The sequence below is a fragment of the Blennius ocellaris genome, assembly GCF_963422515.1.
Source record: "Blennius ocellaris genome assembly, chromosome: 12".
In the NCBI taxonomy this organism is placed as follows: Eukaryota; Metazoa; Chordata; class Actinopteri; order Blenniiformes; family Blenniidae; genus Blennius; species Blennius ocellaris.
This window is the reverse complement of record NC_137661.1, coordinates 21,167,735-21,225,023: the sequence shown is the minus strand read 5'-3', so window position 1 is coordinate 21,225,023 and position 57,289 is coordinate 21,167,735. Positions and strand designations below refer to the sequence as shown.

General features: G+C 41.6%; 4 protein-coding genes across 6 annotated transcripts; 3 read left to right on the top strand and 1 right to left on the bottom strand.

The window, feature by feature from the left end:
* The first annotated feature begins 22,726 nt into the window (after window positions 1–22,726).
* Window positions 22,727–26,483, top strand: cUnh1orf52 (chromosome Un C1orf52 homolog). Of its 2 annotated transcripts, XM_080506259.1 has the most exons (4): window positions 22,727–23,138; window positions 24,091–24,301; window positions 24,680–24,828; window positions 25,056–26,483. In XM_080506259.1, exons 1-4 carry the CDS (start codon window positions 22,848–22,850, stop codon window positions 25,059–25,061), a joined length of 657 nt encoding a protein of 218 aa, XP_080362385.1. In that variant the 5' UTR covers window positions 22,727–22,847; the 3' UTR covers window positions 25,062–26,483. The 2 variants fall into 2 exon arrangements, with proteins under 2 accessions (XP_080362385.1, XP_080362384.1); XM_080506258.1 differs by having other exon boundaries at window positions 24,680–26,483.
* Window positions 26,484–27,085: 602 nt separating this feature from the next.
* Window positions 27,086–37,301, top strand: exoc1 (exocyst complex component 1). Of its 2 annotated transcripts, XM_080506261.1 has the most exons (19): window positions 27,086–27,134; window positions 28,131–28,262; window positions 28,356–28,486; window positions 28,717–28,876; window positions 29,867–30,054; window positions 30,642–30,869; window positions 31,093–31,225; window positions 31,315–31,424; window positions 31,868–31,936; window positions 32,571–32,720; window positions 33,255–33,363; window positions 34,459–34,622; window positions 34,709–34,822; window positions 34,995–35,074; window positions 35,184–35,412; window positions 35,562–35,745; window positions 35,852–36,051; window positions 36,161–36,355; window positions 36,899–37,301. In XM_080506261.1, the coding sequence occupies exons 2-19, from the start codon at window positions 28,139–28,141 to the stop codon at window positions 37,049–37,051; spliced, it is 2,721 nt and encodes a 906-aa protein (XP_080362387.1). In that variant the 5' UTR covers window positions 27,086–27,134; window positions 28,131–28,138; the 3' UTR covers window positions 37,052–37,301. The 2 variants fall into 2 exon arrangements, with proteins under 2 accessions (XP_080362387.1, XP_080362388.1); XM_080506262.1 differs by lacking the exon at window positions 31,868–31,936.
* Window positions 37,302–38,416: 1,115 nt separating this feature from the next.
* Window positions 38,417–47,407, top strand: cep135 (centrosomal protein 135; the record flags this gene model as incomplete). Its single annotated transcript, XM_080506788.1, has 25 exons — window positions 38,417–38,526; window positions 39,741–39,931; window positions 40,016–40,183; window positions 40,442–40,583; window positions 40,685–40,769; window positions 40,851–40,979; window positions 41,069–41,284; window positions 41,414–41,479; window positions 41,564–41,714; window positions 41,802–42,031; window positions 42,114–42,269; window positions 42,356–42,493; window positions 42,847–42,924; window positions 43,034–43,185; window positions 43,382–43,497; window positions 43,621–43,775; window positions 44,560–44,615; window positions 44,697–44,865; window positions 44,972–45,082; window positions 45,368–45,553; window positions 45,648–45,857; window positions 45,952–46,154; window positions 46,244–46,348; window positions 46,698–46,853; window positions 47,290–47,407. The coding sequence occupies 25 exons, from the start codon at window positions 38,417–38,419 to the stop codon at window positions 47,309–47,311; spliced, it is 3,501 nt and encodes a 1,166-aa protein (XP_080362914.1). The 3' UTR covers window positions 47,312–47,407.
* A 1,832-nt stretch (window positions 47,408–49,239) lies between these two features.
* On the bottom strand, window positions 49,240–51,163 carry chst14 (carbohydrate (N-acetylgalactosamine 4-0) sulfotransferase 14). Its single transcript, XM_080506904.1, has 2 exons — window positions 50,808–51,163; window positions 49,240–50,080 (listed from the first exon to the last, which is right to left on the bottom strand). The coding sequence occupies exons 1-2, from the start codon at window positions 51,096–51,098 to the stop codon at window positions 49,265–49,267; spliced, it is 1,107 nt and encodes a 368-aa protein (XP_080363030.1). The 5' UTR covers window positions 51,099–51,163; the 3' UTR covers window positions 49,240–49,264.
* Between the last annotated feature and the right edge of the window lie 6,126 nt (window positions 51,164–57,289).

Below are 57,289 nucleotides of genomic sequence, written 5' to 3'. Positions count from 1 at the left end.
CGTGTTGGGAACTCTAGGTTTTCAAGCAGCATAATACCATCATTCAAGTATTATTATGAAATTAGTAACTCAGTCACAATTAGCAAATTTCTGGACTACCTGGGCTGTTTTTTTTAAAGTTGTTTGTATAGTCATGCAACTTATAGTAAGACGCGGCATATATCAAAATACATGGGTACATGCCAAATGGGACCACTGGGTGTCACTGTATGACAACAGAATGCTGCTACAGAAACACTGCAGACTAACTTTCCTGGCATTGTGGCAGCATAGGTAAAATGGTGCCAGAAATTCAAGGCTACACAGCAGAATTTATCTTTTAATTATACGTATGGAGCAGAACATATAAGCAAAACATCAGAAAGAGTTCAGTGTCTGAAAAACCTGTGAGGGACTGGAGAAAAGCAAAAGAAATCTGGAAAAAAAAGAGCTGTTGGCTGCGGCTTGATGATATAGTTATATCTGGTCGTAAACAAAATAAATGTGATTTTTTTTTTTTTTTTTTTTAATCGATGTGACTTATACTCAGGGATGACTTTTTTTTCCAGAAAAATGCAGTACTAAAGTTTCAGGGAGACTGTAACATGTTTGTTTTTTCATATGTAAAATAAATCATTGTAGAGCTGCATAATAATATCATGCAAATCAAGGACATAGTTTCGGGGAGAGACATTTAAAAATAGTGGGCAAGTTTCTTTTCCAATATACTTGCTACTTTTTAATAAGAAACACAGTACTTTCAAGGGGAATTGAAAACGATTGTAATCAACGACCATTTTCAACTTGCATCACCAATTTAAAGAACGGGAACAGTGAACAGTAACATTTAGTCTTGTAATTCAACCAGAGAACTGTCCTTCTGTGCCTACTTTCAGCTCAATCCTGTGATCATAATGCCACAGATATGGTTAGTTAGATGCATCTCATTAAGTAAACAGAAAGGTTTTGACTACAGTATGTATTTGACCAAGGAAGGTTTGGCATGTGTCCATGCAGCCAGGTTGACAGCTGACTCGACCCGCCGACTGACTGGACACTAAACCTACCACTGCCTCTAATTAGCAGATCTGACACTGTGTAATTTCTGTCCTGTGTGCATGTCATGGGCTCACAGGGCTGTTATTTTGCCGAGTGTGGAGAAAGTGGGCAACAGCTGGGGGAGTGCTTAACAGATGGGGAAATACAGAGCAGAGGTTGATAGATGAAACAATGCTCCATGTAAGTGCGTCTGAGAGTTTGTCGAGAGTGAGTTAGTTTGCGGTACTTGAGGGATCATGGGAAAAGCAGGGGAAGTGGGGAGCCAGGGGAGTCCAGGGTGAAGGGGGTGTTTGGGCAGGGAGGAAGTTTCAGAGTGTGCATGGAAAGTGAAAGTCTCGTCGGGGGTCATGCGGCGAGAGTGGGGGGGGGGGGTTGAGGAGGAACACACACATGGCAAACGGAGGTGCTGTTTCATGTTTGGCTTTTAATTATCAGTTTTAAAGTCTGCAGATGGATTGTACAGTTATGACTCGTAAAATGATGGCTTTTCACATTAAGGGTTGTTTGAACACTGTCCAAAAACGTACTTTTGATTCATAGAAAACCAATTACCTCATATTTCATTATTACATGTAAACAGGTTCTGTATTGGTTAGGAATTTCCCTTAAAAAGTTGCTTGCTCACTTATGATTGTATGCTTTCACCAGAAGGTGAATTTGTGTGTCTGTAATTAGGTTTGCATATGCTGAACATAAGTCAACCAAGCCAAAAAAAAGAAATGCCATCTGAATGCAACCAAAATCGCATGTTGCAGCATCATAAATTACAGTAGTTCAAGTTGAATGTGAGATTATTTATGGCTTTCTGAACATCACCAATTAACAGTACTTAGGGAATCAGTTCAGTGTCTATACTTGAATTTACTATATCCAGAAGGGTTTTCAAAGACAAAACATAAAGTCTTTGGAAGGAGTAGGAGTACTTGGAAATGAGAAACTGTGTCAGATGTAGAGTCAATGCACTTTATACTGTGAAAGTAATTGACATCCCACTGTAGCTTTTAGCAGCTGTTGTTTCCACAGTAATTATAAACTCACCTGTTTTGGAAATGAGCACTCCATCCCAAAGAACTAAAGGTTTTCTCATTTTTCATCTTAATGGTAAAAGAGGAAAAATGTGTCATCCAAAATAAACATAAAACACATAAGGTTGGACTACCCTAAGAAAGTTTTACAGGAAGTTTCTCTAAGAGAGTTGTTTTTACATTACACTACAGTTTTACATTCTTTGTGGTAAGTCTTTGTTAACTTTGTACACCTGGATTTAGACAGTTTGTCCCATTCTTGCTGACAAAGCCTCTAGCTCTGTCAGATTAGATGGAAAGCATCTGTAAGTTGCAATTTTAAGGTCTCTCTACAGATGTTCAGTTGATTCTGGGATTTGGCCCTGTCCTGAAGCAACTCCAGTCCTGTCTTGGATGTTTGCTATGGGTCACAGTCATTGCTTCAGGCAAACAGATGATTGGAGAAGGATTTTAAGGATCTCGCTTTGTGTAGCCTCGTGAATTGTCCTTTTGAGCCTGATCAGAGGCAGCCCTACAGCATGATGCTGCCTTCACCATGCTTTCATTTTTGGCTGTTGTAGCTGGTAATGAGCGCCACCTGGTGTTATAAAGACAGTTCATGGAGCTCTACGTGAATATTGTAACTTCTAACTCACTACAATATTTTTTGTTGTACTCTTGAAAGTTTATCCACACCTGCTTTAAACCCACTCACAAGAACACTGATGCCAGTCTTGGGCATTCAGCGAGTCAGATCATGTACTTCGTTTTGTTAAAAAAAAAGAAATAAAAAATCATAGTAAGTATTTATGCGGGGTGACAGTAAATGAGTTCGACTTTGAAAAATGAATTGGGGAACTGAACCAAACCAAGTAAAGGTGTGAAAGTTTTCTCCTTTTCCCAACCAATCGAAGTTCCTGGATTGCCCTGGTTTGAAAACACAACAGACTGCTTCCAATATTTTTGGCAATCAAGTAGTAGCGAGTTATCATGTGCTTTTTACCCAAATAATGACTCCCTTCTTGGTTTTCTGACAGATACAACCTACTCAATAGGTGGGCATCGGGCAAGTCAACTCACTGGCAGGTTTCCAATTTCTGCAGATATTAGTCAAACTCTTGAAAGTGTCACATTTAAAGCACAATCTGACAAATGGTTTCAAGTTACTCTAACTCGAGATAGCCTAAGCAGAACATCAGCAGGCTCATTTAATTTATCCTTGGGCATGTCTCCCCAACTCTTTCCTAGATACTTGCATGATCATTTTGGGAAGGGAGTTGCAGTGATTGATATACCCATACCACTTCAGCTTGCAACACCTTATGGAACATAGAGATTGCACTTTTTCTGTTCATGTGGCGACGTCTCGATGTACATATTCATTTGTTTAGCTGTGGATGAAGAGCATAAGTCTTCCAAAATGACATTTTTCAAAGGCCTGAATGTGGCATTATTAAGACTTTGACAGCCATAAAAGGAGCACTGTAAATATCTGGGACTTGACAGGATTGCTGTCTTCAAAAGTGGGCTCCCACAAGATGAAGTGAGAGGTGGGAAGATGTTTATAGCGGAAGCAGTGGCCAGCAAGCGGAAGTCTTTGCCAGGCCAATTTTGTCAATGACTCTGGGAAGTGTGCCATATACTTCTTCATTTAAATTAAGAAAACAGGATTCAAAACCATTTTATCGATAATAATTTTTTTTATTACTTGGTCATGTAATCTCATCAGTTCACACAGTAATCTGTTTATTAGCGTCGTGCAAAAAGCCAGTATCAGAGCATAACACCTGGAAAACTGCTCTAAATATCAGTCCACAACAAGAAATGTGATGCTATGCAGTAAAATGTCTTTATTCAGGCAACATAGTCCAGCTTACCTAGGAACTGGCAAACACAGCATAATCGTCCCTCTTTTTCCAGAACATCATCTGCTCTCTTTTTGGGAAAGGGGAGAGAAGACGAGACGCCAGAGAAGAAGCTTGATTTTGGGAGGACAAGAAAAAAGCTACCTTGACCTCGCTTTCATCTCTGGAGCTGATCCCCCCGTCTGGCGTGAATTCTCTGAGGAGCTGGCTGCGGAACAGAGAGTGGCTTTATGCTCACTAACTACAATGTTCCTCATACAAAATCCCTTTTAATTTCTCGAGGGGGTTGAGAGGACCGCTTGAAAGACATGTTCACTCTTATCTCCAGTGATACCACTAGGCTGTGAGTAATTAGGCCTCATCCCATATATTTTCTGTATGAAGTGAAGCCAATGCTGACGATGATAATCTTTATGGAGGGATGATCTGCTGAACAATCATGATGGTGACTCCTAAAGTCAAAGGAGAGTGATGTTTAGAGAATATACCAATAGTTTATCTGTTATTTTGAGTTTTACCAGAAAACCTGCTAAAGTTATTTTTGTTTACTTCAGGAGATGAAAATCACAGAAGATTTAATTTTAAGCACCAAGTTCCTTAATGATTTGAAATAAATGTGCATATCAGTTGTTGGTGCAAGAATATGCAACTACAGGATTTAGTACATGGGAAGAAAACATCATCATGTACTTGAAATTGAAGCTGGATGTTAACAATCAATAAACTTGTATTGCATGGGTTGATTGTTTGTCTTGTTGTTTCTATGATCAGTGTGTTGATCGTGTCGGCTACTGAAAATCAACCGCATGTGATATAAGATCTTCTTTTTTTTTCCAAGTGGCAGACAACGTCATAATGTAATGAAATGAAAGTGAATTAATGTACAAACTCTGCTTCCACTTGCATGAAAGGAACAAAATAAATTTAAAAAGAAATGTTGCGTGGGCTGATACGTCTACCATGTGTCCAAATCCTGTTTGGGAATTTTCATCTGTCCTTGTGATTTCTGATGTTTGACATTATGGGATGCCTCATTTCACTCTTCAAGCCCCAGTCAAGATACAACTTACTAACCTAACATGAAGAAATAGAGTAGCATATAGTTTACATGTATGGTAATTCTTGTATATTTAATATATAGAGGGATATAAAATGTATGAAGTTAGAAGATATTTTCTCATACTCCAGTACAGCTGTTTTGGCCAATTATTCATCCATTCAATGAACAAATTCAGCTGGAAGCTGGTTGTTGCTTCTTATTTGCAGAAGAGATAAGAAAGAATTATCAGGGCCCTCATCGGCTTTGGTATAAGTGGCTCTAACAACCACATGTTTTTTGATTATGGGAAACCTTTCCCAGAAAATAACTTCATAATCTTTGGAAATATCTGAAATGGGTTTTTTTTCTTTTCATAGAGATAAAGTAAATCTCACTGAGATACTTGGCGTGTAGATTTTAGTAGTAGCTGGATCCAGTTTCAGACCGAGGGGAGCTGTCAGAGGAGATGACACAGGTGCTGGAGTGACAACTGGAGACGGGAGCTGAAGAGCTGCACAACAGTGACCTTGGTGATACCGGCAGCTGGGGTTCAGCAATACATGTCCCTCGTTCACAGATGGACGTGTTCAATCCAGAAAAGACTTCACACCAACTTGCTGCTGCCTCTCCCGCACTTTAAGAGGGACGGAAATATTTCACATGTCTGCTCTGACCACAGGCCTGCTTTACCTTTCGGGTCAACCACCCACCCAGACATCTCTCTTTGGCTTCTTGGCTATCATTCATTATAAAATTATGGCTTTTTATAAAAAAAAGTGCTCAGAGGATAAATTAATTGAATGTATTTTCCTCAAAAATGTTGCCTGTGCTCTTTTCTTATTTAGTACATTCAAAGCACCAGAGTAAGAGGTCCTTAAAGATACGAAAGACCCCTATTTTAAGGAATAACTTTTACTTTTTGGAGAGATATGTCAACTGTCACAACACAGGGCCGAGTCACAATGGTGTGACACTTCTGCAGATTCTGTCTATGAGTGCTTTCTCTGTGACTTTCTAAGTTTACTTTGATTTTGACTGTGACTCATGTGACGAGGTCGACTGCCAAAAATCTTCAGATGATGTCTGACAGGCAAGCTGTTTTTAAACAAATTCACTATTCTGTGAATATACAGTCCACATCTGGTTCGCCAAATAGATTCAAACAAGTGCTCTGTTAAAATACTATCTGGCACAGGTTTTGGTGGTTGAGTGCTCCGAGAAACAAAAACAAAAAAAAAAATCCTTGGAATAGTTTTTTTTTCAGTGAGGAGTTTATGAGTTCTGCATGGATTTCTCAGCCATTATTCTTTCATTCTATAGTGTAGAGTCTTGTGTCCAATGCATAAGTCAATTCATCTTCTTCTTTTGAAAACTCGCAGACAGTTCTTCCTACCTGTACATAAAACAATGACCATGCAAATCTGCTGTAAGTCCCAAATGCATCCACTCCAAACTTCAAACAAGAACAATGAAAAACAGACATGATATTTATTTTGTGCAAGAGCAAGCACACAAAAGCAATGTGTCTTGCCACAGATTAGAAACAACTGCACAGAAAATTGCTCCCAGTTTCAAAGGGGCATAACATACATTTACTCCTGCAGGAGAGGAGGACCTGCTGTGATCCCTGCTTTTCCACAAAAAAAAAACATCCTCAGGAGAGGAGGCAGAAGATGAGAAGAAGAAGAAGACATGAAGGAAAGGAAGACAGGAATCAATTTCTGGGCCAAACATTAACAGAGTAGATTTATATCAGACCACTGAAGGATTTGGATATTTTAAAAAGAGAATTTTCCCACCGTGCCAGTTTTTCGGATCCAGACACGACAAATCACGCGTAGAATATTCCAAATACACACATATATACTTTAAACAACCTTTTAATTGATTTATCAATGTATAGAGTGACAGCTTACACTTATAAACAGTATTATGAATGACAATGACAGCAATGGCTCTTTTATTAATATGAATTTTGCTATGCCCTTACATTAACTTTTTAGTTTGTGAGAACGGCTGTGGCTGCCTTCCTCCTCTATCCTGGTCAAAGAGAAAACACTGAACAGCTGTACCATCCCAGGCTTTTTTCCCAATGTGGTTACTATTTCACTCTGTTTATTGAAGGGGGAGAGCCTCGTTAATACGGAACAAATTGAAACAAAACTAAATGTTGTTGAGATTAATATGATCCATGCATTCATGTGAGTGGAAACTTGGAAAGTTACAGGTTCAGAAAATATTCCTTTCAAGTTGGCAACGTTTAGATGGCAAAAAAATTATACCCAGTTAAATTTGAAATTAATCATCCATCCATTCATCCATCTTCTATCCAGTTCAGGGTCGGGGGTGCTTGAGCCGATCCCAGCCTACCGTGGGCAAGGGCAGGGTGCACCTTGGACAGGTCGAACTTAATCATCATCAGGTAAATCAATACTAGTGATAAAACTCTGTAAACTTCCTTTTTTTAAATTTGTAAATGCTTATGTTTTTCTAGGTAGCATATTATGTAAATGAGACTAAGTGAGATTGTGGGTTCATTACAAAGTCTGTTATTATAAAATAATATTTTTTATATACACTGAAGTTTACCCCAACAGTTGGGATGGTATGTTAAATGTAACAAAAACATAATTCAATAACTTGAAAATCTCATAAACCATAATTTATTACCGATACAAAACAAACAACATACCAGATGTTAAAATTGAGACATTTTACTGTTTCATGGAAACTGTTACCTCATTTTGACTTTGATACCAGCAGTACAACTCAGACAAGTTGGGACATTTGAATGTCTATCATTGTGTAGCATTCTTTATTAACAACACTCGGTAAACATCTGGGGACTGAAAAGATTCCTGGTTGAGGGTTATGAGAGAAAAGTCTTTTTTTTCATTCTTTTCTGCAATAGGAGTGTAGATTTTAAACAGTCATAATCATTTGTTATCAGACTTGTTGCTTCATGGTGGTTCAGATCTGTGTTCTTGTGGTGAAAGGTGTGAATGTGGACTCCTCTGTGGATTCATTGTTTTACTAACCTCAATGGGAGAGACGGGCTTTTGAACAGTGAGTTGAGACAAAATGATGGCACTCTCTTGGGATGGAGATGCAAGTATTGCTGCAGTGTTGCGTGAAGTCAAATTAGTTAATGAATCTGTTTTTCATCTTCCTAGAAAGTAGTGACTGGACTTCATGGGAAATCAGACAGATTGACCCACATTGTACTGAAAGCGCAACTAATATGTTACAGCTGCACTACAAAGATACCACTTTGTCCTCATTAATTAATAAAGACAGGCCAGTTTAATAGAGAAAAGTAAAAACAACATAAGATCTATGTTTCCACGTAACAAGTCTGTTTTCTATTGGGAGTAACTCTTAAAGTTTAGAAGTATGTTTCAATTTCATAAACCACAGACCTTTGCTTTAGAAATAAAATACACCTAAAATGGTCAGCAATACAATGAGAATATGTTTCACTATATCTTTCCACTGCCACCAAGCCGGACAGAGTGGGTGGTTGAGACCTTTTGCTCTCTTAACGTCAGGCCTGGTTTAAGCTCAGACGCCTCTCTATCCATCAGCTGTCCCGTATCAACATCTACTGTCACCAAGGCAAAAATAGCCCAGACTTCCTGCCCTGCAGCCACACTGTCCCCCAAGGGAAAGCTGTGCCACCTGTCAGCCAGAACACAGGTTAAAAAGTCAGGCTCCAGATACAGATGGACAATCACCACTACCTCATGTGTTTGCTGTCGGGGACAGAGCCAGGTTTGGTGCGGCTGTGGCAGCAAAAGACCTCGTAATCATTACCTCATATGTGCATCCTGTCCCGGCTGCCATGAGCAGAACCACACTGACATGAAAGGAAGTCTGAGGTCACTGTTTGGATGTCAAAAATGCTGGATTAGGAATTTCTTTTGAAGGAACTCCTTCAGTTTTTCGTTCTCAGAGTTATTTCTAGGGCACAAGTCTGAGAAGAGTCCCTTTGCATTTCAGTAGTTGTGGCATTGTGGCCATTCAACCAATTCTACACTGTTTGCCAAGGTCATATTCACAGGAAAACTAGTGAAGGACTAGTGAAGGATTCAATATGACCAATATGAGATATGGAAGCCAAAATTCAAAATAGATTATTGAAAGAACATCTCTTTACAATCACCAAAACCAAAAAGAATAACAGGTTTGAAAAAGTGCTTTAGTGTGTGGAGTTTCCAGGTTGTTACAGTGTCCCCATCCATTTTCAAGATTCTGGCAATTTCAATCCAAAGACATGATTGTTACCGTGATTAGTGACTCTACTTTGTCTGTGTGAATGTGCATGTCCTTGCTTGTTAACTCTGTGATGGGCTACCTGTACAAACCCTGTCCTGCTCATTGTCAGCTGGGGTAGATTGAAGCCGGCAAATTAAAAGCATGTTATATTAATCTAAGCCGTGTTAATCACCGCTTTTTAAAGGTTGCTTTCCATGATTCTTCATTATCAGCTGAAGCTTTAAATTCTGTATTTTCCGCAGCAACATGTGCAACAGTAATTCCTGGTTGAAGTAAATATATTTAACTCACAATTTATCTTGATTCGTGTTCTGAAACCACGATTCAACTCTTATATCTTCAATATAATAGGCAGAACTTTGTCCATACTGAAGCCAGTGAAGGGGTGAATGAGGTTGAAAAAAGGCACTGACACATGAATTAAAACACAGCCTTTATATTGGGTATATATATTGGTGTTGAGGCTCAGTTGGAAATCTCCCAACAAGTATGCAGAGGTGAGTACATGTTTCGTGTATGTGCTGCAGTTCTTCCTCCTACTGGACCAATGATTAAGACAACTTGTATATTTTCTAGTCGAACATCGTGTTGAAAACCTTGAGGATGAATATTGAATTTTCCGGGCAGTCTAGACAGAGGTGGAACTGGGGTCAACAACATCATGACTTCCAGACTGTTTTGAGCTGACTGGCTCTGCTGGACACTGGACAGCATGGAAACCCAAACATTAACCAGACAAGACAGTAGTTATGTCAGATGGGGATACATTATGTAATGAAGGGACTGAATAAATTCCCCCCTGAAATGGGTAAATGTAGTGGGTTTTACAGTTAAAGAACAAACATACAAACAAACAAAAAATTACATATTTTATTTGTTCTTTTATGGCTTTTTAAACTGTTTTCCTTTATGTAGTTTATTTCTAATAAAACTAAATAAGGTTTACTTTATCCAATTAAATGTATCTGGTTATCCAACTTGAGTTGGAATCACAAAACAATTATAAACCAAATGGAAATTTGAAAATTCCCAGATCCAGATAGCTTGTTTTTTTAAATGTATTTATTGTAGTCACAATACCTGTAATGTATTTACATAAATGTTAACTTTCCTATGAGTGACCTGTGTGTTTGTGGTTTATATTTCGATTGTTTTGCTGATTTGTTTATTGTGGGGGTTTCAGTTGAACTTATTAATTTAGATTGACCCATAGTTCAGACACCGGAAAAAACGCCACACAACATTATGTCAATAAATCTATGTGCACACTATTAAAACAGGTCTAACTGAGAGAAAAACAAATATTTAACAAATGCTAACTTGACTTCACTGAAAATGAGTGACTTTCTAACTCTAAAGCCAACAATTCATGAAGACTACGCAAGAACAAATTAATGTGTCACAGACGTTGTAAAGCTGGGCTTTCCCAACACAGCACACTCACACCAAAAGAAACACAAAAAGAGCTCTAGAATGGAATTAAATGGGGAGAAACCTTTCTGTGATGATCACAACCGTAATCAGGGTTTGATCTGTGAACAATTTCCTCTAAATGAGCTGCCTGTGGCGTGAGTGGAAAAATGCGGTGAAGGCATCCAGTTATTCTTTGTGTCCTGCATGTCCTGCGAAGTGCCTGCTGGTGGGTTTATACACTCAGTGCTTTCTCTCCTGGAGAACACAAAGGGAAACGAAAGCTAAATTGTAGATAATGCACCTAAATGAAACAAGATGACTGTCTTTACAACTGTTATTTGATACAAATGTGGTCTGAAACAAATAATTGCCAGGTTCTTGATGTCTGGTCTCATCATTTTGCTTTAATTTTTTTTTTCCCTCACTGTGGCGTCGAAAAGCTAAATAACCAGACCATCATTATCGAGTCTGCTGCTGCTGCTTTGTCACCCTAATTCCTCTGCATTTATTTACAGCACAGAGACAAGGACACTTGATCTTCCCCTTTCACAAGGCTATATCTGTACAAGCCCTGTTGCTTTTGTCTCAAACAAAAATGGTTGCACTGCCAAGATAAATAAGGGAGCAACACTGTAGACAACAACAGCCCTGAAGTGGATAAAACAAAGCAAAACTGCAAGGAATTCCCTCCAGTGTTTTTATTTCCTTGATCCTGTTTGTCACATGGTTCTGCTACTTGAAGAATGAACAGCACAGCTTCTTGTTTCTGACTCATCTAATCAGTGTGGAAGATTGACTGATTTCTGGGGGTTTTAATCTGCACTGATTTATCATTTCTAGATCAGGTTTTTAATCGTTTAAAAAAAACCATTTATCATTTGTCAATAATTGCAATATAATCAAATGTAATTGATTGAACAAATTAGCCAATTTCATACAATTTATCATTGATGCTTGAATCTACAGAGACTATCCTCAGAATAACAGTGACAGACTTGCTTGTTACAACTGATCGTAACTCCACTGCAAAGCCTTCTTGCAACATAAACACCTTTTTTTTACTTTTAGTCAATGAAATGCTTTATAATGTGCAGCCAGAAACCTGAGAGAAAGTCAATTCAGTTTCATATAATTCAAAGGAGGGAAAAAGATAAAAGCTTGCATTCTGTCCAAAAAAAGAAATGAGAGAGATGCAAGTGATGCTGCAGGCTGTAATGGGTCAGTTTTTAAATCAATCTGCTCCTTTCAGATTTCTCTGAAATATGCTTCAGTTAATTGTAAATTAATTTTGAGTTGGAATATATGGATGCATTATTTCTTGAAATATGAATGCTCAATATGAAAGATCAATTAGAAAATATGGGGAAATATTGTGACATTAGCATCTGAATTATAGAATTCATGTGCTGAAACAAGGGAAAATTTAAGTTAAGAAACCTTTGATCAATGCTGTACAAATACGTATTATAATTACATCCGTCCATATTTTTTTTACCCACTTCAGCCATATTAGGGTCATAGCTGGCAGGAACCTATTTGAGCCAACATACAGCAAAAGGCAGGGTACACTCTGGACACGTCCATCACTGAACCAACATGGAGAGAGACACAAGATAATATATCAGTCTTACAGCCCATTTAGAGTCACAAGTCAACTTAATTATACTCAGGGTTTCAAGTGTCAGAATGAGGTGCCATCAATATGAGAAGGGGGTGCCAAACTCTTCACCATCATTTGGTCCATAGAGCATATTATTTATTATTTAAAGGTGACTTTTTTGTTCGCTGTCCTGATTAGAAAGATTGAATCAAATCAGATGTGAAACCAGGTGCAACAGTAATGGTTATTCATCTCTCTTCTAATCATGACCAGGTTCTTCATAGTGCTTTTCACAAATCACTTCAACAGCCCACATCATTGCTGTAAACCCTTCAACCAGTTCAAAACGTTTATGAGCAGAACCTTGTTAAAGCCAACAACTTTTTCATGAAACGCATCACTCCTTCCAGCCTATGTTGGAATAAAGGCTGGTCATTAAATATGACAATCAGAGAGACACTTAGAGCTACGATGGTGAACATATCTGCTATGCAAATGCCCACAATATGCAATATGGTTCATTGTGGAGGGCACTGAAAACCTAAGAGTTTTTTTTTTTTTTTAAACGCTCCAAAGCTTTGCACACTTAGCTGATCCTCGAGCATAATTAACTTCCCAATTTGTTTTGACTTTGTTTCAGTCATATACGTCACGAATGCCAACGATCAAAACATCAGGGAGCGTGTGATGAGAGACACCATCATCCTTTAAAGCAGTTTGGGTCAAGAGTAAACATTTTGTAAACGTTGGTGTGAAAAGGTGGTCTTCTTCCATGTTATTAATCATATTCCTTTAAAGAGTGCAGGTCAACAGGACACCGTCTGCACATGAGACCCAGGGTCAAACAGACACCTGCGGCCAAGACGAGTAGCCGAGTAACTGACAGGCGTTAACACTTCCGTAACTACACTGCTAAGCTGTGTTAAATACGCTGCACTGCATTAGGGTGTGTTGCTGCCCTGCTGCTCATCATTGACCACATCACAGCCCGTCTGCAGACCTTTCATTTGCACTCCCATCTTCTCCCTTCCTGTGCTCCCCTCGTGCCCCCCTCCTCCTCGTCTCATTTCACACTAAACAAAGTCACGGCGGGGACCGATGGCTGGAGCCTCCTTTCTCTTATCACCTTGCAGTGCGAGCCACTGGCTGGGTTGATGAACTTGGCTGGAAGGAATCCGCAGGCTGCTCCACTTGACTGAGCAGAGCTAATGAGTCAGAAAATCCCACAGTCAGGGCTCCAGGGTTCACCATGGGCATCAGGGGAAACAGGTAGTTCAAGCATAGGACTGTTTCATAGAGAGTACGTCGATGAAACACTGCAAGGACTTCAGGGAGGAAAAGGCTTAGGAGGAGCAGGAATAGTGTGTGACTGGACAGAGTAGGGATTACCCCTTTGATCTGTAAACCATGTCTGTACCAGTTAGGCAATAGGACCTCAGCTCTCAGCCAGGTGCACCCTGTTCATCAAACCCCTGCCAACCCCCCACCAAGCTGCCCTCAAGGTGTGAAATGTGCCCTCAATCCCCTCCCTACATGCCCCATCACACAGCAGACCTACAGCAGGAAAGGCTTGACATTAGAAGAGCCAACATCTACCCATCTCAGAACGAAAACTTAATTGAGAGATAGGATACGAATATTTCTTTTATGCAAAACTGTACTGAGCACCCAAGTGCTTTGTAGCTGTTGTTGACTAATCATTGTATCATTGTAGAAAACTAAATACTGGAAAAGTAAAAAAAAACAAAACTTAATTGTATGTGAATGTCTGCCTTCAAAATTAAATGCCTGAAGATCAGTGAAAATGTCTCATAGGTAGCTCGGGGGTCATTTCCCTTTACATCTTACTGTAATAGATATCACTAAAACACTGGTTGCACAGTGATTCAGTCGTTAGCGCTCATGCAGTGAGAATGTCCTTAGTTCAAGTCTGAAGTATATAATTGCATGTTCATGTGTTCAGGTATTCAAGTGTCTCTCCATGGTCCCAAAACATGCATTTAAACATAATTGCCCACTCTAGCTTTCCTGCGTGTGTGTGTGTGTGTGTGTGTTTCTCTCGGTTTGCTCAGTGGTGAGAGTGTACCCTGCCCCAAGTGCTCAATGTTTTTGTGGGTCCTTATAAAAACTCACATAGTTGGCTGGCTTAAATGACCTTAAAGCTTCTTTATTTTGCTAACAATACATTTACATGCTACCATTGTATTTTTGGTCGGTGCTACAGGGTGTGACCTGCCTTCACCCATAGTTATCTGGGATCGGCTCCAGCGCTTAGTTACTCTGAACAGGATATAGACTGACACTGGCTGAAATTGAAGAATAATGAAGAGTGAACCTGAGAATTTTACCACCAGCCACAACTGATTGACACTATTCACTTTCATTATACAATGATGATTGGGAACTTTACCTAACGACTGACATGACTTACCAAAAACAACTGAAGAGAATAAACGGATCACCTCTTCATTGCCACCATGGATGTTTCACTGTATCTCAGGTTCCTGAGCGACAGGTTTCTGATACGTGGTTCATGGCCACTTCTGCTGCCATGTGTTTATAGTTTGTTGTTTCTCTTTGAGTTATTTTCATTCTTTACAATCCGTAACTCTAACCCATCATCGCAGATGGCCACTGACTTCTCTGTGGGGTTTTGTTGGAGGTTCCTTCCTATAAAAAGGGAGATTTTCATCACAGCTGTTACCAGGTGGTTGCTGAGGTGGGAATTACTTTAGGTTATATCAAGATGCCTAAAACTGAAAGGTGGTGTAGTGAGTTACATACTTTCCTCATAGTATATGCTGTAATATCATGCAATAGAAAGGAACAGATCTCATCATTATTAGAACAAAACTGTTAATATGAGGGGAGAACTTTTAAATGGCAGTGCCCCTGATGTTGAGCACTACATTATAGAGTGGGTAAATAGTGAGAATCTCCATAGTTTGATTCTGCGCAGTGAGCATATTCTCTCTTTGTATTTGTTTTTGTATTTGTCGGTTTTCTCAAGATAGTCTGGTTTCCTCCCACAATCCAAAACCATACATGTCAGGTGCATTATTGTCACAAAAATAACTGTGTGTATGGTTATCTGGCACATTGTGCTGGCCCTGTGATAGACTGGTGACCTGTTCAGAGTCTATCCTCTCTTTTTGACAATTTTCAGTTGGAGTACAGCAGATGTAGAAGATGGATAAATTCAACTGAATTTAGATATGCATGTTCTGCCACGCTCATCATGCTCTCAGGATAAAGGAATTATAAATAAATAAATACCAACTCACAAAAAAGTACAGTAAGGAAAAGAAAAAAAAGTCAGGAAATCAATGTTCTTATCTGCCTTATCTATCTTTATTGTATGTTTTTATTTGTGTTTCTCTTGTGAGTGCTCTATATAGTTTAACATTATTTTAATTATCATGATAGGTTTTTATGATGTTCGGAAGAAAATATCACCATAAAGTGTATCTTTGGATTTCTGGCATTCAGCCTTCTCTTGTTTTTTTTTTTTTTAAGTAAAACCCCTTGAGCACATGGTGCTCATCTGGGTAAAACTATTTCTTACATTTGACATTCAGCTATGATTTGAGGACAAACATTTTCGGAACGAAACAAGCTGTAAATCCAGTGATTTCACTAAAAGGTTTCTTATAAAAAAGAATGTGTCCTCCCCCAAACATGAGTTTGAAAATTGCCTTCAGGTATTGTCCAATTAGCTGAACATTAGAAAAAAGATCATTACATACCCAAATATTTCTCCATGCAATGTTTATGCACAATGTGACTACCTGGCCTTTGATACCCGGCCTCCTGCTCCCCTGTTTATAGAGATGATTGTCAGACAAAGCTGAATGGAGCCATTTGAATTATGCATGTGAAAGTAGATGCTGCTGGCCTCTGCTCAAAGCATTCTTCTGTGGCATGTGCAGAACATACAGGCTGGGAGGCTTTTCCATGCAGTGACCAATATGTTTTGCAGACAGCCTTCAGAAACTCATCCGTAGAGTCATAGAGCACACTTTGGCCTCCTTGCTTGTGCTCCACTTTTAGTACATTGGGCCTCACTTTTGATCAGATGTGAAAGTATAATAGATTTCACCTCAATAGTCTTAAAACATTGACCAGAGCTATCGCGAAGAAGGACAACACCTTTGGACAACTAATGAATAAAGTGGCAAATATTCCGACGAGCCAGAAGAATTATTTGGGGAGGCTCTCGAATGCAATGACATAACATTTATCTGTAGAGTCACAGAAGAGGCAACTGCCTGCTTGTTAGTGTCTTTTTATGATCAGACAAGACATTGGAATCTGACTCATAGAAATGTTCACTTCATATTTGAATACTGATTTATCCTTAGGTTAGCTTTCAACTTAATGCTCATTTACAGTGAGTGTAAATGTGCACACACACTAAAAAAGGACAACTTAATTATTTAGCTTTTCTTTTTTTTTTTTTTTATCCCAACAGTTTTCCTTTCTTGCCTGTTTTTCTATGTCTTTGAACATGGACAATGAAAACCTGTAATCAATAACTGGCTGTGTGGTTACCTCACCTACCTGTGATACAGTAATCCATATCTAACTTGTATTCTCTTATGAATGGTCTCAGCGTACAGAGTGTGTGTGTGTGTGTGTGTGTGTGTGTGTGTGTGTGTGTGTGTGTGTGTGTGTGTGTGTGTGTGTGTGCGTGTGTGTGTGTGTGTGCGTGTGTGTGTGTGTGTGTGTGTGTGTGTGTGTGTGTGTGTGTGCGTGTGTGTGTGTGTGTGTGTGTGTGTGTTTGCTGCCTTTTGCTTGAAATTTATTATTTGTCTGTATGGGCATGTTCTGGAGGTTGCAAGGTATTAGCGGAGGTAGAACGGTGAAAATCAAAGCATCAGGAAGGGCACAGGGTTGAATGTGCTGCGTGTGTTTAGCCCACAGCCATCCACCCCGCAGGACACCGTGGAACATGTGATGGGGATGATCAACCTCAACACCCACCCCTGCCCACATCCCGCCCAACTCACCCCAGAACTGTCCTTTTGACCCAGATCTCCCACACCTTCTCCGACCCCCCCACCCCCCCAACCCTCACCCCTCTCCTCCTGCTGCATCAGTTGGATCCTGTTCTGGCCTCCAGCCACGAGCCCCAACAGGCCACGGTGCAAACACAGCCTCGAGTTAATGTAATGAGCCAAAGAATGCCACTTCTCAGGTTTGGAATCACAGTGTTAAAGTGACCAGTGCAAACACAGCGGTGAAAAGTGCATGTGTGTGGTATGAGGAGCTATAAGTCCATAACGCATAGAAAAGATATTAAAAAAAAAAGACAATCAAGTAGAGAAGCATTCACAGTACAAGGGGTTACTGCATATGTATATACCACTAATGCCTGTACACTCGCACTATGTATCAATATAAAAAAGCATGTTTTGACATGAACTCCTCTTCCACTTAAAACAGATGCATCACTTGTTTTTTTCTTGAGGGAAAATTGTCATGACCCCACATGTTATTTCCACGATTTTTTTTTTTTTTTACTGTTAATTGAACCACCGCGAGGCTGAAATGGAAAGAGCAATGGAAAAAAAGATTAAGGAGACAGATGAGAGATTTATTATCATAATGTTGTAAAAGTATGGATATTTGATCATCACAGGTGTTGTTTTATCACGTTGTTGGCTTTTGTCTCTGTCTTGTGACAGAGCAGCAAAGACTTAATACATATTGTGTGATGCTCTACATTAAATAACACAAAATATATGATCATTCCAAATTTCAACTCTGACTTTGATGAGAAATATTGTTCTTGTTCTTGTTGTTGTTAAATTTATTATAAACTGAGGCGACATTTGCATCTGTTTTCACATGGATGTGTTCAGCAGTTCTTTCTTCAGCATGCTTCTGTTCCATTTCAGAGTGAACTCAGCTCCACAGGAGTGTGTGTAAATGTCACTGCTTTCATAGTTTTGGTCACTTCACAATCAGAAGGCTCTTGGTTTGAATGACCTGAGTGAGGCGTTTGCATGCTCTCCCTGTGCTTTCATGGGTTTTCAATACCTGCAGTTTCCATTGTTGTTAATGGAAGCTACAGAACCTTTTAAAAACCTATGCAAAATGCAGAAGGCATGTATTGATGTAGTTTAAAGTTAACCCCCAGGAATATGAGTCCAGCTTGCTTGTTCTTTTTTTTTGTGCTTTTTTGTAGTGGTTGTTTTTTTTAATGTTTTAAATTATGAACAATCAGAAAGAATGTACAGGGGGAAAACAAAAAACAATACAGCATATCAATCAAATAGCAGACAGGAAAAAAACAATAAAAACAGGTGCCTGTTCATCAGAAGTCTAACACAGAGAGGCGGACAATCATTTAATTCACTTCATACATATGCCCTTGGAAAGAAAGACACAGCATCTGTAGAAATTCATTCCAGGTCCAAGGAGAACATGCAAATACCACACAGTAAGAGAAAAGCCCCAGGCACATCAAGGTCATCCAGCTTTAAGGCAAGAGTGAGAACCGGCACCACTGACATTCTTATTTGGCTGAGCTAATTCCAAATATACTTGGTGTTTTTTTTGTTTCAAGAAGCTAAACAAAGATTGCCGATTTGGAAATCTATGATGTGTAAAATCACTCAGTGAACTTACAGATACACCAGATGTAAAAGGTGCCTCATCCTTTATCCGGAAAGAGAGTTTCCCACTGTGAATTCAACAGACGGATGTATGCACATACGTTTACTATTCACCAGCTCCCCAGAAACAAAGAACCAGAACTATTTCAACCAGTGTGACAAGACCTAGTGTTTAATCTCATTACCTCACCAACAGCATAGCACATTTGGAATAAGCAGTCATCCATCTCTGAGCCGGCTGGACATTTTTCCATCAGTATGGCTCCAGGATGTTATGAAAAACATGCATGTTGATCATGAGAAACATGCATGCGAAGAATTGCATGTGACCACAGTGTGAAAGGGACCATGTGCACAAAATAAAAGTGGTGATCATGGTGTGTCTGTTATTTCCATTGACCTTTGTCATCCCATTGCACCAGTGGAGCCTTAGGTCACAGGTCACCTGTGCAGCATTGGCCAGAGGTTGCATCTACAAGTCTGCTTAAACTATTCAAGTTTCTAGTAGCATAAAATCATCCACTTGAAATGTTGTGCTGAAGACCAAGGTTACAAATACTATAAAGAATCCCCCTAAATACTGGCGCTAGAACCAATTACAAATGAAAATGTGCAGATAAAAGAAAGCATCTGTTTTTAATAGGCACATGAACAAAACCTTTTTTTTTTTATCACTCTGCAGGTGCCGTTTGGTGACGTCCGAATAGCGACTGTGGCTTTAATTATCTGAAATGTGAACAGCATTTTAGTAATTAAGAGCTAAAATATCCTGAGGATAGTCAAGTGTGATAATAAGGCATGGGAAAACACATGTGGCAGAGGGAATGACATCCGATGACAATTTTGTGTGACATCATAAGGATTAACAAAAGATAAAAGTTTCTATTCATATTTGGAACTGATGAGCTGACAGGTTACGAGAGAAGAAGAAAGTCTGTCTTCTTTGCGTGAACTAAATAAACCACCCACTGTGATGCTGTCAGAGATGTATGCTGACCTCAGTTAAGCCTATAGATGAAATGAAGACATTTAGCATGTTATGAATGGAAGGATAATACCATCTCGAGAAGAGGTGGAGCTTTTCACCTCCTTGTGGAATCTCTCACATCATGGTCAGGCATGGTAGAAACGGGGGGGGGGGGAAAGAGGCAAGCAGAAACGAGAACCAATTGCACCAGCTACAGGACAGCATTGGACCTGCTGCTTAGTTTATTTCTCCTGGGATACGATATGTACATTTGCCAAAAAAATTTCGCAATTCTGCAAGAGAAAGTAGCAAAGTCACTCCAAAATTAAAAACGACAAGTAACAGATTGTAAATAAACAGATTGTAAATCGTAAAAGATTTAAGCAATATAATTTTTTTTATGAGGTTGGCATATCTTGAAGTATCAAGTTTAAGTTGTGCTCAGCTAATGAGCTAATCTTTCCAATCCTCAAAGATAATTAAGTGAAACACTTTATATTGTCAAGTTTTAACAGTGTGTTTCTTTCAATATGCATTCCATTGTGTCTTAACCAGTGTTGCAAAATATGGGGGCCAACCGATTATGCCTGAACTAATTCACAAGTTATGACAGCAACATGTCCAACACTGAGTAACATCAACATTACCCCGTGTCCAAACCAACAGCTTTGTTTCATTATCATAACTTCAGAAATCCATTTGTTTCAAGGCTGACTGATTATTGTTGAGCATATTCCACCTTGCAGCCTATTCCATGATGGTTGTAACTGTTAGAGTAAAGCACATTATGCCTGCCATCTACTGTGCAATGTAAAGTATGTAAATAGACGTTTATCTCGATAACAAATTTTGACACTGCAATAGTTCTAACATGCTTTGCGTGATCAGTCATGTTCAGCCATTCACACAAGTGGGTGAAGGGATGACTCACCAGCTGAGCCACAGACACCACAGTGAAGTCGGTTTGCTTGACTCAGCATTTAAAGGGAACCCAATTAAAATCTATTTGATGTTTCCGTTGAACTGGATTGTTCATAACCAGAACATGAATATACCGAAACTTGCTTTGAGGTGGTCCAAGAAAGAATGTGTCAAGGGCAAAAATAATGAGTTGTTTAAAAATATGTGCAAGTTCTTAATGTGCCGTGTCCAGTTTTGTTTAAAGTCGGGAAACAAGAAAGATTGTGAAATCCCAATTATTGATCTTGTTTATGGAGAAATATAGTGACTGTTGAGGATGAAAACAAATACATTTGTTTATGCGTCTTATAACTAACAACATTTGAGTCCCAGCCTTGTTCGTCAGAACTTTTAACATTTTCCTGAAACTTATCACAGTGCATTAACAAAACACCGAATCAAAAGCTAGGGAAACTACCATGTCATAACAAGTTCAGGAGTCATCACCCTTCTCTGAAGCAAGAAACTGTCCTGTCTTGTCCAAAGAAGAATATCTACAAACTTTGCTCAAAGGTTACAGGTTTAGTGTGTCCTCAGCTAACGTCATAATCAGCACCAAACACTCAACTGGGCATAAACAACTAAAACATGAAACATGTCTTCAGAGTCACATATATTCCTGCATTAATACTTATTTGTGTTTTCCGAGCTTCCTTGAAAAGCAAAATGTGATTTCTCATGGCAAAAAGGTAGAATCAGCTAGTGAGTAATTTATCAAAATTATGTGGCAACCGTTGGTGCAGAGCTGACCTCCCACTAACCTAAAAGGAATGCACACCATCTAATTTGAAGCATCTGCAATGGTAATATTGAGCTCTGAGGGTGGGAAAGACAGAGACAAAGAGACAGAAAAGAGAATCTGTGTGCAATATATCTGCTAGATTTATGTTTCCATGTGCACTATAGTCAGTATTTGACCTGTGCACAAGGGCACACTGTGGCCCCTCTATGTCTCGCTGACTAAAGAAAAGCTATATGCCTTTAATCATCACTAAACGGGTTGAGAGAAGATGAGGTTCCTAACCTTTCCAGATTAGGTAACTTAAATGATGGTCTGTAGGTCTAGAAGAGCAGCTGATTCATTAAACACATTTAGGTTGCACGTATATACACTGGGCATTAAACATCAAATGTACGGAAGCTTTATTTCACACAATTTTAAAAAAAAGTAAACATAAGCAACACTATTTCAATATGAAAGTGTGAAAATGCTGTAATATAAAAATTATTGAAACCACTCAGTGTATTTTTTTTAATCAAGAAAATACAAAAGTACGATAGTAAGTAAGTAAGTAAGTAAATAAGCAAAGTTTATTTATGAAGCACTTTTCACAGATAAAAGTCACAAAGTGCTGTACATAAAATGGGAGCAACAAAAACAAATCACAAGAATTTCCCATTTCAACAGGGAATCAACAGAAGCCAAAACTGAAAGTAAGTAGTTGGCTTGTTTTAAATTTCAGAAGTTTTTCCACAGTCTTTCACACTTCGAAAAAGCATCTGTACAATGAGCTTTAGTGTGGAAAAACTGTATAATGGCCAGTTAATGACCCTTCTTCTAACACTTATTTGAGGGTCACTAAATTTGTGGAAGTTTTAATTATCAATGCTTTTAGATCAGGGAGTGGCCAACGTGCCAGATACCTAAAGCCACAAAAAGTACTACAAAGAGCCACATCATATACATGTGGACTGAGAAAGTCCCACAAAATGACCTCAAATGAAAATCCATAATTTTTTCCAAGCCAGATACATTTTTCGCGCACACAAATGTATACCCATGAATAGACTCTCTCGCTCTCCCTTTTACGTTTAATCAATGTGTATATATTTATAAAGTTGTCTCGACGTGGACTCGAACCCGCGACCCTCTCTCTTGGAGCAGACTGCTTTACGATAGTCGTGGCGACAGTCTAAACAGTTTACGACTGTTTTGGAGGTTGATTCAAAATGGCTTCACGTTAATCTACTTCACCCTTCGGGACTCTACTTTCCTTCCTGTGTCGGATTTTTAACTCCTCTTCTTAAAAAAAAACAAAAAAATAAAACCCACAAACCGCTGTGAAATGACGGAAGAAAAGAAGTCGGCTTCATTGGGCTTCTTCTCCAGCTACGATGATTTAAGCGACAGCAGCAGCGACTCCGACGAGGAGCGAGGAGATGCGAAGAAGAAGCCCGGGGACCGGGCTGAAGCTCCGGGTCAGTCCTCACAGCAAGGCACCAAACGAGCCGCCGGTGGAGCTCCTCTACCCAGGCCCGACGAACTGTTCAGCTCCGTGTCCAAGCCGACTTTCCTCTACAACCCCCTGAACAAAGAGATAGACTGGGACAACCTCACGGTTAAAGCTCCTGAAGAGGTACGACGCTTCACAAGTCTGTGCGCGAGCCGAGTGTCATCTCGTGATGGAAAAGTCACTATAGTAGATCTCATTTTCAAAGGTTTTTTTTTTTTTTTAATGTTTGTGCCTTTGTCACAGTGTGTCTGAATAAATCACCAACGAGCGGTCTGCAACCTTCACTACTAAAAGAGCCTTTTTTCTGGAGCCTCGTAACATATTACATTTTCTGATATTGTTTTGAATTCAAAATAATCCTGAATTGAATTGGGCCGTGTCCAGTGTGTGATTTTTTTATTTGTATTTTTAAAAAGGGGGCAAAAAAAGCCCGTTTCTAACGACCCATAATGTTATAATCGCCAATAACCAAATACCTGTCAACATGTTTTATCATTCTAGCATCCCCCCCCCCCCCCCCCCCCCAATGTAATATAATTACATTTTACCAGAAGTGGCCACTAACAGGAACAAATAGATTTATATAAAAAAAAAAATGTATATATTATATTATTATATTAACCTATTGATTTAGGAACCTGACTAATATTTTCAGTTTCCTGGTGGGAGATAGTGTCACCTTGTGTCTATGTTGTGATTATCCTTTTATTTGTGATCAACAAAATGTTTTACACTTCGGCTGTCCACCTTTATTTACTTTAATTTTAAAACATGTCCACAGTGCCAAACCTGAAGAAGTCATTGGTTGGCTGAGGAAGCTCGATTATTGAGGTTTTCTGATTTTAATCTGACTACCGACATGCCCCAAGTACAGTTGTTACGTGTGTGATGCTGTCTTTGACGTGATATATGTACGGTGAGGATTTGATGCATGAGGGCTGCAGTGTTTTCCTGTGGTCTCGTGAGATCCCAACATTGAGAAGTTCACCAAACGAAGAGAAGAGGAAAGGGGCCATAATTGCATCTTGTGCATATTGCTGCAACTATTACATCTATATTTCTCTATGATTTGCAGCCCGCCAGAGAATTTAAGCCGTGGAAGATGAATGCAGTGCCTCCTCCTGAGACCTACGCTGCAGAGCCGGAGAGGAAGAAGGGACCACCCCCAGGAATGGACATGGCTATTAAGTGGTCCAACGTATACGAAGACAACGGGGCTGATGCACCGCAGCCATACACAGGCAAAGCCCGGTTCTTACCCACAGAGGAGCAACCATCAGAGTCTGGTAAGTCCCTCTTTCAGAAATTACAGTTTTAGTCGCTTTTATTTTTAGCAGTATTGTAAATACCACAATACCGTCAGATTATTGGTATAGATTTAAAGTGGTACGCAAGCAACAAGTTAAAGGACCTGAGAACCGTTCCCTCATTATAGTTTTCGTCATTCTTCATGCATCAATGAGGAGCAGTGAGCAGCCGCTCTGCAGCGTTATTTTAAAACAAAACTTCAACGGTGTCTCATCACACATGTTGGGAGAATAATTTTGTGAATGGCCAAAGAAGCACTGAATACACGTCTGATACTACTTTTCATGTTTGGCATGTTGGCTGTTGAGTATTTTAAAAACGAAATTTTTTCCTTCTCTCTCCTATGTGGCGATCAGATGAGGAATCGGAGGATGCAAACGCGCTGTCTGCCAAGAAGCGACGAGTGGAATCCTTCCAACAAAAGGAAAAGAGGAAGCGGGAATTAGGACAAGCCACCTCAGACAAGAACTTTGTAGAGGAGGAGAAAAGGATCCTCAGGCAAAAGGTGGAGTGAAGCCCAACTGGTCAGGAAGCGATAGAAATATTTTACATCAGCAGAGGATGGCCAGTTACGTCAGCAATACAATATGAGCCAGCCAGTTGTTTCACACGTCATACATGCAGGCTCAGTTGACATGTTGTATCCTGTGTGCTTTTGAGTTGCTTTCATCACACTTAAAGGACATTTAAATTAATAATTTGTTACTGTTTTTTCCTTTTTTTTTTTTAAAGCTTTAACTCAGTGGGGAGCATCAGGAGACAGTCCCACTGCAGAATTGTCAGTCCGACAACAAAGATTCTGATAATTATATTTTTATTATTATTTTTTACCACAGATTGAAGAAAATGTTTTGCATTCATGGCTGAATTTGAAACTGTGACTATGCATATTCTCATTCGTCCAGGCATCTCAATGAAACCTGAATCGGGTTGAAGCTGTGTTACGACCTCTAGAATAAATCTGCGACGCCGCTATTTTAACATCAGAACAAAACAAACACCTTCTGCACTGTTTCATGTGATCATATTCTCCCACTTAACTTTCACAACAACTACTTAGGCAGAACAATCCCTTTTGAAAAGAAGGTGCGTTTGGTATAAATGAGGTGCGGATGGACGTATTCACATTTCCAGTGTTGCAATGATGCCTTGTATGAACACAGACTATAGTCTCCTTTCAAGGAACACATGAGTTTTCTCTGTATAGACACAGTTTTAAATCCCACATCAGGATCTCTGGACCAACAAATAAGCCATTCTTTTTTATAAACCAGTCGATGGTCTTAAAACTCATTCAATCTGTGCAATTGCTTTAAGAACTTCTCAGTAAGAAGGTATTGTTTCACATCTGGGCAAAACCTTACTGTACTAACTGTATGTTGACAGGTACTCCTGCATATTCCCACAATCCAAAAGTCCCTGTGACGGAAGGTATAATGACTTTAATTTTACAGTGCATTTTTAAAGCTCCAAAATTCACCCATTCGCACAGCAGTGTCGAAGGCTGCTCGACTTCAACCGCGGGAAAAGGAGAGTTTGGGCAATTGAGCCTGTAGACTGGGAAACAAACCCGCTCAATCAACCGAGCTGCAGTCTATCCGCATGTGTGGATTGGTCTTGTGCTGCACTTTGGAACTTATGTAATGGTTTCATTTCAATTTCTTGAAATAGCTGTGACGTCTGGGTGTGGTGGTGTCCTTTCGATGGTGCTCGTGGTTTATCTTGTATTATCCTAAATGCGACTGAGTGGACTGTTTTCATAATGTGACTTTCCTTTTCTAAAATAGCAGTTAGGCAATTGTAAATCTGTTTAAATTGCATGTACTTTCTGCTTACAGGCACAAGATGTCACCCTTAAGTCACAATAAAAAGCAGTGTGGGTCTTTGATTTAAGAAATTTGTCTGATCTCAGTTCTCCTGAGACACTTGATGCTGACAGACTTTGTCCAGTCTCATGTACTTTGTATGAGATACTGAAGTAAAATGAGTCCCCTGCATCTTTATCATTAGTGCAAACATTTGTTGGAGCCATGCATTGCTTTAGAAACTGTTTGGTATGTTGACTATGTTGATTCAGTGGAACCAACTAAATGGACAGTTTTTTTGTTGTTGTCACTGAAACGTTATTTGTAATTCACCACTAAGGCAATAAAGTGTGTTGTGTTACATTGAGATGTTCTGGCCTTCATTTGAGTGTTTTGTGGGTAGTAAAAATATGATGAGCAAAGAAATTATTCTCACTGGTGGTTTAAGATTTAATGGATGAGTCCGAAAACATGAGGCATCAGAGCAGCAGTGTGCTGTTAGTGTTCACGGAAGACTGCAGGGACTGAAATGGTATACATGATTTTACGAGACATACGACATAAAATAAATTCATTAAACAATACATCACTGGACCATGACATAATTAATTAAATAGTGAAATAGTCATATATGGATTTTTTTTTTTTTTTTACATAAAATGTATTGGTATTTTAATGAATTGATGACACATTTATATATTTAATTCCAAATTTAATTAATTAATTAATTACATAATTAATTCATTATATTTATGTATTTATTTAATTTGGGCACATTTAGTCCTCCATAGTAGTGAGATGCACATAAAAAACATGTTTATATCTATGGAGACGCATGCCTCAACCAATATGGCGGCGACGACGGGTCTCTCGCGCTCTCCAGCACTGACTGAGGCGTCCATAGAGGAGGTGCCCACGGTTGTCATGCTGTCACATGACACCGCCGCACTACAGCCAGGAAGTGAGGGGCGGTGTTTAACAGGGATGGTGGGCTAATAAAAACAAGGTAAGACATACTTATTATTAATATCTCTGCTGAAATAACCCACAAATACCGGCCTTTGATTGAAACTCAACAACGTTTGAATGAACCACTTTGAGGACGGTGTCTTCCAGAAGCTGAGTCTAACCGGCGCTAGCTCTGTCAGGCTAGCTCGAAGCTAGCAGACTGAAAGAAAGCCGGAGGTTTAATTTTATGAAAATTACTTTTGTGTGTGTTATGATTTAGTCGTGCAGCTGTATCTGTATTTATAACGCGCTTTAATCCACTTCTTTAGTGTTCTGTTCTGTTGTTGGAGGCTTAGCTGTGACTGTGGTTTCATAATATAAAATATGTCAATACGAGCCAGCTGCTCAAATTACATTATAATATTGTTTAGATTTTTAAGAAGAACAAATTCTGAAAGATAGAAGACGACTGTTTTAAATTCTTGGTGTATTTTTCTCCATGTCCAGGGCTGTCCCTTTGGGTCTTCGGCATTAAACGTGCAATGTAGATTTGTTTTCATTAATCCCTTTGGGAAAGAAGTTGCTGTAATAATAATTCGTATTATTTGTATTATTGTTACTATCAATCACAGGAAGCGATACAGTTCACAGCGCCTATGTGTTACCAAGTGCTGCACCAAAAATGATGTATTAAGTTAGATTTTTTAAGGTAAGTTTAATTAAATGAAAGACATAACATCAGTGAAGAGAGCAATAAATGAATATGACAGCAAAGATGAAGCAGTAAAAACATGTACAAAAAAAACCTGCAGAAAAAAAAGTCTCATAAATAATCTTGTTGATGTAGTTAGCAAAATACAAATCAGTGACTATGACAAAACCTGCTCATTTATTTCCTTATCCCCTTGTGGATGGCTGTGTGTTTTTTGCATGTCTGTGCTCATCGGTTCAGAATCATTTCATGCATGCAAATACAGCTTGACTTCCTGTGTGTATGGACATGTATTGATCTTAATGCCTCAGCAGTAAAAACATGTTATTTTCTGTGTGACAGTATCCACCATGACAGCAATCAAACACGCTCTGCAGAGGGACATCTTCACACCCAACGATGAGCGTCTCCTCGGTATCGTTAACGTCTGCAAGGCAGGAAAGAAAAAGAAGAACTGCTTCTTGTGTGCTACGGGTATGTGGCTAGAAACCCCCATAACAGCTTCAAACAAATAACAGCTTTAAAAACCAGCTATGTCGACTCTAATCTTGCTTTCTTGACCTACAGTTACTACAGAGAGGCCCGTGCAGGTCAAAGTCGTTAAGGTGAAAAAATCTGACAAAGGGGACTTCTACAAGCGCCAGCTGACCTGGGAGCTCCGAGACCTGATAGAAGTAGACGCTAAAGATGCAAGCAAGGTCAGCACCACACATTAGTAACATGAGCTTCTCAGTACCTTAAACAGCACACAATGATGTTGAATCACTGTCACAAAGAAAGTTGAAGTTGTGGTGAAATAAAAATGGCAGAGGCGCTCGATCAGTCCACTTTTTTTGATAATTCAGCATCCTTAAAATAAAAATCAACCCACCTTTTTATCAGCTTGTCATGACGAATGTCTAAAGATACATATGTGTTTTACTTTTAGGAAAACCCTGAGTTCGACCTTCATTTTGAGAAGGTGTACAAATGGGTGGCCAGCAGTACAGCCGAAAAGAACTCTTTCATCTCCTGCATTTGGAAGCTGAACCAGCGTTATCTGAGGAAGAAGGTGGAGTTTGTCAATGTCAGTTCTCAGCTGCTGGAAGGTGTGTAAATCCTCTCGTCTCAGCCATCCCTCCTGTGACCGCATGCCTCTCTGAGTGATTTCAATATATTGATTTAATAGGTTTTCCTTTTTTCTTTCAAACCACTTGGGTTGATCCACAGAGTGAATCACATTTGTTTTCTCATTTAGCCCAGAAGGAGAATCTCTTTTGGTTAGTTATGGCATGATTAATTGAAGGAAAGAAAACTGTTGGGCTTCTTTCTTCTTCTTTTTTTTTGTACCCTCGCTTGTGGATTGCTTTTCTGTGTTAAATTCTTCTTTATTCTCACTTTTCTCTCTTAAACTTTCTCTGGCCAGAACTTCCTAAAGCGGAAGGTTGGTAGGACTTAACTTCCCCCTCCTCACTCCTCTCCATTGTACTCTTCATTGCTTCAAACCACCATTCTCATTAGAGACTCTCACCTTCCCTTCTTATAAGTTACGTTGTTAAATCTGGATAGATTCATTTTTATCTGAAATTATTTAGCACATGTAGATTGTTTTGTTCTCCACTTTTAGCTTTTTTGTCCCCACTCATTCCACCTTAATTCATAGGAATATTCACTCACATGCTCATTAAGGTGGCCTGTTGTTGACTCACACTCATGGTCCATAATATTTCTAATTCCAACATAATTCAAACACATATCAATAATTGGTATACGTTCATTCTATACACCAGGTCATGATGATAATAAGTAATACATGTAAGCAGTTCACATTTCTTCATATTTCTCTGCACTCCTTTGAGATTTTCTATTAAACATGTTGTGCTCATATCCACTCCACATTTTCATCACATGTTGCTAATAATTGAAAACGCAGTGCTGAAGCAATGACGGCCTCCCAGGCACCGTTAGTCTCTCGTTGTTCGATGAAAAGCCTTCAAACCTCTTGCTCAGCTTTGAAGAAACCAGAGCGTGTGTTGAAGTTTACACGTGTGTTTACTATCTCTCCGCACGTCCTTTTCCGTCTTGCTTCATGCTCACAGAATCCGTGCCGAGCGGCGAGAGCCAGAACGTTGCCGGTGGCGATGAGGATGCTCTGGATGACTACCAGGAGCTCAGCACCCGCGAGGAGCAGGACATCGAAGGCATGATGGAGATGTGCGAGTATGCCATCTCTAATGCTGAGGCCTTCGCGGAGAAGCTGTTCAAGGAGCTGCAGGTTTTAGATGGGGTAAGAAACCTGACACCAGTGCCTTCACTTTGGAAAATAAACCGGGAGCATATAGACTCTTTTTTTCAGTTTGTGGTTTCATTAACTTAAAGCCACCTGATTAACAGTGCTGTGAACAACAGTAACATTTTACTGCAATGCCACATCTTTTAGAAGTAATGCTATAGAAATTGATTGCTCATATGAAATTATGATCCCAGTTACAATTACCAATGTTTCAGTTTGCTCCTCAGTTGTCATATATACTGAGCAGCAGATTATCTCGTTCACTAAAGGGAGATGTCCTTTTTAATCCTGAACTAACAACTCCTCCCAGTTTTAACAGGAAAAATGTTTGTCAGCAAGTAACATTAACAAAAGCTGTAAATGTGGATCATTATTATTAATAAATGTAAGCCTACATTCTTGAAAGTGGCTGCCTCACTAAAGGCAATTCAACTTTTTTTTTTTAAAGTCACTAACTAGTGTAAGTGTTAATATAAGTAACATCCCTACTAAAAACGAATGTGTGACTGTGATGGATTCATGACGCTCTGTACCTGGCACACCTCCGCTGATTGCTGACCCGTCCTCCTCTGTCATCATAGGCTAACATTCAGTCCATCATGGCGTCAGAGAAGCAGGTGAATATCCTGATGATGCTCCTGGACGAGTCGCTGACTGAGGTGGACACCATTGAGGGAAAGCTGAGCAGCTACGAGGAGATGCTGCAGAGCGTTAAAGACCAAATGGACCAGATCTCGCAGAGCAACCGCCTCATCCAGATCAGCAACACCAACAACGGCAAACTGCTGGACGAGATCCAGTTTTTAGTGGTAGGGAAATACCTTCCTACTGTACACACTTGGAATTAGTTTGTGTAATGCTCTAAACACAGCATCCAGAACTTTTAATCTCATGTAACATGCTTATTTTTTAAGTATTGAGTGATAAAGCATTTTATTTTGAGTAAATTAGGCCAATATATGGTCTATATAAATTGCAATTTTACTTCTTGAATGAACAGCCTTTATTTAATTAGGCTAATTCATTTTATAGAACTACATGGACTTGTCAAAGGGACACATCAGGGCCCTGCAGGAAGGAGATCTTACCTCCCCGAAAGGCATCGAGGCCTGCATCAACGCCTCCGAGGCGCTCCTGCAGTGCATGAACGTGGCTCTCCGACCGGGTCAGTTGCCTCGTCTGCGGTTCAGCTGCTGATTTTTTTTGGGGGGGGAGCAGCTCATCAGACTGAAGACTTAATTTTCTCTCTCATAGGTCACGACAAGCTGGCGGCGGTGACGCAGCAGCAGCACCTGTTTGCCGAGCTGAGAGACACGTTCGCTCGGCGCCTCACAAACCACCTCAACAATGTGTTTGTCCACCAGGTGACACTCTCACTGTCTTTACATGCATCCGTGACCAGCCTTCAGTCATCTTGCTATAAACCAATATAAATATTTTTAGTGGACAAGTTAAGCCTGTCAGTTGGCCCGGGGCTGGCAATGAGGGAAACATTGCCTTTATGAAAATGAACACGAAGCGGAACCGAATCCATGGCAGCAGTGAAAAGGAGTCTGACTTGTGTGTTGCGCTCTCGGCCGCTCAGCGTGGGTCTCCTCTGAAATTCTGTGCTGAGGTCTCTCCTGTTTTTTTCCTCCAAGCTCAGAGTCTCTCGCTCTCTTTTCCACCTTGATAAACATCCTGTTTAGCTGATCCTCTCTTCCTGGTCTCCTTTGTGCCGTTTCCTTCCAGCTGTGTCCCTCCTGTCCTTGACTCTCTGTGCTGCTCACTGTGAATCATCCCACTCTGCTCTCTGTCTCTGTGTCAGTTCAACCACTTCAGTCACTTCAAAATGACCATCCCTCAGTTCTATAGGTCCTCCTGTCTGTCACTTCCAGTGAGTACCCTCACAGCAACTCCCCACCCGATCCCTCTTCTGCTAATGTTTGACCTCTCACACCTCCCTCCAACATACTCGCCACAAGACCCTCTGGCCTCCCTCCTCCTCAGTGCATCGTCGATTGCATGGGAAATGTCTGTAACTACTTAACATCCCTCATCTGATCTCAAAGCTGGGAAGACATCGTCCATCTTTCTCCACCGGTTGCCTCGGCTTAGGGCTTTTTTGTGGGGGGGGGGTGTTGGTGCTAACATGGCTTTGTCGCAAACGCTCATATCATAAAATACCGTGCTTGACTGCTCTATGTGCATGTCTTGTTGGGGGTAAAAAAAAAAAGCTAACTCAGGAGTGTGAGAGGAGAGAGGCGCTTTCACTGAGTTGCTCTGAGAATGGTTTTCCAGTTTTAAACAAACCCAGAGTGTTTCTTTTGACATCGTCTGGATTCAGTGTAAGCTGCGGTTTTGCGGCCTCTATAGACATTTGTGCAGGGAGCTAAATGTTCCTGATGTGTGATGTGTGATGTGTTAGTGCGTGTATAGGAAGATGGAATGGGACTTAAGGTAAGGTACTTCCTTCTTTGTATCTGGTTGTTTTTACTGATTATCTGCCTTCTCCTCACTCTGTTCCTCAGGGCCACGATCAGAGCTCCACCCTGTCGCAGCACACCGCTGAGCTGACGCTGCCCAAACACAGCCCCCTGCACAGGGACCTGCTGCGCTACGCCAAGCTCATGGAGTGGCTGAAAAACACACACCGGGAGAAGTACGAGGGTCTGTCGAGGGTCAGTGCTGTTTACCTAGAATAAAAACAGTTACAGTGACATGTACACACTGGAATTTGTCGCCAAAAATCAAAGGAGGATATTAAGATTGTCATATTTGCACATTGAAGTTGGATCTCAAAAGATCCCATTCAAATCAAAAGTTTAGTTTCATACACTAACTTCACTTGCTCTTGGTCCCAGTTAATATTGTTCATAACAGAAGCCTTACCACAAGGCTCAATGAAACCAATTAGCCATAACATTATGACCACATTGAGTCAAGGTATATAACAGAAATGTTTTTCTTTTGAGATACAATAATGCTGAATTATATGTTAATAACTTCCTTAAACATCCCTTCACTATGCAAACAAGCTGTTATATTAATGGGATAGTAAACTCTCACACTAACAATGAAAAAACATTGCTCTATTTAATGTTTAGCAAAAATCTGAGAAATGTAATTTTTTATGTAAAGACGCATTCAAGATGAGAAATTATTCACTTTTTGTCCTCTCACTCATGTTGTCCCAATCTTTCTCTTTTTTCCAGACCTATGTTGATTATATGAGTAGGCTATATGACAGAGAAATCAAAGACTTCTTTGAGGTGGCCAAAATAAAGATGGCCGGTACATCCAAAGAAGCAAAGGGCAAGTTTGGTAAGAGCTCACACGACGGGTCTACGGATGTCGACGCAGTTATTTATACCCTGTTAAAATAACAGAAATTGTTTTTCAGTCCTCTGTGATCTGCTTTCCTTTTTTATGTCTTGCATTATGTTGTCAACTTAAAGACTACATGGATATTGCTGATGCTTAAGGTTACTTTGCTATATATTTATGTCCTATCGCTGCACAGACATAAATGTACCACCAGCCTATAAACCAGCAAGGCTTGATTCCTTTACAGCTTTTTCTGCGTCACATCTTTGCCCTGAAATGTAATGTCCTACTCTTATGTGTTCTTTCAAAAGGTCTAAGCACTGCCTTCTTGTGTTTATCTTTCATCATCTACTTCACTTTTGCGCAGAGATTTAACAGAGCTCAAATGGCAATATTTCCATTCTGACTATGACCCTCGGTTGAGCCTTTGTTTTTGGCAGAGCTGTAGGACTCTGCTTTCTGCTCTCTGTGTTAGCTTTTCCTCCTGAAAACAAAACAAAGAAAACGTGTGTTTTCTGAAGGTTTGTCCGAGCTACGACCGAAGCTACCGCACCGCACGTCGGCATATGTTTTAACTTTTGTACATCTAACACCGAGCCTCACTCCTACCCATGCTGCATGTTTTTTTAAGCCTAACCTGTGTCTGTCTTTGATGCCTGCCTTTCTAACTGGCTGCAGCTACGCTTCCGCGGAAAGAGAGTGCTCTCAAACAGGAAACAGAAAGTAAGTATATCAGTCGGATGGAGCTCTTCCATCGTGCTTCTCATCACTGCCTCATATAATGCCCCCCCCCCCAAAAAAAAAAAAACAACAAATCCTTGCTACAATGTTGTATTTCCCTACAAACCATCACCTCGACATGTGCCTGGTTGGTTTGTGCTAAATCTCAACAGTGTTTTTTTTATGCATCAACATCTGATTCTCAGCTAATTTCCTCACAAAAAAAACTTAACCATTCACCTCATTGGTGTTTTATTTATTTATTTTTTTCATTTCTACCACTTTTGTTCTTTTAATTACTTGCATGCAGCTGATGTTGACTTTACTGAACACATCACTTTGAATCAAGTGTATTCGTCGTGTATCTATCAGGCCTTCACGGCAGCTCTGGGAAGCTGACTGGCTCAACCTCCAGTCTGAACAAGCTGACGGTGCAGGGCTCCAACAGCCGACGATCGCAGTCCTCCTCGCTTCTGGACATGGGCAACATGTCCGCCTCTGACCTGGACGTAGCCGACAGGACAAAGTTTGACAAGGTGACACTTGAAATCATGCTCTTTTTTTTTTCCATTGAAGCCGGATTCATGCTGGGATATTAAGCGGAGTGTTTTCTTCTCTGCAGATATTTGAGCAGGTCCTCAGTGAGCTGGAGCCTCTGTGTCTCGCAGAACAAGACTTCATCAGCAAATTCTTCAAGCTGCAGCAGCACATGACCGTCGCCCCTCCTCTTGCGCAGGTACGTCACTGATGTCACACTGGAAGCAGCTGATCCAGATGAATCGTGTCAAGAGCCTCACCGAAAAACAACAGTGACACATGAAGATGTGGTCTCAGTTGCATTGTCATACATACACATTTTGTTCTTTTTTTTTTTTTTAACGTTCAATGTCTGTCATCATGTGTGTCAGCCTGAAACGGAGGAAGCAGATGGAAGCGGGCCCTCAAGGGTACCTCCCCTGGCAGAGCACAGACACTCCCTGTCTTCAGAGTGAGTATTCACACGTCCCTAATTAAAGTATAAATAATAATCATTTCCACAAACGTCATTCTCATTTTGCTGTTTGTGTTTACTTTGTCCCCCCCCCACCCCAATAAAGGAAGGACATGGTGCGGCTGATGATGAATAACATTTTCCACAGCATTGAGACAGAGCTCAACAGCCTCATCGCGCTGGGCGACAAGATCGACAGCTTCCACTCGCTCTACATGCTGGTGAAGATGAGCCATCACGTGTGGACAGCGGAGAATGTCGACCCGGCCTCTTTCCTCAGCACTACTTTGGGAAACGTGCTGGTCACCGTCAAGAGAAACTTTGACAAATGCATTGTGAGTACATCCAAGTGAAGTACAAGTGGCACTTTCACTCACCTGTACCTCAAGGTTTTACACCATTCTCACCATTTATTTTTGTGATTACATTCTTAAATTGAAGCTAATATTGTGTTGCAAACTTAGATCTGTGCTTTTTTCCACAGTCTGGACAGATCAGACAGATGGAGGAGGTGAAGATTTCAAAGAAAAGCAAAGTTGGAATCCTCTCCTTTGTGACCGGCTTCGAGGAGTTTGCCGAACTGGCAGAAACCATTTTCCGTAACGCAGAGCGCAGAGGGGACCTGGATAAAGCTTACGTCAAGCTTATCAGGGCTGTTTTTATGAACGGTGAGATCACTGCACCTCCCAAGCGCGATCTGAACGCAAATACTCACTGACCAGAAATGAGTTGTTGCACAGCACACCTAATTCTGATTCTCCATTGTGTTTTCAGTGGAGAAGGTAGCCAATGAAAGCCAGAAGACGCCACGCGACGTCGTTATGATGGAAAACTTCCATCACATCTTCTCTACGCTGTCGCGTCTAAAGATCTCCTGTCTGGATGCAGAGAGGCGAGAGGCCAAGCACAAATACACAGACCATCTGCAATCCTATGTCATCAACTCTCTGGGGCAGCCTTTAGAAAAACTGAATGTAAGAAGCTCTCATACAGGGGGAAAAAAAAAGTGTCATGTTTTTTTTATCATGCAACTAAGGGATATGAAGGTTGGCAAACGTTTATGAACTCTTCTGTCTCCCGCAGCATTTCTTTGAAGGAGTTGAAGCACGCGTTGCTCAGGGCATACGCGAGGAAGAAGTGAGCTACCAGCTGGCCTTCAATAAACAAGAGCTGCGCAAAGTCATCAAGGAGTATCCCGGCAAGGAGGTGAAGAAGGGACTCGACAACCTTTACAAGAAGGTGGACAAACATCTGTGTGAAGAAGAAAGTCTGCTGCAGGTGAGAAACTGAGTTTTAATTTGATTAAATGGCTATTTTTTGTTCTGTTTCCTTAATGTGGCTTCATTAGTGACTATAAAAACAAATTTGCATAGACAAGTCTGGACTCATGATCAATTTCTAAACATGGAACATTTGATTAAAAAAAAATTTTTAAGCAAAAAGAAACTCGTCACAAGAAGGTTCATTAGTCGAGCTAACAAACCCCTCTTCAGTATTGGCAGGTTTCTGGCCTGTATCAAACAGGCAACGGCGCAGTACATTATGGGATTTATCTGCTCTTTTTGAATTGGATATTCCTTGTTCACATAACACAATCACTTTATTCTGTATTCATGCAAACAAAACATGTAAAGTGACTGTGTAAACGCGGCTACAGTCTGTTGTTAAGCCTTTAACAGGAAAGTAGGATGATGAAATACTGGAAGCCAGGAACACTCAATCTCATGTTGTCACTGTGTTGAGTAGCTCTACCTGGAAAGCAAGCCAAGCCCATTTTAAAATCCCACTTCACTAGTTCACTTCTTTTTGTCTCTCCGTCAGGTGGTGTGGCACTCCATGCAAGACGAGTTCATCCGTCAGTACAAGCACTTTGAAGCTCTGATAGGCAGATGTTACCCTGGATCTGGAATCACCATGGAGTTCACAATCCAGGACATGCTGGAGTACTTCTCCAGCATTGCTCAGTCTCATTAGTGTAGCGGCTGTGCATTGTTCCTTAATATACACTACTGCCTCCTGCCGTCCCACCACGCTTTTTAAATCCATCAGCATTTCTTCTTTGTGTGCCTGTATTTCAATGAAAGGGATTGTACTCTAGCAAATTACTTTGCCCGTATGCATGTTTTTTTTTGTTGTTGTTTAGTTTCACCACTCTTGCTCTCAATAATTTCACGTGTTCATTTATTCATGCCAAATGTACATAATAAATTTGCAGTTGTACCATCTCTAATTATTCTATATTTGTTTTTATTTTGCCAACCTGACCATGTGTTAAGACAAGACAATGTGAATATAATGGGAAAATTTATTTTGCTCACACTTTATGTAATTCCAACATGAATTTCACAATCAGTAATTTTCAAGTGCTTTGAAATGTCAAATCCACCAATTCACACTCACACAATACTGATAATGTCAGCCATACAAGGTGTCCAATCATCCATTTGGAGTTCAATGTATTGCTCAAGGGCACATTAGCACTGGTAGTGTAAATAAAATACAAACCATCTGAACCAGAGCTATTTAAACCGCCAGAGTTTCAATATATTACTTGTGGACTGACATGTTTCTCTCATACATTTTATTCTATTTAAAAATGTAAATATCACAATGTTGAATGAGATCAGATTTATGTGCCGTTAGATTAAATAGTTTATACCTTGTAAGTGAAGCAATAACTTGACAAAACCACTCACTTTTCAATAAAGTTGTAATTTTTCGAGATGTAAACATGAGTATTTTGTAGTCTCCAGTTGTGACTCCGCCCCTCCGGCTGGCGGCGTGCGGACGACGCCGGCCGACAGAACGAGCGGCCTCGGATGTTTCTCGAGACTCCATGGTGACGGAACCACAGCGGAGACGATCGGCGCTCTTTTCAAACACTTTTACCGCGGAAAATAAAACATTACCTCGGAGGTTTATCGACATCTTTTGTCCTTTAACGGAGATTCGCGGTGCTCCAATGGCGGGAGTGCAAGTCACCGCTGTGGGAGACGAGGCGTTTCGCATAGACGATTGTTTACTTAGGTTGATGTAGCTAACGTTAGCATCAGGAGCTACTGACAGAAGTGAGTGAGAGACATGCGAAACTTTATATATATATATATATATATATATATATACACTGACATGGTTGGAAAAGTCTGGAAAATAGCTAAAACACTTAATTGCTGCTCGTGGTGAAATCACCTGGCCGAACTAATCTCAAGCTTGTCACGTCTCGTTACGGGAAGTGATTTAGAAGATCACCGCCGGCGCTTTATTGTGCGTCGTTTTTAAATTACTGTGAGTATTTAACTTGATTTATATGTGATGTAGTCGGAGCATTGTGTCTCAGCCATGAGCAGCGCAGAGAGGAAATTCATCAACCTGAGGAAGCGTCTGGACCAGCTGGGCTACAGACATCCTCTGGAGATCGAGTCTCTTCCTCTGGTGGAGAAGCTGTTCAGGTAAATCCACGACTCTTTCTTCTACATACCATGCAGCTTTTTAAAGATGAAGTATGTATAAGAAATAAATGACTTGAGTGCACACTGCTGAGTTGATGTCACTGCCCCCAACTGGTCCAACTCTCACAGGTAAAGCGATTGTTGTGTATCACCAAGCTCCTAACAATAGAAGTCAGGTGTTCTGCAGCAGGAAGAGACAAAGGCCCTTCAGGACCAGGATTAGAGACCTCTGGTCAAGCCTGTGTGTCATCTTTATTGTCTTATAGTAGTGTTGAACCTCGGCAGGGCCCTGGTCAGGTTTTAAAACCTGGGTGGGTTAAAATCTGGCTTTCCAATTGTAAAAAAAACTGTCTGTCTATAGTGCATGTTGCATTGGTTTGCAGTGGCGACCACTGAATAGATAATACCAGTACTGGAACTCATTGCCTCTTTTTATTTTTAGTGGACTGGGATAACTTATGTCAGTAGAGCAGGTTGCAATACTTTTTTGTCATTCATTGTGGTATGGCAATACATGACCGTCGTTATAGAATAGAAATGCTATTTTAGTCCCAGGGTAAGTTATTCCACACCGATCAGTAGTTTACAGAATGATAGGATATAAATAAAACGTTAAATAAGGTGTAAACAGTAATTTGATATATGTACACAGGGAAGGGCTTGACAGTAAAATTAAGTCAATACTATTTGAAAAAGGACTTCTAAATCCTGACAGCCACAGGAATTAAAGCTGTGGTATTATAGTGTTTTGTACTGTGGCCTTCTCTCTGAGACAGCCTGTGCAGATTCCATCACCGCCCCCATCACGTCGCTGGCCTTTCTGATGAGCCTCCCGACTGCTCGGACTGCTGCCCAAGCATGCAACAGCATAACCAGACTTTTTGAGCACCTCCAGCATTGTGCGCTAAATATTCAAGAAGCTCAGCCACCTTAGAAAAAAGAGATCGTTCTGGTCCTTTCCCACTAAATGACAATGTTGTCCACAGTCGTTCTACTGAGTCTCATCACCTCGCTGATACGTCAAACTCCTGCAGTCGTCAGAGAACTTCTGGAGATTATTTAGCGCACACACACATAAAAAAAATAATAATGAAAATAAAAACTTTCATCCATTTAATTTACCAGATTGGCTAAAGGGGTGTGATTTACTATGATTTACTTTGTGTGTTAATTTTGTTAGATTGAGTTCAGTCCTGTTTTGTTCTGTATCACAGTGACCTTATCCACACTACCGAGAGCCTGCGCAATGCCAAGCTGTCCGCAGGCAAGACCGACAAAGAAAGCCGGAACTTCGATGCTCTTCTGGAGCCGTACAGGACGGAGAATGCCCGGGTCGTCAGGGAAAACAATGAGCTGCACCTCCAGCTTCTCAAAACTAGGGAGGAGAAGGATCGAACCACCCGAGGTAAGCTCCATCATTCCCAGATCGTATAACCCCCCCCCCTGCATGCACAGTCCTGTTCACTCTATGTACTCTGTTTGTTCCCAGAGCTCAAGACCCACATTCGAAAACTGGACCACCAGACTTCCGACCTGAAGTTTTTAAATAACCAATATGTACACAAGGTCCGCTGCCTGGAGAAAGACAGCAAAGCCAAAGCTGAGCGCATCCAGCAGCTGCAGGAGAAGAACATGCAGGCTGTCGTTCAGACGCCAGGTAGCGTGAAAACGCAGCGTAGTGTGAAATGTGGTCACAAATTATTACATTTTTACATGAAACGTTTCAACGGGGGGAAATAAGTGTCAAAGCCAATACGTTTGGTCAGTGCACTTTAAAAATGATGTTTGATAGTGACGCATTCCTGTCGTTGGCTTCATTGTTCTTTGTTTGGTTTTACAAATATATTTGATATTTTTTTTAGAGGAACTTGTCTGCTGACCTGGATTCATCTTTGAATTTTCCAATCTGACCCAGGAGGAAAAAAGCGCAGCATTCCGTTCAGACGGCAGAGGATGCAGATCGATGAGCTTGTGCCTCCTTCCTCCACGTCGGCTTATCCTGTGCAGCAGCCCGACGATCCATATGTGGCTGACCTACTGCTGCTGGCAGACGGCAGGTCTGTTTACTGGAGGTTAAGTGGAATTGCATGTTTAGTTTTTTTGAAGACCCTTGCATTTAATTGAGTTCGCATTGGGCTGTGGCGATTTCAATTTGCAGAATTCATGAGCTGCAGGAAGACATCGTCAAAGTCAAACTCGATCTGGAAAAAGCCCAAGAATTCATAGAACATTTAACCACTCAGGTGAGTAATTTGCTTCCAGGCGTTTCGGATTCAACCGGCTGTCTCGCTCATGTCAAGCTGTTCGTTTGACCTTTTTAACAGGTAGAGGAGAGGGACAAGGAGATCGACCGTTTGAATCATGTACTCCAAGGAGGACGGCCTCATGATGTGATTTCAATAGAAGCTCAAAACGTCAGCAACAAGAAGCTGATCGACCATCTTAACCTTCAGGCAAGCACCGTTCGGAGTCTTGGAAGAATTATTTTCAGTGCTGTGGAAAATAATTGCGCTCGCCTGTTGACATCAACTATCCTCTGCAGATTGAGTATCTCCAGGAGACGAACAGGACCCTGGAGCAAAAAATAGAGGGGCTGCAGCAGAAGAAGAAGGACGTCTCCACCGAGGTGGCCAGTCTGTCTTTGAAGAACCTGGAGCTGTGTGAGGAGCTGACACACATCGACGATCTGGCCAAGCGGCTGGAGATGGACAAGGAGCGCGTGCTGGAGACCGCTGACATGGAGCTGCAAGAAACCCAGGTGAGATCAAGACACTACATTTCTACTGCGCTGAGTTTAGGCAATGACCTTAGCATGGTTTTGGGTAACAGCGTGTGATTTGAATTGAATTGAATCGGCTCTCTAAGGCTCGGACGTTTTTCCCAACAGAAAGAAGTTCAGAGGCAACAGAAGATCGTTGAAGACTTGGAGGACGTCGTCACAAAAATAAGACGGGTTTGTGTATTGCACAGCAGATTATCTTCCATGAGAAAATTCCGAAAGTTAAAGCTTCTCCTTCTTAAAAATTCATAAATTCAGGAGCAGAACGAGGGCGACTTTGAAAAAGACCGTCTCAGAGATCAGCTGGCGGAGCTCAAGGAACAGAACGAGAAGATGGAGGGCCTGGTCAACTACATGGAAGGCGAGAAAGTGAGGCTGCAGGTCAAAGTTGAGAAAACGATGGCAAATGGTAAGCAGCGGTGTGGTACAACTCCACACAGTCCTTTTTGTTGAATGCTTTTGCACGTTTCTAAACGATTTGTGGCTGTTATTAAAGAGAAAGGCTTGGTGCTGGAGTTGGAGACTTTGCGCGCTAAGCATGGCGTCTGTGGAAGGGAACGCTCTCCGTCTCGTCTGGATGCGTTTGTCAAGAGTCTGGAGGAGGAGCGAGATCACTATCGCACGGAGGTTGAGCGCTACAAGCGAGTCCGAGGAGCTGGTGGGCCGGACTCCAGTCCAACACGCAGTCCAAGCAGAGGCAGGAGCGCCAAGTTTCAAGGAATGAGAGTACGAGCTGACAATTAGGTAGACGTATTGACAAAAGGTAGTAAAGGTGAATTATCAGTAAAGCAGTTCTTCAAATGTTCAGGGCAACGTTGCAGATGCAGAGCTGCTGCATGTGACGAGAGAAAGAGACGAGCTGAAAGCTGCTCTGCTGCAGTTCGAGAAGCACATGGAGGACATTCAAAGCAACGTGAAGGCCCTCAGCATGGAGAGAGATCATCTCAAGACTCTGCTTAAACAGGTTAGTTTAATAAGTGTTCACTAAAATCCTTCTTTTTAAAAATCATTGAAAACATTTTTTTAAGGTTTTTTTTTTTTTTCATTCAGGCTCAAGACGACCTGATGAGTCACCGTGGCGTAGAAACGTCAACGGGCATCTTGAAATTGCAGGACGAGATGAAACGGGCTGAAGAAAAAATTGAGCGAATGACGAGTGAAAGAGAGACGCTGGTGGACAGACTCGCGGTTAGTGCAAGAATAGCATCTCTTTTCTTTTCGTGATCACAATGCACCATTATGTTCCTTTCGATAAGTGTTTACTAATTTGGGGTCTTGGAGAGGTCAGAGATCATTGGGGTGGCGGATGTGGGGGGGTGGAAATGCCAATCAGCCATAGCTTGGCTTCATTGTCATGGGAGACATTTCCAGATATTCCTAAAAATTCATTTTTAACATCTTGTTTCATAGATAATGCGAAAGTAACCCGAAACCTGAAAAATGCAGGGGTTTTTAGATATTAGCATGGCAGATAATAAACAAGCATTTCAACTAAGAGTGTATACGACTGTGAATAACAGAAATGTAATATGCATTTGCAGGCTGCGCAAACTTCAGCTCTTACCAACAGACAAGCTGAGGAGCGGAGGATTCTCGACCTGGAAAATTCAATTCAGAGCGTGAGATGAACGGATGCGTCTTCCAACGCGTCATGTCGACAACGTGGTGTTGTTTATTACTTTGGTGCTGAGCGGGACTTTGTGTCTGTGACCGTCCATCCCTCTGCAGCTGGAGCGGGAGAGGCTGGACCTGCGCTCACAGGCGTGTCTGCTGAGGGAGAGCAAGGAGGCGGTGGAGGCGGAGCTGAAGGCTCGGTGTGCTGCCGTCGTGCTCACCTCGGAGGAGGCGGCCCAGCAGAGGGCCGAGTCGAATGCTCTGAGGTATGAAAGCAATGTGTCTGTATTTGTTGTTCCCGACCAGCAGTCGCTTCTCTTGTGAAATGCACAATGGTAATCTACTCTGAAATTGGGGAGGAAAAATGATGACCAGAGGATCATTGGCGTCTTTGCTTGTGTAAACAGGAAAGTAACTGTCTTAATCTATATCAATAAAGCTGATGGACTCTCTTATGTGCAGGCTCCTCCAGGAGCAGATGGAGCGCTCGCTGTCCGATACTCAACACAGACTGTCTGTGAAGATGAACGAGCTGCACGTCGCTCACACGCAGATTGATAAACTCGAGGGAATATTAGGTGAGCGTGACTGCCACTGTTTCTGTCACGCTGCTCAGATTCTCATCTTTTCCTCCCCGCCGCTGCTTTGGCTGTTTGCTTAATTCAGTTTGGGGTTTTTTTTTTGTTGTTGTTTTTTGCCAGGGGAGCTGAGTCAGCATAGCTCAAAACACAAGGAAGAAGTTTCTGCCCTGCAGAAGTCCATCTCTGCCCTTGACAGAGAAAAAGACACCCTGCAAGATGAAGTGGATCAAAAGACGGAAAAACTGGTTGTTCTCCAGGAGGAGTTAGCCAAGAAGGTATCGTCACACGAAATCATCAAACCCAACAAGGTTTTTTTTATAAAGCAGCATATTTTAGTTCATGTTCACACTGCAGCCCAGTGTGATCCAAGTGGGACCAGACAAAAAGAGGAAACAAATTAATTAATCCCAGGGAGACATTTCATTTGCATCCATGCCTGTATTAAAGGATCAGCCAACATTCTGTCAGGAGACTTGTAACAAAGGTGCACCTATGCAGATATAGGAGCGTCTCAAGCATTGTGAATATGCTGGAGAATCCGTGAAATCAGTTTGTTCTACAGCTATCGCATGCAATCCTAAAAACGACTACAAAATGAGAAAATATCACAGCAAGTTTTAATAAGTGACTGGTCATGCGGTGTATTTACTACAGACCCCGATCCGGTTCAGCACACTTCAGTTTAATGAAGAATGCCGACGGAAAGATTTTCTGGAGGCACTAATTTGTTCCCTCCTCAAAGAGGATGACGATTGTGAATAACCAGTCATTTTATCAGAGAGCTTTTAATGCGCCTTTAAAAGCACATTCATCACAATATTGCATATGTATTCAATGAAAAATGGTGACAAATAACTAAAAGACAACCGAGGAGGCCGTGCATGCCTAATTACAGAGGAATCATATAAGCCCGGGGTCTGTACAGAACAATTGTGGAGAGATGCTGGAAATGCAGTTACAGTGCTTTCACATGTAGACGTTTTTGTCAAAATATGTTTCAAGTGTGATGAATTGTAGTGAACTGCACTAATGGTCTATACCTGCCTGTCGTCTCCAAAGGAGAAAACCCTCGAGGATGTCAGACTCACAATCAAAAACATGGACACCTCCCTGGCGTGAGTATTGTGGTTCCTTTAGGCCACAATGTGCATGTTTAGTTTCCAACATGAAGCTCATCCAACTTTGAATCGATCCAGTCAGCTTCAGGGAGCCTTAAACAGTCGAGAGAGGGAAATAAGCAGTCTGAGGAGGCAGCAGGACGCCTCCCACGAGGAGCTCGCTAAACTCAGGAGAGAGAAGGAGATCGCACTCCGGGAGAACAGGAGGCTGCAGGACGACCTGGTCACGATGACCAGGGAGAACCAAGTTAGTCTACTGGATCAGTCACAAGCTTTTTCTTCTGTTTTCTTTCTTCTGGGGGGGGGGGGGGTGCACAGTAATTCATGTTGGCTCTTCTGGTGTGTTTGTACAGACCGTGCACATGGAAATGGAAGAGGCTTTGCACGAGAAAGACGAGCTGAAGATGAGGGTCCACTCCTACATTTCTGAAGTGTCCAGAATGGAGAAGCTCATCGAGACAAAAGTAAGACCAGATCAAAGTTTCCCACAACTGGTTCTTATTGTGCATTTAGAAAGACGGGTTTACAGAGCAGCATTCAGAGAAAATTAGATTTTCCAACGTTACACACCAATAAAGTCATTGTACAGTCATTGCCCATTCAAAAGACATCACAGTTTCAAAGAAACAGTTTTAACTGTTTATAGAAACGGTTACTGTTAATAGAAATAACCATAAAATACTCCACTCATGGTTTGCACAAACAGTTCAATCTTAAATGTCGAGCCTGCGCTGACCTTCGCTCCACAGGAGCAGGAGAACAGGGATTTGCTGGAGCGCTCTCTGATGAGCCAGGCCGAGATGGAGGAGCAGGAGCAGAAGTTTCAGCACGCCGAGGGCCGAAATAACTCCATCCGTCTGGAGCTTCTGTCCGCGGACACGGAGCGCAGGCACCTCCGAGACACTGTCAGCCACCAGGAGAGAGAAATCCAGCAGGTGAGCCACCGACGAGGAAACGTCCCCGGCCGCTGGGATCATTTCCGGAGACATCGCGGCGCGATTTTAAACGATCCTCTGCCGTCTCTCAAAGCACTTGCAGGCCGTGCAGGCTTACGAGGCTCAAGTCTCCTCGCTGGTTCGGGGGATGTCCCGGTTAGAGGGCGAGCTCTACAAAGCGCAGGAAGAGAATGCGGCGCTCCTCTCGGATCTGGCCTCTGTCAGGGAGCTCTGTGTCAAGCTGGACTCCAGTAAAGACCTCACAGCACGACAGCTCACCTCCAAGAGCATGGACATGGAGCGAGTGAGGCCCGTTATGGTTCAGACCGCTTTAAAAAGAAAAAAGAAAAAACACCAGTAGTTATCCGCGGTGTGATATTTACACCTTCTGCTGCTAGGTCACGGGAGAACTGGAGGACGTTCGGTCCGAGGCGGAGCTCCTTAAGAAGCAGCTCGCCAGCGAGAGGCTGACTGTGCGCAACCTGGAGACGCTGCTCTCCACGAACCGGCAAAAGGAGTTCCAGACGCACCTGACGGCCAGCGAGAGGGAGTCTGAGCTCAAAGTCCTCCGTGACAGGCTCACCCTGGCTGACAGCAAAGTGTAAAGACATCCACTTTGGCGTTGCGGTGCCGTTCCGAACAATTGAAACTGGATGGATTGAAATATTTCCCCCGTTTGTGTGTTTATAGTGACGAGCATGCCAGGGAGGTGTCGCTGCTGCGTGGGAAAGTGTCTCAGCAGCAGACGGAGATGGACGTCCTGAAGAGACAACTGACCACCGAGCGCTTTGAACGGTGAGCTTGACTGTTGTTCTTCACACTGACGAGTTGCGCCGTTAATAATTCACAATCTGTTCCTATTACGTTTTCTTTGAAATTATTAAAAAAAAAAGAAAACTCCCATTAACAGATTTACAAAGAGCAGTGTGAACACTCTGGATGTACTGTTTATCTTTTTAGTTCAAAGTTAGTTTTATTTCCCGGGGAAATTGATTGGATACGTTTCCTCTGAGGTTGATTCCTCAGACTTGTGATGTGTATTCCTTATTCCTGCTCTGAACCCTTAAAACACATAAACTTTGCATTGAATAATTTCCTCTATCAGAAACGAGCGCCTTGACCCCGTCTCTGTTTCCGCTTGCAGCGAGAGGGCGATGCAGGAGATGCGCCGACAGGGTTTGTCCTTCTCATCCCTGCAAAGCTCGTCGCCCCACAGCGGCTCCAGCAGCTCCCACCACGTCTCGCCAGAACGCTCCATCCTCCGAACCGTCGACCGCTCCGCCGACAAGTTGGCAGACAAGTACGGCTTGTTGCACTTCTGCTTTTAGTGCAAATACCAGCATGGAGGCAAAGCTGTATTGAACCAACAGCACGTTTAAGATTAAGGCAGGAAGGGGAAACTGCTTAGTCATCTGTGATAAATTAGCATATTTTTGGTTAAAAATACGACAAACTCAATATTCTGGCCAGTTCCCAGAATTTGCGTTACATCGTGTCGGTGCAGAGGAAACATCCATTGAAGTTGCATATGCATCATATTGATTGATGTCGATAAGTTAAATTATCAGATGCAGGATGCGTCATAAGAAATGTCAAACTTGCAGGAAAGTTGCCATTAAAATGTTTAGTTTTTTTTTTTTTTTTTATGTATATTCTGCACAGTATCAAGCTATAAATGTCTCAGACACAATATTCCATTCCCCTGCAAGTTTCAAGCCTTTTCTTTCTCTCTCCAGGAGCGTGAGCTTCATGGATTAACAGGAAGAGGAAGCCGAAGTGCTGATAAGTCTGTCGGAAACCACTGAAAGTCTGAACTTTAAATTCCGGATCTGAAAGATGAAGACATCAAACCTCAACTAGATTTGTTGAGCACGCCAGGACGTATTTTGACCTCCGTCCACTCGGTGACAGGAGGTATGAATTCATGTTGTGGTGAAACTCAGGCCAATGACCAAACACATCACTTCTCTACTCAAATGTCTTATTTTGTTGTTAACTCTAGTGACTCCAACTATGTTGTTCTTGAACTGTATTAATTGAAATATTATCTGGTGTTTTATGTCATGTGTTTTATGTTTTAATAAATTATTCACAAAATAAAATGATACAAAAAAAGCAAGGTGAAATGTGTTTTTCAGTTTTATTATATAGTAAATAGAAATGATATAAAACACGGGAATGAAACAAACCCTGAACTTTTCTGGAAAATAGGACAGGAGTTTAGCCTGTAACACTGAACGTGAGACACAAAAAGGCCCTGAATCTGTATTAAAACCAGAATGTTGTCGTAAGGCAAAGGATCCACACCTGAGAACAGTTTACCTGCTGAGGACGTGGAAGAAAACAAAAGTAAGACACTCCAGGACTTTATAGAATTATCTGTTTCACTGAAGAGATTTAACAAACTCTTATGAAACCCATCAATGTTTCCTCTGGTGAAGCTTTCTACACCCACAAGTCGTGTAAAGGTGAGAGGACGTGATGTAGTGCGCAGTGCATTCTGGGTAGTAAACAAACGAAGCGAACTGCGAAAATCAGAAGAAGCAGACGCAGAAAGACAAAGTTGGAAAATATCTAATTGCTATCGGGCAACAGCGCCCCCAAAACAAGCAGCGACTGTAATTGTGTAACATTTTCCAGGCGGTTTGATCAAATCTCAAAAGTGAATGTGAACACCAGCAGAACCAAATGAAGGTGTGAAAATTCTTTCCTCCCTCCCCTAGTGAACCGAATCCTGGAATATTCGAATGTGAAAAGCTCCTTAGTATCCCCAGCAGGAGGATAAGCTCATTATTGTGTATTTCCAGTTAATGAATAAGGCTTTATATATATTCTGGTCTGTTTGATGCGAGTGTGGTAACATGTGCAACTACGGAAAACTATTAACTGTTACTTGGTGGGAAATAAAGACGATTGTGACATTTAATTACCAAAATGATTATTTTTTGTATACAGTTCCCTGATTGATAAGCACTAACATGTTTAATGTGAGGAGCAATCAGATAAAGGAGAACTGTAATTGACTGCAAAGGGGGAAAAAAAGCATCTCCCAATAAAAAAAGTTACCTGAAAATGGTCAAGTTGACGTAAACAATCTCTGTGAAACCAGCTGGAAAACTCTCAGGTTTACATTCGTTCTTTTTGCAAATCCCTAAACAGATTTTCTCTCATTTCAGAACTTTAACAAACTCACAAGTTTCAGCTAAACATGCCCTGTGAAACAGCCAGTTGTTTTGGTTCGGCTTTGGGCTGAACGTGTTGCCCAGAGTTTGGCTTCACTGTAACTTCACTGCTATGTAACGCACTTCTTTGAAGTGAATTTTAAGGTTTTCTGGTTTGTGTTTTTTTTTAAAGCTACTGTCATACTGCAGGGAGAAAAATAAGTTTCAGATCTGCCCTTGTTTCTTACAAAAGAGGAAGTGACCTTTTTCACAACAGTTTAATTGCATAACCTTATGAGAAAAATAGTCAGAATGAAAAGTTTTAAGACTATTTTTTTTTTATGTGTTCCGAATAAACCCCTACTGTAGTTTCTCATATGCATAACCTCAGGCCTTTTTATCTCGATTATTTTAATAAGCAAAAGCTTAAAAAGTGTAACATGTATGTGTAAAATGCAAAAAGTGTCTTCCCTAGGAATAATAATAATAATGTAAATAACTCTCTAGAAAAGCTTGTTCTTTTAAAAAAAAAAAAAACATGTTAACTTGTTTACTGTCGACAGCCTTGAGTGGTCGTGTTGGGGAGGGAATACGCAAATAGAGAAAAGTCTAAAATGTACTTTAAAAAGAGTTCCCGCAGTAGTTTCTGCGGAACGGTACACAAATAATAGTGTAGCATCTCTTTGGTGACCGGCTTGTACCACGTCTGCCGCTCTGGGAAGCGAATGTGCGACGGCGCCCCGATGCGCTGGAGCACGTACTCCGAGTCCCGCTCCAGGTGCTCGTAGGACCCGATGAAGTCGTACGAGACGGCGCAGGGCTGGCACAGGTTGTAGATGGGCATCCAGTGCTCATTCATGCGCTCGCCGTTCTCGTCCACCAGGTAGCGGATGAACTCGGTGAAGGTCACGTCGTCCCCCTTCGCCGAGTCCACCTTTCTGTACCGCTTGATGATCTTCGCGCCGAAAGTCTTCTGGTAGGACTCGATCTCCCCGAACTTGTTCCTGTAGGCGGAGAGCAGGCGCTCCATGGGCTCCCGCACAAACAGGAACTTGAAGTAGTGCTGGAGGCGGTAGCGGATCTCGTCCGGCTTCAAGGAGGACAGGAAGACCAGGTCCTGGTGGTGGTCCAGCTTGCTCCGGAAGTCGTTGGACTCCAGGGCTCCGCTCAGCATCTTCATCAGCCTCTTCCAGTTGGAGCAGGCCACTTTTGGGACGTAGCAGTACAGGAAGCGGTGCTCGTCGTTCACCAGGACGTGCTGCAGCAGGTTCTTCCTCTGCAGCTCGCTGAGCGACCAGATGTTGTCAGTCAAGGCCCTCTGGCTGCACATGGTGTGGATCGTCCGGTTGCGGAGCTCCTGGAGGATCTGGAAGAGGAGACGGGACGGATGAACGTCAGGTCACATAAAGTAGATATATAAAAAATACAAGGCCCTCCTGTTTCCTTTTGTTTGAGTGCAAAAGAGTAGAAGTGCATTTTGAAAATTGTTGTGGTGTATTTACTGTATAATGTCACATGTCAAGGACACATTGAAGCATCCAGCAGCCTGTTTTGAGCCACACGTTTGACACCACTTACACCACATGGTGGCGCTACACTAGTCACATCGCCAGATGTGGGGAAAGTATATCCACATCATTCTGAGGTGTTTGAAGATACGTTTTTTTTCAAGATGTCTTGATAATAATAACAAAACTAATAGGTTAAAGGAAATAAATGTACAAAAGGTTATGAGAAACGTGTTGTCTTTTGGGAGGAAAAAAAAAACTTTATAAAAGCAGATGTTTTGCGGGTATTTTCGGGATGTTTTGGAGTTTAAGGTAAACCACCTGAAGTATCCCTGCAGTTGTTTGATCAAAGTTTTCTTTTAGTAGGAGTTTAAATCACGTTAGTCAAAACTGTACTTTTTTTTTTTTTTTTTTACTGTTCCTGAGGTAATAACTCTAAAGCCTTTTAATCCCGTTGTTAAGTCCAAACGAAGGCACGGGGCTGGGATTACGTCCCCGCCCCCCCCCCCCCCCCCCCCCCCCCCCCCCCTCCCGTGTGTCCTTGGATTAACACCCCAGGCCCCCCTCCTGCTGTCCCCCACTTACCTGGGTGTCCATGTCCACGGTGACGGGACGGCGCCTCCCGGCCTGGCCGCGCTCCGGTCGCGCTGCGTTGCTCCGCGGGAGAGAGGTCTCCATGCTGTTCAGCATTCCTCTCTCGATCATGAGCAGTAGGCCTCCGGACGCCACGATCACCAGGAACGTCAGCATGGAGGGCAGCACGGCGGACCTGCAGCGCACGAAGCCGGGGAGCAGCGCCGTCCGCGGGCTCCGGTGCGCGCCCCCGGCCCGCGGCGTCAAGACGTCCTGCCTGCGGTAAAACACGCGTGTGTCCATCACAGCCGCCGCTTGGCTTTGTCCTCCCACATTGAAAACAGCGACAGAAAAAAAAAAAAAGAAGAAGAAAAAAAAACAACCCAATCCCCGACTGAAGTTTGTGAAGCGCGCGGGTACACGGACATCACACTTTCCTCTCTTGACGCTTCAAAATAAAACGAATAAGGAACTTTCCCCCCCCCCCACAAAGTTTCTTCTTTCGCGGCAGAACATTTATCTTTCTACACGCAGTTGCTTCTTTACAAGCTGTTGGTTCAGTTTTTGTTAGTTTTTTTTTTTTTTTGCTGCTGTTCACTGTTTGCGTTTCTGCTCTGTAACCGGATGTAAACGTTAACTTTCGAAGTAAATCCCCTCATGCTTCGACTGCTCTGAAAAGCTCAAAAAAGTACACAAATGCCGCAAATCAAACGTCTTTCAGAAACTAGAAAGGCATAGGTCTGCTTGCAGATGCAGAGGTGTCCAAACTATAGTTTCACGGCGACGGTGGTTCCTTGCTTCTTAGATAATTTCTGATCAGCTGAAATAACATCCTCTGATTTTATTAAATGGTTGAACTAAATAACTGTATTTTAAGTCAAATGTATTTTTTTTTCTATAATTCCAGCTCAGCTCAACTATCCTTGATTAATGTTAACTCAGTTTACTCAGCATGTAGCCCGTATGCCACATTCAATTCACAGGTAGTTGTCTTGCAAAGGGTTTCCTTCTTTTCAAATCCGCCAAGTTCTCCAAAATCACAGTGAAATCAAATAAATCTGACTCAAGGACTCAATGAATTATTGCGTTCACCTTTTTTGGCTGACATAATGAACTATTGATTTTCAGATTGATTAAAAAGTCAAAAGCGTGATTCTCCTTGCCAGCAATATTCTCCGAATGTGACATGTGGGATAACAGTTTCCTCTGTTGGTTTGAATAAACTGGTGTCAGAGATCTTCCTACTTGAGTTAATGTTTGTTGATTTCTGAACTTTCTGCATTTTCATTCAGTACTATAGATATATTGCGTTGACAATCTGACAGTGTAGGGTTTCTTGTACTTGAAGGAGTTGTGAACTTCCACGCTCACGTAAACTTGATACCTTTGGGTTGAACAATGTTTTATCTGATTTCACCAAGAGAATTGCCTTTCAGAACACACAACTTTTTATAAATGTCCTTTAAAGAGGTCGTATTATACATCATTTCAACACTTTCACATGGATGTTGTTGGTCAAAAAATGTTGTATTCAATGTTTCTTGCCCCAAATCCAAATCCTGGACTGGTCTGGACTTTGATCTATTTTTTATTCTCAACTCAAAGAAAGTTTATTTCACTGTGTTTGTGATTACTGTTATATTATTGTGTACAATCAATAAATTAACTGAAATTAAAGTAAATTCATGCGTTTTTAGATCTGACAACCCACTAATCTACAGTGCAAAGCTCTCAATGATGGTTGATGGGTTAATATCAGTAATGTGGAAAATATGTTCAGTCAGTGCAGCAATGTAAAATTCAAATTTCTTGGCAACTAAAGAAACTTTATTTTTCAGATGATAGTTATTTTTACAGTGTTGAAAAAACAACCCAATGATTTACCGGTTAATGTTTGATGTATTCTGCTGAATAAACACTTTATATTCAGATTAGTGTCATGATGCAAATGAAGATGCAGATTTATTCGACCGATCGAGAAAGAAAAAAATGGTGATGGTCGGTGGGCCACGTCATTATTTTGTCTTCGCTGCAAAGTGACGCGCGTGACACGAAAGCCTGCCCGGTATATCTCCCGGTCTCTTTAATGAGTTCCGACCTCACGTTACAGTAACGTGCTCGCATCGTGACAGCGGCTCGTGAGTCGGCGGTGCACACGCTGACTGGATGACTGGACCTCCGCTCCTTTCTCTTCCTCGCAGCAGCCACACCCTCCACATCTCCGTCTCCATCTCGCGCGCCCCGACTGCACGCAGCTGTGCTGGGCCGTCGGTGCGTGCGTCTCCCGCGTCGGGCACCCGCAGCATCAGCAACACAAAAGAGGGACGGAGCCTGCAGCTCTTCTGCCTCAGCACCATCGGAAAAGAAGGAAGGGAGGAAGGAAGGAGGCGTTTTCAGACAAAGGTGAGGGCATCTTCCTCCCTGATTTTTTTTGTGGTTTTTAAAAAATATTTAATTAATTGATCTTAAACCCCCATATCGCATGCGTTCACGGTGATTCTTGTCCATTTTCCATCACGCTGATGACCTTGTCAACGAAAACTCACCTCTCATTTATCCACGGACCTGCTCGCATCTTCTGCTCCATCCTCTGCAGACGTGCAGGCTTCATGTCTGTATGTGTATGTGTGTGTGTATGTGACAGTGTGTGTGCAGTAGATGGGCTGGGACTTGCAATTTGATCCAACCTGAAATACTCAAACGCCGATGTCAACACAACAAATTGGGATCAATCGTGACTTTTTATTTTTATTTTATTATTTTAATACAAACCCACAGACGGAGCGTCTCCGCGTTCGAATGTCATCCTGTGACAAGCGCTTGTGTGAGGAAAAGCAGAGGCCACAGTCTTTGTTCTCCGTGCGCCTTTCTAGTCGGCAATTAATAGACTGGTAATCCCCGCGCGGCAGCGTCCGCTAATCTGCCCATTAACGGCGCCTTTATTGATCGGTGCGTTTCGGTCTGCGCCGATGTGGTCATTCGCTGCGGACATCCCGACGCCTTTCTCCATTTAACAACTGAGTCAGCTCCAAATCCACGCACCAGCCACGCGGCGCAGGCCTTATGTGTGCAAACCAAACGGAAAATTAAATTATGGATTTATGTCTTTTCCTCGCGTCATTTAAAAGGTTTTTAAATCAATGTTGCATTACTGTCATCGTCAGTCTGGACTCCGGCGCAGAGACACAGGGACTGAGGGAATGGATGGCACTCTGCCAGAGATAAAGTCACAAGCTGCTGGTGTTTGCTTCATGGTGCTGCTGAGTAAACTGCCATGATTTTTTTTTTTTTTTAATTTTACCTACACCTGACTGAATGGCAGCTGTAAACAGAACCAGTCATCACCTGGAAGCTGCAGAGACTGAAGCCACAGAGCTGCTTTTGTGTTTTACAGACCAGGGGCGGATACAGAGGCTTTTTCTTATGAGCTCCCCACAGTTAAAGATCAGGTGGGCATCAAAGACTGATTTTTTTTAATTTTTTTTTAAAGGTGCCACTGACATCTTGCTTAGATATTTATACAACCAATTGATCAGTTGATTGAGGGTGTATTTCTTCCACCTTGCTTGCATTGGCTAAGTTGTGACTTTGATTTCCCACAGTCAACATTGTCATTGGGTAGGACTTAACCCTTCCAACAGCATGTGGTTGTTCTGATCAGTGGGATTCTACACAATCCTAAGCAGCTTAATGGTGTGAAACAAGAACAATATAATTTTGGTCTGGTCAGTTTTCACAGTGTCTCTCTGTGTTTGGCCCGTGATGGACTTGCAACGGGTGAAACCAGCCTTCGCTTGAAGCGAGATGAGATTGTGTCCAGCGTGCCGATGGAGGGATGGAAAGATGTGGTTTTATGTTCATTTAATTTCAGTTTTTCACTGTGAAACACCCACTAAATGAATTCGAGGAAGTGATAAATCAAGTCCTACAATTCATCCTCAAGTCACTTTATGCTTTTATTTCCTTTTTTTTAATCACATAATGATAAGTGGACAAGTAAAACTGTGATTAGGATAATTTACAACCAATCGGCTGCCACCCCCAGTCCACCGTCGAAGCACTCCCTCTGCCACAGATAAAACAGGGGGAAATGTCCACTACAGAGATGATATCACCATATGATGGGAGATTATACATGAGTGGTGTTTTACAAAGCAGTGATGAGCGTTAAGGTCCTGCCTGGTTGGTGGTTTGGATTCTCAGATGCGCCGATTTGCACAGTAAACAACAGTTTGTCGTGTCGTCCACTCCACTGGTGAGTAACTGAGAAGGCTTGTTGTTTTCAGACATCTGTGGATTAGCCTTTGCGGTGCCAGACATGCATTCATGGCCTTTCAGTCTTGTCACCTTATGACCTCAGACGGAACCGCGGCTATGTATTTTGTGGCTGATAATGTGAATTTAACTCCCTTTTCTTTTTTTACTTCCCATAACTATCAGCTGATTGATTAAACAAACGCAACTTTTCAGTGGGTTAAAAGTGAAAAGCCTCAAGATTAAAGATGTCTGCTGCGTTTCAGCTCATGGAACTAAAAACTGTGTGTCATGAACTAAATAGAAATAATCAGAGATACACTTTTAAAGTGAGTTCCATTTCCTGAGCAATCATGACATATTTTTGATAGACGAGCGCACTCTTTCACACAATGAGGCAAACAACCACACGTCAGTGGCGACGGCTGCCAAGCAAAGTGCTATTTACACCAACTTAAGGTTCAATGTTTTGCCTAAAGACACTTTGACACACAACAAGATAAGGGATCAAACTATAAACTCTGGATAAGAACACACTCTACCAGCTGGGCTACAGCCCTAAACAGTTTGCACACTTAGTCAATGACACGGACTTCTATGATTGCATACAGGAGTCCACAAATCATGTTTCCAGCATTGAAAATAGATGATCAATGTATAAGCATTAACATGTAGGACACCACTTTAAAAAAAATGCTTCACTGAAGATATGGTAAAATAAGATAATCCTTTACTAATCTCACAGATTGAGAACTTTACAGTGTTACAGCAGCAGCAAAGTTATACTTACTTATTCTACTTTATCTCCTAAACGTTTCCTTCTTCAGTCTATTGTAACTATTGGACTCAGAGTGACATAAGTTTTCGTCATAGTTTCAAAAATCTGCTCTCCAGATGGAATCCTACATATTTATATGACGAGGCTCTGTCCACAAAATGCCTCATCGTATGTGGCATCTGTTTGAATTGTTAGTCATTTTATTTTGCTGGCATTTTTGATGCATTCAGGCCACCATCAGTCATTTCAGAAATCTATCAGAAATAACAAGGAAGTGCAGCCAGAAGATGGTTGCAATGCCCGAATATTGAACTTTGATCCAGTACTGGTATGAAGGAGCAATAATGACAGTCTTTCATGGTCGGCCTTTTTCTTTTGTGCAGCCTGGACACATCAATGTGGATTTGGGTGGTTTTTTTTTTATTACCAAGCCAAGGTATTTTCAATAGTGTCAATTGCATGAGATAACATAATGCATTCTTGTAAAATATATCACACAACATATTTGATGTTAATTTGCCAATGGCAGGCTCATGTTTGTTTTTGTAATACGTACTCACACATACTTACACTTTGCTTTTCATATTTTATATTTTACGTCCAGCCATGTGCCGTCTCTCTGAAGCACGTCATAGCTGATCATATATCAGGTGGAATAATGCATAAAAGTATGTTTATTTTAATGTTGTATCTTAAATTTCAAGCCATCATACTCAGTGATTATATGAACTGTTCACATGTTAAGTGCAGTGAGGCTGTCACTGCTCTCGCTGAGGATGTTTAATCTTGGCCTCTCTTTACTTGAGGTAGAGTCATTAGGACACACTGTGTGTTTGTGTGTGTGTGTGTGTGTGTGTGTGTGTGTGTGTGTGTGTGTGTGTGTGTGTGTGTGTGTGTGTGTGTGTGTGTGTGTGTGTGTGTGTGTGTGTGTGTGTGTGTGTGTGTGTGTGTGTGCTTGCATGTGTGTGTTTGTGTGTGACATGTGGCTGTCCATGTTTGTGCTGCTTTGCTGGGGGATGCTATTTCTGCACACAGTCAGTCAGAGAACAGTCTGTCTTTGAAGTGCTGTGCTGCTGTAATATAGGCAGCATCCAGGTTGGTAAAACCCCATCATTACCATATCCCTGTGAGACTGCAGTGTGATCCTGCCAAAACCAGAGAGTGAAAGGAGGAAGAGGAGGGGGGAGCACCCTTATTACACAGTAACACCATACTGATGCTCACAGACATTTTGAGCCTAGATCAGATTAATAAAAACCAAAAAACGATGGGCTTATTTAGTCACGTGATTATCTGACTTGAGGAAATAAGCTGCTGTTTGTCGTCCACAAACGACTCTCAGTGATACTTGTTTTTAAAAATGAACGAACCCTCTGATTCAACTTGATTTGAAAGCATCCCCAAAGGCAGCTCGGAAGGTTTGCGAGCGCCACTGACCAGACCACAACGGACATTTGTGACA

Excerpts from the sequence above, each read along its gene's own strand:
- chst14 (XM_080506904.1), bottom strand. The coding sequence starts at position 51,098 with ATGGACACACGCGTGTTTTACCGCAGGCAGGACGTCTTGACGCCGCGG. Across the intron at positions 50,081-50,807 it reads CCGTGGACATGGACACCCAG|ATCCTCCAGGAGCTCCGCAA; the intron begins GTAAGTGGGGGA and ends CTCCTCTTCCAG.
- exoc1 (XM_080506261.1), top strand. The coding sequence starts at position 28,139 with ATGACAGCAATCAAACACGCTCTGCAGAGGGACATCTTCACACCCAAC. Across the intron at positions 31,937-32,570 it reads CCTCCTGTCTGTCACTTCCA|GGCCACGATCAGAGCTCCAC; the intron begins GTGAGTACCCTC and ends TCTGTTCCTCAG. Across the intron at positions 34,823-34,994 it reads TCGCCCCTCCTCTTGCGCAG|CCTGAAACGGAGGAAGCAGA; the intron begins GTACGTCACTGA and ends CATGTGTGTCAG.
- cUnh1orf52 (XM_080506258.1), top strand. The coding sequence starts at position 22,848 with ATGACGGAAGAAAAGAAGTCGGCTTCATTGGGCTTCTTCTCCAGCTAC. Across the intron at positions 23,139-24,090 it reads CGGTTAAAGCTCCTGAAGAG|CCCGCCAGAGAATTTAAGCC; the intron begins GTACGACGCTTC and ends TATGATTTGCAG. Across the intron at positions 24,302-24,679 it reads GGAGCAACCATCAGAGTCTG|ATGAGGAATCGGAGGATGCA; the intron begins GTAAGTCCCTCT and ends TGTGGCGATCAG.